At 45.6% G+C, this 71,366-nt stretch overlaps 1 protein-coding gene and 2 long non-coding RNA genes across 6 annotated transcripts; 2 read left to right on the forward strand and 1 right to left on the reverse strand.

The window, feature by feature from the left end:
• Window positions 1-421: 421 nt before the first annotated feature.
• OS9 (OS9 endoplasmic reticulum lectin) lies at window positions 422-32,634 on the forward strand. 3 transcript variants are annotated; one of them, XM_028721340.2, is made up of 15 exons: window positions 422-703; window positions 11,998-12,174; window positions 12,705-12,768; window positions 14,220-14,296; window positions 15,271-15,369; window positions 16,722-16,923; window positions 17,654-17,764; window positions 18,784-18,905; window positions 20,537-20,579; window positions 21,892-21,980; window positions 22,231-22,473; window positions 23,341-23,563; window positions 25,052-25,219; window positions 28,702-28,814; window positions 31,197-32,634. In XM_028721340.2, the coding sequence occupies exons 1-15, from the start codon at window positions 437-439 to the stop codon at window positions 31,332-31,334; spliced, it is 2,136 nt and encodes a 711-aa protein (XP_028577173.2). In that variant the 5' UTR covers window positions 422-436; the 3' UTR covers window positions 31,335-32,634. The 3 variants fall into 3 exon arrangements, with proteins under 3 accessions (XP_028577173.2, XP_028577174.2, XP_028577175.2); XM_028721341.2 differs by lacking the exon at window positions 25,052-25,219; XM_028721342.2 differs by lacking the exons at window positions 25,052-25,219; window positions 28,702-28,814.
• Window positions 32,635-54,328: 21,694 nt separating this feature from the next.
• Window positions 54,329-68,260, forward strand: LOC144326706 (uncharacterized). Of its 2 annotated transcripts, XR_013391688.1 has the most exons (4): window positions 54,329-54,492; window positions 64,396-64,538; window positions 64,838-64,996; window positions 67,939-68,260. It is a non-coding gene; the product is annotated as an uncharacterized LOC144326706 (long non-coding RNA). The 2 variants fall into 2 exon arrangements; XR_013391687.1 differs by lacking the exon at window positions 64,396-64,538.
• LOC114592699 (uncharacterized) lies at window positions 56,081-57,075 on the reverse strand. Its single transcript, XR_003705512.2, has 3 exons — window positions 56,845-57,075; window positions 56,624-56,650; window positions 56,081-56,212 (listed from the first exon to the last, which is right to left on the reverse strand). It is a non-coding gene; the product is annotated as an uncharacterized LOC114592699 (long non-coding RNA).
• Window positions 68,261-71,366: the final 3,106 nt, after the last annotated feature.

A 71,366-nucleotide genomic window follows, 5' to 3' on the forward strand; every position in this document is an offset into this window, starting at 1 on the left:
ATGCTAAAATAATATTCCCCCCATTATACTTTAAATGCATTATACAGTATTCAAGATCACCGTGCTTCCACAGAGCTGTAACAGGGGTGTCGAAATAATCTGGATTAAATTATCTAGATTTTAAAAACAAAACAAAACACGGAGCCACGCATCTGCAGGCAGCTGGCGCGCGCCGTCAAGCGGTATTTACGAATTGCGCAGCAGTCCCTCTAGTCCTGCAGGCGCTCGCTGTTCTGATTGGCTGCCGAGGTCGGCCGAGCGCCGAGCTGAGCGTCCCGCGACGCGCTTCTTCCTCGTTTAGCCGCAGCCCGATACGGGCGCTCGCTCTCCTGATTGGCTGACGGGAGCGACCCAATCCCCTTTTACCAGGTTTCTCCAACGAACGCTTCACTCCCCCGCCCTCCCCGGCAGCCAATGGAAAGGCTCCCGCGCAATAATGGTCATCGGACCCGCCCCCTCCCGTAGAGGAAGGGCGGAAGTAGCCTCTGCGGCGGCCGCCAGTAAAGCCGGAGGGAGCCGCGCGAGGAAGATGGCGCCGGCGCGACGCCTCTCGGGGTCCTGGGTGCCTCGGCTGCTCCTCCTCCTCCTGGCCGGGGCTCTGGCGCTGGGGCGCAGCGAGGCGCTGGGCGCGCTCAACCTCCACGAGCTCAGCGAGCTGAAGTACGGCATTGAAATCGGCGCCGAGCCCGTGATGGCCGGGCAGGTATGGCTGGCTGGGCCGAGCTGAGGCGATGGTGGTGGGCAGGGAAGCGCCGGAGAGTCCAGCAGAGGCGGCAAAAGGAGTCTGGCGGCGCCTCGGGAAAGACCTGCGCTCCTTGTTGTCGTCGTCCTCGTCATTACTGTGGCAGAAGGTTCCGCGGGCCCGAGGCCGCCTCCTCAGGCGCCGCCGCCGCCACACGGCTCTCGCCCCTTCATCAACTCGTGCCCGGCTTCTGAGGGGCCGCAAGGCGCTGCGCTGGCTCTGCTCGCAGCAAGAGGCTTCCCAGGGCGACCCCCCCCCCCAATGAGAGCCGCCCCCGACCAGGTCCTGTTGGATCTCTTGTGTGTTTGATGCCGCCTTTATTGTTTGTTGATGGGTTCATTTTTGTGTGGTTTTTTGCTGCGTTTTATAAGTATTGTACCCTCGCTTTGGGGGTTATTTGCAATGAAGAGCCAGGTAACTAATTGTATGAACAAATAAAACAAATCTGTCTGCAATAAACAACAGGTAGGGGTCCTCTGTCCCATTAAAGTAGCAAGATATTATTTTAAATTATTATTATGTATTCAGTTTATATGCCACACTTTATCCAAAGACAAAGATCCAAAGATAACATTTTTTATGCAGAATAATAAAACAGTGTACACAGCAAAATAATAAAAAACAATAGTAACATCCCCCCACATTTAACAGGCCATAGATTATTTAATGGATGAACACCTGGGTAAAGAGGAATGTTTTTGACTGGTGCCTAAAGACATGTAATTATGGTGGTAGGTGAGCTTCCCTTGGGAGACCAGGATAGAGAAACTGTGGTCTTCCAAGAAATTCTTGGACTACAGGTTCCATCATCCCTGACTATTGGATATACTCGCTGGGAATGATGGGAGTTGGAAGCCTTCAGTGTCAGTCAGGCCACAGCTTTCTCCATTCCTATCTAGAGGAACAGTATCTCACCCTTCAAGTGGCCAAGGTATGCCATAAAGGGCATAATAATATTCATGTAATAAACATTTAATTACTTCAGAAAAATTGACCATTTCACCAATCATGTAATACAGGACTGGGAAGCCTGTATCCCTCCAGATGTTGTTGAACTCCAACTCCCAGCAGCCCCTGCCAGCATGCCTAATGGTCAGGGATGATGGAAGTTGGAGTTCTGGAGGGCCACAGGCTAGTCAGCCTTGAGGTAAATGCTTAGACAGTTACAACAGCTGCCAAGAAATCAGCTTGGGCTAATTACAATCACGTAACAACTAAATTAAATACTACATATTTGTAGTCATCTATATTTTATTTTATTTAATGTACACTTAACATAATGGTGTTCAAGAGGCTGAGTGCCTATCCTGGCTAACCCATGGATAACTCAAATTGAAAACTTCTTTAAAAATGTAAGGAGTGGCTGGACTTTGTGGCATAGTGTAGCCATGGCTGCTTCTGCTGTCCTGCTGTTGATGGTGGAAGGTGAGGGCAACAGAGGCAGGGGAAAATACCTCTTTGCCGTGTCAAGCCCCAGGCTGGTGCAGTGAACAGACACAGGTCAGGCCTATTGCCATCTTATGACAGTACCAGAATTAGCACAGAATCCAGCCCAGTCCAAAACACCATAATTTGGGGTTTCCTGCTGGCTACCACCAGTTGCAGCTTCTGTCTCCCATTTTGGTGGGCATATTGAGTGCTCCCTCCCTCTCCATACAACATGGTGGATTGGGGTTTGGATTACTCTGCCTAGTACAGTAGTTGTCGTCATAAATAAAGGGGAGTTGATTTTTAAATGTAGTTCTGATTGTAGTTTAAAGGAGGCGATGCATTTTCCCTATGTATCTGTAGCCCACCCCTCCCAAAATGCATGTAGGATCTGTAAAAAGCTCTCACACTTGCCTTGCCCTTTAGATAGGACATTCTTGGCTTTATGGTATATTTGATGATGTTTGACTGTGGACACATAATAGCAGTGGGCACTCAAACCCTAATCATCCTGTTCAGGTTCCTTGACTGCTGCTCTGTTTTCTACAGCTGCTTGCATCCTTTCCCTTTTCAGGAACAGTGGCACCAGTGTGTGTTTACTACTCTAGCAAGGGTTGCATCATCACACCTGAGTCTTGCATCATTTGTATTGTAGTTGACCCTGGGGAATTCGAATTTGAAGACTTATTTTAAGTGGCTTGAGTGCTATTGTCCTTGATCTCCTTTGTGGTTTTTACAGAGGACTGACTTAAACTGGCAGAGCCAAATGGCTCTTCTCTCTCTCTCTCTCTCCTTTCTTCTTTGTTTCCTGCCTTCTTAGGGAAGGGGAGGCAACAGACCCATGGAGGGTCTGGTCTTTTTCAAGGTGGCAGACCTGAGCAGGACCTGAGTTTCTCAAAGTGTGATGCAGATGATTTTCCTGAGATATATTTATAGGACAGCAGTAGCCTTTGTTTTAAGGGAAACTTGCTGCTTCGGTTAATAGGACAGGTTTTGGTAGAAAATTTGGAGTCTTGAAGTGGCAGTACCCATCTATGGGCATCTTCTGCACTCACCTTCCCATGCTTGGTGCCCTCCAGGGGCTTTGGACTACAGCACCCATCATCCCATACCATTGGCTTTGCATGCTGTGGCTGATGGGAGTTGTAATCCAAAGCATCTGGCAGGTACCAGGTTGGAGAAAGCTGCTCTGCACCAGTATCTTACTTTGTAATCAGTTATGTGTACATCCTGGAAACTATTTATGCCGCTCAGGTGCACTCTTAATTGCATGTCTACTGTTTTGAAAGCAGTGCTTCCTGCAGCACCAAGATGTCAGCTGCCCAACCGTGTCTCTTGACTACTGGAGTTTGAAGCTTGCAACATAAACAAATGACTGTAATTTACACAGTGTGTTCATTCCACGCTCTCTCAGTGAACAACCTCCCCTCTGTGATTCTGCAGTATTTGGATTTTTGATACTGATGTCTCATATAGCTAAAAAAAAATCTGGCTAATATATTCTGTTTTACATAAGGAGTCATTTTTCATTAGCACAAGTGTGGGTGTACCTCCTTTTGCTTTAGTGCTGTTTTGACTCTTATGAGAATGTACCTGTTGTAGAACTGCATCCCTTCTCTAGAAGAAAAAGAGCCTCCCTAATAGAAGTAGCTGCTCCCTGAGGGCATTGACAGTTTAACCATCCAGTTTTCCTGTGTGTTGTTCCCTTGCAAGTGATGGAGCTTGGGATACTGCAAGTGCTGTATCATAAAAAGGAAATGTAACGTCTGGCACCAGAGTGACTTGCACCAGAGCCATTCTAAGCAGTGGGGAGTGCTTAGCATTAAATGGTGGCTTCCAGGCTGGCATAGAATTGACTGACTGATTGATTGTATTTATATGCCGCTTTTCATTCCAATGAATGCCAAAGTGGCTTACACACATTAATTAACAACATAATAGAGTTTAATAGTATCACAAGTACAGCATAAATCATATAAAATAATTAACAAATAATCAATAAAACAATTGCAGTCTACAAAACACTATTAACAAAGCAGCAACTAAAACATAAACTAAAACTTAAGTTGAACATTACAATTACAGCAAAAGTCATATTACATGGGTAACAAAACAATGCATCTTGTAAATAGCCACTTGCTATGGCAAATGGCAGTGCAGTCCTATATGCCAACTTTCCCCAACCAGTGCCCTCCAGATGTTGTTGGACTGCAACTCCCATCAACCACAGCCAGTAGGGCAGTGGATGCAACCCTGATTCAATGGGTCTTACTCCAGCCTTGTGCTTAAGCACTTACCTGTGAGCTATAGGTGAAAAGAAATCCTACACTGGTGAGTGAGAAGAGTGGCAGAAGAGGAACACAGCATTTGGTCCCCCTGTGCCTTGCATCAAAATGTAGTGGGCTACAGGAGGAGGGGCAGAGCTCTGTCTCCTGCCAGCCTCTAACAGGCTTGCACTTTCTTTTTGCAGGCTAGTAACTTTTCTGGGCTTAATTTACAAGGCTGGCTTGCACTCAAGTCAGTATACATCAGACTGCAGGCTAAGGGACCCTTCCAGATGATCAGGCAGGGAAGTCTTACAAATCTGTTTTTGCTTTGTTTTTTACTTCAGGGGCAATAGCATATGTGGGCTGATAAGCTAGTAAAATTATTTGTGGACTAGTAATTTTAGTTGGATTCATTTGCAGGAGCGTCTCCATGTTGCTATAGCCTCTCAGCTGCTTGTTTCTTTTTAAGAATAAAGTTTCACTTCCATGCAAGTTCATTCTGAACTGGTCCTTGCCCTGTCAGTTCCAGATTAATTACCTGACACAGCCTTAGGTCCTAGCAACAGGCACCATTATGCTGTGCACACTGATCAGATGCTTGGAAGCTGTGGCTGGATGGTTACGTGGGAGCCGGTTGAAGTTAAATCCTTCGAAGACAGAGGTCCTCTGGCTGGGACGGGACGATATGAGATTGAGGGGGCAACTCCCATCTCTTGCAGGGATGCAATTAGTGCCAGCACCGTCCGTTAAGAGTTTGGGTGTAATCTTCGATACCTCCCTCTCCATGGAGGCGCAGATTGCAGCTATAACAAAGGCGACATTTTTTCATCTCCGCCACGCTAAGCAGTTGGCTCCTTACCTCTCTCGCCCTGACCTAGCCACTGTGATCCACGCGACGGTCACCTCCAGACTGGATTATTGTAACTCGCTCTACGTGGGGCTGCCCTTGAGACTGACCCAGAAACTCCAGCGGGTGCAGAATGCCGCAGCGAGACTCCTTACGGGGTCTTCGCTGCGAGATCACATTCATCCGGTGCTATACCAGCTGCACTGGCTCCCAGTGGAGTACAGGATCAGGTTTAAGGTGCTGGTTTTAACCTTCAAAGCCCTATACGACCTAGGACCCTCGTTTCTACGGGACCGCCTCTCCTGGTATGCCCCACAGAGGAACTTATGGTCTTCAAATAAAAACATCTTGAAGGTCCCAGGCCACAGAGAGGTTAGGCTGGCCTCAACTAGAGCCAGAGCTTTTTCGGTTGCGGCTCCAACCTGGTGGAACGCTCTGTCGCAAGAGACAAGGGCCCTGCAGGACTTGACATCTTTCCGCAGGGCCTGCAAGACAGAGCTGTTCCACCAGGCCTTTGGTCAGGGCGCAGCCTGACTCCCTCCTTTGGCAATCTTTACAAAACTTTAGTTTATGGTTGCCATCAATTTGTATTTTAATTAATTTTTATAATGTTTTTATAATGTTGCATTGTTTTAGTGTTGTTAGCCGCCCTGAGCCCGGCTTCGGCTGGGGAGGGCGGGATATAAATAAAATTTATTATTATTATTATTTATTTATTTATTTATTATTAACATTAATATTAATATTAATATACTGCCCTATACCTGCCGATCTCAGGGCAATTCACAAAATAAAATCAGAATATAAAACCACAAAATACACAATCAAAATAAAAACACAACAACCCAATAACCCCCCCCCACCACCAGATTTTAAAAGGGTATAGGATGTCAATCAAATCAGCCAAAGGTCTGGTTAAAAAGGAACATTTTTGCCTGGCACATAAAGTGTATAATGAAGGTGCCAGGTCAACCTCCCTGGGGAAAGCATTCCACATACGAGGAGCCACTGCAGAAAAAGCCCATTCTCATGTTGCCACCCTCCAGACCTCTCGAGGAGACTCACGAAGGAGAGCCTCAGAAGATGATCTCTCTTAGGCTAGGTTCATATGGGAAGAGGCGGTCATTGAAGTATTGTGGTCCTAAGCCCTTTGAAAACCTTAAACTGCTCAATCTACTGGTGCTTCCTGATGAAAATAACAATAAGGCTAAGTAAGCTACCCCAAAGACATACTGTGTGCCATGACAAATCTTCCTTTGCAATGTGCTTGGGGAAGTTTTAGGGTTTTTTTGTTGTTGTTTAGTTGTGTCTGACTCTCCGTGACCCAATGGACCAGAGCACGCCAGGCACTCCTGTCTTCCACTGCCTCCCGCAGTTTGGTCAAACTCATGCTGGTAGCTTCGAGAACACTGTCCCACCATCTTGTCCTCTGTCGTCCCCTTCTCCTTGTGCACTCCATCTTTCCCAACATCAGGGTCTTTTCCAGGGAGTCTTCTCTTCTCAGGTGGCCAAAGTATTACTTGCCGTTTATCTGTGGTGGTAGGCCTGGCTGGCATCTCCTTGGAACAATGCATTCTAGTGTGCTCTAAAATTGTGCAGGGATTCTGCAGCTATTGAGTGGCGTCTTAAAATGAAATTCCAACATCACGTTTTAACATCCATATAAATAATAATAATTATTTATTATTATCATCATAATCATCATAATAATTTATTTATACCCCACCCATCTGGCTGGGTTTCCCCAGCCACTCTGGGCGGCTTCCAACAGAATATTAAAATACAGTAGTCTATTAAACATTAAAAGCTTCCCTAAACAGGGCTACCTTCAGATGTCTTCTAAAAGTTTGGTAGTTGTTTTTCTCTTTGACATCTGGTGGGAGGGCGTTCCACAGGGAGGGCGCCACTACCGAGAAGGCCCTCTGCCTGGTTCCCTGTAACTTGGCTTCTTACAGGGTGAGAACCGCCAGAAGGCCCTCGGCACTGGACCTCAGTGTCCGGGCAGAATGATGGAGGTGGAGACGCTCCTTCAGGTATACTGGACCAAGGCCGTTTAGGGCTCTAAAGGTCAGCACCAACACTTTGAATTGTGCTCGGAAACGTACTGGGAGCCAGTGTAGACTGGTGTTATGTGGTCTCGGCAGCCACTCCCAGTCACCAGTCTAGCTGCCACATTCTGGATTAGTTGTAGTTTCCAGGTCACCTTCAAAGGTAGCCCCACATAGAGCGCATTGCAGTAGTCCAAGTGAAAGATAACCAGAGCATGCACCACTCTGGCGAGACAGTCCGCGGGCAGGTAGGGTCTCAGCCTGTGTACCCGATGGAGCTGATAAACAGCTGCCCTGGACACAGAATTGACCTGCGCCTCCATGGACAGCTGTGAGTCCAGAATGACTCCCAGGCTGCGCACCTGGTCCTTCAGGGGCACAGTTACCCCATTCAGGACCAGGGAGTCCTCCACACCCACCCGCCTCCTGTCCCCCCAAAACAGTACTTCTGTCTTGTCAGGATTCAACCTCAATCTGTTAGCTGCCATCCATCCTCCAACCACCTCCAGACACTCACACAGGACCTTCACTGGTTCTGATTTGAAAGGGAGGTAGAGCTGGGTATCATCCGCATACTGATGAACACCCAGCGCAAAGCCCCTGATGATCTGTCCCAGCAGCTGCATGTAGATGTTGAAAAGCATGGGGGAGAGGACAGAACCCTGAGGTGCCCCCACAAGTGAGAGCCCAGGAGTCTGAACACTCATCCCCCACACCACTTTCTGAACATGGCCCAGGAGGAAAGAGTGGAACCACTGTATAACAGTGCCCCCAGCTCCCAGTCCCTCTAGACGGTCCAGAAGGATGTTATGGTCGATGGTGTCAAAGGCCGCTGAGAGATCCAGCAGAACTAGGAAACAGCTCTCACCTTTGTCCCTAGCCCACTGGAGATTATCGACCAGTGCAACCAAGGCAGTTTCATTCCCATGATGAGGCCTGAATCTCGACTGGAAGGGATCCAAATGGTCCGCTTCTTCCAGGCATGCCTGGAGTTGTTCAGCAACCACTCGCTCAGTCACCTTGCCCAATAATGGAATATTTGAGACTGGGCGATAGTTGGACATATTGGCCGCATCTGAAGATGGTTTTCTAAGAAGCGGTTTGATAACCGCCTCTTTCAGCGGGTCTGGGAAGGCTCCCTCACAGAGAGAAACATTCACCACCCCACGAAGCCCATTGCCCAGCCCTTCCTGGCTAGCTTTTATAAGCCAGGATGGGCAAGAATCAAGGAGACAGGTGGTTGGTTTCACTCGTCCAAGTAGCCTGTCCACATCCTCGGAGGTAACAGATGGGAATTGATCCCATGTAACTTGACTAGTCAGGGCTCTAGCACTCTGTCATTTTGAAATATGTCATTTTGAAATCTATCATAGAGTGAGCTTGATTTCAGTGGCACATTGAGAGGCTACTTTTCCAGCTTTTTTGTAGATGTAGATTGCTGCCACAGCACAAGAACTGTCCAACAACGCAATCCTATACATTTCTGCTCAGAAATATGCCCAACTGAGTTCAGTTGGACTTGCCCCCGGATACGTAGGATAGGACTGCAGCCTAAAGGTAAAGGTAGCCCTGACCATTAGGTCCAGTCGCGGACGACTCTGTGCGCTCATCTCGCTCTCTAGGCCGAGGGAGCCGGCATTTGTCTGCGGACAGCTTCCGGGTCATGTGGCCAGCTTCTGTGCAGCGCGCGGAAATGTCGTTTACCTTCCCACTGGAGCGGTACCTATTTATCTACTTTCACTTTGATGTGCTCTTGAACTGCTAGGTGGGCAGGAGCTGGGACCGAGCAACAGGAGCTCACCCCGTTGTGGGGATTTGAACCACCGACCTTCTGATTGGCAAGCCCTAGGCTCAGTGGTTTAGACCACAGCGTCACCTGCAGCCTAAGAGAGCTCTAAATCACAACAAATATGTGGGCGGTTTGAGGTGCTGGTTTATACTGGGGAGTAAAAGAGCAATATTGAATGGACCATGTTGATACATCACAATAATCAATAGTTACTGTGAACATGGAGTTAGCTCCCACTTTGTTCCTCTAGTATCTGGTGCAACAAATCATGATCCTTGATTTAGGCCACATTCACCATACATTTAAAGTGCTATGCTGCCACTCTAAATATTCACAGCTTCCCCCAAAGAATTGCAGTTGCTGTAGTTTGTTAAGGGTGTTAGGAGACCCCCATTTCCCTCATAAGACCTACAATTCCCAGAGTTCCCTGTGAAGAGCGATTGATTGTTAAACCACTCTGAAAACTGTGGCTCTGGAAAGGAAAAACGAGTGTGGTACTCACCACTGTGACCATCATTTAATTCATCCCAAAACTGAGCTCAGCTTTTGGAAAATACATTTTGGTCTGGATCTGTCAGAAATGCCCAGAAAGACAAATGTAGTAACAGTGCTCTTCCAGTTAGGAACAAGTGACCCCTGCTATACTGCACTGCTGTTCTTTGTGGCTGATGCTTTTCTGCCCCTGTGTGACTGCAAAAACAGCCTGTCTCTCGGTCAGTTTTCAAAAGGGAGTGATTTGTATGAGTGAGAGGGTTTTGACTTTCTGCCAAGTTGTTTGTCAGGCAAAAAAAGAGGAGCCCCTTTCTGTCAACAGTCTAAATCTGGCTTGTACTTTGTACATCTGTGAATGTTCTGGAGGGCTTGGTTGCAGTTGGCTGGCCAGTTGGAGCTGAGCTCACGGTGACCTTGCCATGGTGCCGCCCTTTGCGTGTTTGTAGTGTAATCATTGCTGATTGTATGTTTGACTGTTGAGGGACACACTGGTGAATAATTGCTTTGCCAATATGAATACAGTGGTACCTCAGGTTACAGACGCTTCAGGTTACAGACTCCAGTAACCCAGAAATAGTACCTCGAGTTAAGAACTTTGCTTCAGGATGAAAACAGAAATCGTGTGTCGGTGGCGCGGCAGCAGCGGGAAGCCCCATTAGCTAAAGTGGTGCTTCAGGTTAAGAAAAGTTTCAGGTTAAGAACGGACCTCTGGAACGAATTAAGTTCTTAACCCGAGGTACCGCTGTACATGCTGTTATTGCTATGTAAATGTGTATCACTCAGATCATATTTACATCTGAGAGGAACATAAAGGTCTTCCATACACACAAGGTCTTCAATACAAGGTGTCTGGAACGTCTTCCATACACAGAAACTACTGGTCCTTGTGTGAACAACTGTGCTGTTGTCACATTGGGGTGGGCATGATTAGAAGGTAATTGTGGGTGGTGTTAGAGCATCTGCTGGGCCCAGTGAAGCCTGTGGGCAAGAGTTTTCCTCACCCCCCCCCCCGGCTAGAGCGGCTGTGTTGTATTAATTATTGAGTGTTGGACTAGGTCCCAGGAGGCCAGGGTTCAAATCCGCACTCAGCCGTGAAGCTCACTGGGTTACTTTGGGCAAGTCAGTGCCTCTTAGCTTTAACCTACATCACAGGGTTGTTGGAAGGATAAAAAGGAAGGAGGAAAGGTGGAATATAGTTGTAGTAGAGGCTGCAGTAGTAATATAAAGATCAGCAGGAAAATGTAAGCAATGCCTAGCATAATTGCTGAAGCTGGGAAGGGGCCAAGCAGTTGATAGCGGGTTCATTGCCCTGTAAACTCCCTTGATCCTCCCTGTAACTTACATGTAAAGTAAAGAGACCCCTGACCATTAGGTCCAGTCGTGGCCGACTCTGGGGTTTCGGCGCTCATCTCGCTTTGTTGGCCGAGGGTCATGTGGCCAGCATGACTAAGCCAGCTTCCGGGTCATGTGGCCAGCATGACTAAGCCACTTCTGGCGAACCAGAGCAGTGCACGGAAACGCCGTTTACCTTCCTGCCGGAGCGGTACCTATTTATCTACTTGCACTTTGATGTGCTTTCAAACTGCTAGGTTGGCAGGAGCAGGGACCGAGCAACAGGAGTTCACCCCGTCACGGGGATTCGAACCACCAACCTTCTGATCGGCAAGTCCTAGGCTCTGTGGTTTAACCCACAGCGCCACCTGCGTCCCAAACTTACATGTATATGGATGCAAATTGCTTGACTTGCATATAATATAGTGGGCAGAATTTGGGTTACCTTGGGGGGCGTGTATTATGTATATGTAAATGTGGAGTATATACAGCGCTCTGCCTAGAGTGACTGGACTGGTGGTGAAACGGGTTACAGGCTCAATTCTACGCAGGTTTACTTGAAAGCAAGCCCAGCTGCATTTGTAAATATACCCAACCAAGTTATCTTGGTACCAGGAATAAGGGAAGACCAATGGAACTTTTCCCCTGTGGTGATATTATCAATATAGTAATCAGTAGTCTGCAAGGTTGGGTTTAGTAGCCAGCCAAAATGTGTGCTTCCTACTGGCTCTGACTCTCCCCTAAGAGGGAAGATGTTGCATCACAGCAAAGTCTGACTTTTGCCTTTCCCCCTAAAAAGAAATTGCTAAATAAAAAACTCTTTCATGCTTTAGCTATTGTCCCGTGTGGTGTTTCCAGTGGCTGGAAGCCTTGTTGACTAAGATAGGAGGCTCACATGGTGGATCCAAAGAACCACTTTAAAGTGTCTGGAGAGTGGTTCTCCATAAGGAGAACCAGTCTCCAGACACTGGTTCTCCTTTTGGGGAAGTCAGGCTGCTGCCTGCCGCTAATTTATCTCTTCTCACCCAGCTCCTTTGCTTATATCTTCCCAGAGCAAGTCATCTGATGTGGTGAGCATCTCATCCAAATACAAGCAGATGTACGAGTGCCGGCTACCTGCTGCCGCAGTGAAGATCCACCAGGAAAAAGAGGAACACTCACGGAGTTACAGTGGACTTGGAATCTCAGAACTGCTGAAGCCCATGGAAGTGGCTCCTTGCCTTAGCAAGGTAACTTTGGGCCAAGGGTTGGGATTAAATAAATGTTGGGAGACCAGATGCAAGAAGAGAAGCAGTGGAAGCCACCCCTGGGCTCTCTGTTAATGAACTGCAAGTGAAGCCTGTTCCCCCTGTCCCTGGGGAAATTTGCAAGGATGATTACCCTCAATCATCCTTGTTTTTCCTTCGCCAACAATCTCTTGCTGTCATGGGGATTGCCTCCTTTAAGGAACCGAAGTCGGTACCCAGCTAAAATGCTAACTTCAATCTTGCAGGCTTATTAAAACTCCATTGAGATTCTTCTTATCTTTCTCTTTCTCCCCCTCCCCTCTCTCCACTCCTGAGTCCTTGAGCTTTCCCCACTTTTATAACCAAAACTTCAGTGAAACCCAACACTTCCATGTCCACTCCACTCATTTGCATGATTAGGCATTGCCTAATTTGGGTGTAATACTTCAAAAGAATTATAATGCAATGGGACTCTTACAACAAGATTTTTTGCTTCAGCCAAATCAAGTTTTAACGTCTCCCTTTTCTCTCAGACCAAGGACTGGTGGACGTACGAGTTCTGCTACGGGAAGCACATCCAGCAATACCACATGGAAGGTACTCTCTTCTCTTTTGTCGGTTTCTCTCATCTGCTTGGTTTAGGTTCAGAGTAGGTATAGGGAGCCTCTGACCCTCCAGACCCTCCGATCCAGCCTTCTGCACACCCCACACCCCCCAGACCATGTTTGCTCGCTTTACCCAACCGGGCTGGGTTCTTTTCATCTCCACTGGAGCGGAAGGTTTAAACCTCCCCACCCCGGATGCCACAACAGTGAAGAATATATGATTCAGTCAGGACAGAAGTGGGCTGGGGGTGGCAAAGACAGGTCTGGGAGTCATGCTTGCCTGCTTCTCAACCGCAATATGCATTGGCACAATTTGCTTGGGTGGAGCAGGAGGGTTGCTGCAATAACCCACTGTTCCAGAGGGCCCACCAAGTCTCAGAAATGGCTTCTGGGAGGTGAAATGGAGTTGTGGTAGAAAAGAAAGCCAAGGAAGTCTTATTATTCAAAAGAGTTCCACTCAACTTTCTCTGGATACAATGCTCATTTTTTCCCTTTTAATATTAGTCAGCCTGCCAGGTCTTTGGCATGAAAGGTGGAGTAGAAATAAATAATCAGTGAACAGTTAAGCCAGGGATAGGGAGCCTTTGGCTCTTCAGGTCCCTCTGGACCACAACTCCTATGATTGCTGACCAGAGCTGGTGGGAGTTGGACTCCAGCAGTATCGCAGAGCCTCCGGTCTCCATCTCTGGATTCAGCTTGCCACTTCCCTGCTGCAAAGTGCCTCCCACTTTGCTGATCTGCAGTGGAAAAAGAGCAACCACAGTACCCAGAATTGTGTTGTGAGTATAGTGCCACCCTTTTAATAAACCTTAACCTTAGGTCTGTATACATGGTTAATTCTTAACAGTAGTCTTATAACGAGAGGTCCATAGTCTCCCCATATTGTAGAGTTTGGCCAGGGTGGGGGTCTTCCAACACTGTCAGAGGCTGATGACTGAAGCAGTTCATGTCAGCAAACCAGGAATGGCTGTCCAGCTACTTTGAACTGATAGGGTGCATGGCTGCGTTCTCAAAAGGAAGTGGGGGTTCTTCAGTTTGGTGTGCTTTCCCTTTTTGCATCAATATTCAGATTTGAAACTTTACTTCTTACTAATCCCTTCCGTTTCTTAGCTGGGATAGCCCCTAATCTATAATCACAGATTTTATGCAAACAAAACATATGTGTCAGGAAACTAGTGGCATGATTGGCTTAGACCAGAATATTTAACATTTTGTTTTTAGTGCAAGGGTGTCTTTTGTGTGTGGTCGTCAGTGTAGCCAGATTCATAGCTTGAATTTACACTGTGGCGGCACAACTGAAGCAGGTCTTTTCTCAGCCTCTGGTTCATGCTAAGATGTTGTCGTCATCATCATCATCATCATCATTACTCTCTCCTGAGGTCCAAGCTTCCAGTTAACAAAGTGACACTTTTCATCTTTCCCTGTGTCTTCCCCCACCCCCAGAGTCTGAAATCAAAGGTGACATTCTGTACCTGGGGTACTACCAGTCCGCATTCGACTGGGACAACGAAACTGCCAAGGTGGGTGTTCCCTAGGCCCTTGATCACTTCATGCAATGGGGAAAAACTTGAGTGAGCATCCCTAAGGCTTAGGTAGCTCTCCAACCTCCTAACTGCTGAACATAAATCAAATCTGATATTTCACTTGCTTTCCTTAATAGACCTTTCCTCCCCCTCCCCCCAGCCTGAAGCTCTTAGATCTAGTGTACCTTGAGATAAAACACTCTTGACAGCAGTAGAGGGGACTGGCAATGAAAACTCCCAATTTGTAAGTCACTTTGGGTCACTTCAGGCACAAGCAAAAGCATATCTCTTTAACCAGGCCTTTGGTTGTTAACTTTTTGTTTTTGCCTTTTAGAAGAGGTGGGGAAGTTTGTAATGTATCTTTTTTTCCTTGGTTTTAATGCATGTATGTGGAGTGAGTTTATTTTGCTTGTAAGTTGCTTTGTGCTGGCTGGGGCTGGTAGTGTGCTGGAGTCCAGGAATCTCTGGAAGGGCTCCAGTCTGGGGAAAATAGGGACAGATGCCACTGCTGCCGCTACCACCTTGAAAGTATTCAGGGATGATTGTGGCAACCATGCTGCCAGTGAGGGAGGCTGGGAGGCAGGGAGAAGAAAAGGAACGGATGCGGGGAAAGTAGAGAAGAGGTCTGGAGGTCCCTCCTTGCTATGCACAAGGAGTTTAAAAAAGCAGAGTAAGGCAATTCTTGGAGTCATATTCCAAAGCAAATTAAGCCCCTGGTTCAGGAGCCTTCCTGTCCCATGATAAGGGACGATGAGAGTTGCAGTACAACAATATTTGGAGAGCACCAGCTTGGGGGAGGGTATGCTAAGGACAGTCTGCAGCTGTCCCTGAATAAACTCTTGCTTGCATCTAGGCCCAGCTCAAAGCAGATTACCTTCAGCTTCTGCTCAATAGGGGCTTGCAGCAGTGAAACTCCCCCCCCCCCAAAAAAGGCCCTGAGTGTTTTCTGGATCTCTCTCCCCACATCACAGGCTTCCAAGCAGCACAAGCTGAAGCGTTACCACAGCCAGACCTATGTCAACGGATCCAAGTGCAACTTGAACGGGAAGCCCCGGGAGGCTGAAGTCAGGGTAAGGAAAGGAACTTGGTTGCACTGTGCGGAGGTTTCCTGAGTCAGCAGCTGAGAGGAAAGGAAGTATGGCTCTCTTGTCCTTTAGAACCATTCATGCACAAGTAGAAGTCTCCATTCAGGTAGCCAGAGCTGTGTGATGGGCAGGAACAGACATTTTCCATGTATCCCACTAGATGCTGCTGGACTACAGCTGCCATGATTCCTGGCCATTGACAATGCTGGCTGGGGCTGATGAGAGTTGGAGGGCCACAGGGTCCCTGGTCTATAGTTGACTTGAGAGATGCTGAGCCGAGAGTTGGAAGTTGGGCCTAGGAATGCTTGGAATATGGGTTCTCCGCCTGTGTTTCATGCAGAGGAGAGAGCTATAAAGATCTTCCTGCTTGTGCTGTCATGCATGCTAGTTTGTTCCCCATTTTTCCTCTTGCAAATGCCTGATCATTGGCTGCCAAGCCACCTTTTAAGGTGTTGTTGTTAACATATAAAACTCTGACTAACTCAGGGCCAGGGTTTTTCTGACATGCATAGAAAACTCGCCTGCTTGCTCAGGCTTTCCCTGACAATTAGCACTTGATCCTTCCGCCCTACACCATAGGTGATAATCCACAGTGTACTTTTTTATTGGAATAATTTTATTGCATGTTTTCTTTCTATCTTGGTAAACTGCTTTGAGATTTATTTGTAATCATAAGAGGTATCAAATATATATATAATCAATAAGTAAATAAATTAGGCTTTTATGTAGCCGCCAAGGAAGTGTTAGGAAGTGCACATTGTGAAGCAGAAGGAAATGGAGGGACATTGTCTCATAAATTTACCCTGCTGCTGTTTGAACTTGGGCTGACCTTCAACCCAGGGATGTGGGATCTGTGCTGCTACAGATCTTGCTAGATGCAACTCCCATCACTCCTGACCATTGGCTATGCTAAGTGCGGCTGATGGGAGTCCAACCACATCTGGAGGGACTCGGAGTCCCCATGCTCTCTGTAACCAATGTGACCTTCCCCCTTCATCCTGGCAGAGAGACCTGGATTCCATGCATGTGCCTTTCAAAGTGAGATTAGCCTCTCTTCTGTCCCCACTCCCAGCAACTCATGGAAAGCTATCTTGGGGGTAAGAGCCATAGCTCAGTGGGTGGAGCATGTGCAGTGGGTGCAGGAGTCCCAGGCAAAATCTTGCCAATATCCGTCTTTAAAGGCTCTCCAGGAGCAGGGCAAGGAAAGTTTGGTGCCTGAGGTCTTGCAGAGCTGCTGGTTGCCAGAAGAATAGAACACAAAGTGCTAGGCTAGATGGACGCTATGATCTGAGTCAGTATGAAACAGCTTTCTATATTTTTCTATATCTAAATCGCAGTTTCTGTGTGAGGAAGGTTCAGGTGACTACATTGCCCGTGTGGACGAGCCCCAGTCCTGCTCCTACGTGCTGACCATCCACACCACCCGCATCTGCCACCACCCATTTCTGCGGCCACCGTCCACTGCCACCCCTCAGACCATCCGCTGTCACCCGGCCCTGAGCCCTGCAGAATATGTGGAATATGTCAAGGCCCAAGTGTGTAAGTAGTACAACTGGTCAGGGAGGAGGTGGAGGCCCCTTCAGTGCCCTCCTGGCCAGGGCTATTCGCTTTGATCTGGCGGCATTTTTAGAACTTAGCCCTTGCAAGGCAGGATTCAGCAGTGTGACAGAAGTATCTTAAGTGCATTTGAAGGGTAAGCCCCTCCTTTCAGGGAGATTGAATGACGTGTAAAGTACTCATTGTGTGCATCACGGCCTCATAGCAGAAACAGAATAAAGAGTTGGTGGTAAGGGATGCCCTTTCCTCATTTGCCTTCTCTGTTGCTGAGAGAATAGGCATGGGGGGACAGTGTGGTGTAGTGAAGACTGTGCTGGCTTGGATTCAAATTCCACTTAGCCTGAAAAGCGCTAGATGACTTTATCTCATTTTGTATTTTGAACACTACACCTCCCAACACAAAACAAAGTGTGCAGGTATTTTCACCTGTGTAATGTGGGCACTTGGTGGCAGAATGCCAGATTTCTTGGCACAGGAGTTCAGGATTCCTATTTCTGGTGCCCACTTTGCCCTCCAAATGCGGGAAGAGCCGCATAGCACAGGGAGGGCAAACCGGGTAGTATTTGAGCGCTGACTGCCAAGGAGTCCTGTTTGCTTGGGAGAATATTGTCTGGTTGCATTGGGTGCTATGATGATGACCTGTTTCTTACCTGGACATACTGGGGGGGGGGGGTGTTTGCGCGTCTAATGTATATTGTGTAAATTTTTGCAGCTGACACAAAGCGCAAAGTGGAGGAGATCTCTGAAGAGCTGAAGACTCTAGACACACAACTGTGGAATGAGCGAGACCCCAACTCTGCCGTTCAGGATTCAGATGGCAATGGTAGGGAACTAGCTGGCAAGACAGTCCTGCAAGGATGTTACTGAAATTTAGCCGTGGGGTGGGGTGATCACATGGAACCTGAGGCAAGTCACCATTTTAAAAAGTCAGTAAATACAGTGGACCATCCGGATACAAACTTAATTCATTCCAGGGGTCTGTATGTACCACGAAAAGTCCACATCTAGAGGCGCTGATTTTGTGCATGCGTGCAACGCGATAGAGCGCTTCTGTGCATGTGCGAAGTGCGCAGAGCGCACGTGCGCATGGTGAAAACCGGAAGTATACATTTCTGGATTTTGCCACTTTCACAACCCAAAAGTTATGTTACCTGAGGGTCCACTGTATGGCCTTCAGTGCCAAAAAACATATTGGTCCTCTGATTTTTGTGTTGGGATAATGTGCAAGGACCCTTACACAATGTGCCTTCATCCTTGGGGGCACTCTGCAGTTTCAGATGTCTATTGGTGCAATTCTGTCGGATGGGCAAGCTATCGGCAAAGAAGGCATTGAACCTGCCTTTGTTCTCTTGTGACAACGGCAGTGCCCTACAAGAGGCAGAAATGCATCTTTTTCCTGTATTTGAGAGTTGTCCTCTCAGTGTACAACTTAGGACTTGGTTTGCTTCAGTGTTTAGGAATTGTAATGATCTGATATTGTACAAAAATTTACACAAAAGTCTTCCAGTTACACAAGCTTAGAAATCATTTTAGAAAAGTAAATATATAAGCAGATTGTCTTAAACATTTTGTTCATCATTGTAAAAGAAAAGATATTGTAATCCATTTTTTCATTAGTGGGGGGGTAAGGTTCGGGGTGAAACAGGACCTCCATATCTTTAGTGGGCAGTACCTGTTCTTGCAGGTTTGGAAGCTAGAAACCTGTAAAAAGGAACTGCGGTTCTCAGCGTGCTGAATTCTGCATTTGTGTGGTGCAGAGTATTCTCTATCCGTAGTGTAATTGTAGAAATGCCCAAATGACTTTGCTCCCACTTAAAAACTTTTTTTTGCCTGTTTGGTCAGTGACCCCAGAGCCTGTTCCAACTGCTTCTCCTCCTGAAAGTGACCCAGGTGATGACTCTGATTTCTGGGAGAGAGCGCTGCGGGGAGATGAGAAGACAGCCCAGATGCCAGACCAAACAAAGGTAACCTCCTGTCATCACACCTGATCATAACCAGTATCTGTCCAAATACTTTTAACGTGTGTGTGTGTGTGTATTCTTACCCTCAAAGCTGGTATATTTTCCTTTTTCTTGATTCTGACACCACCAGTGCGGGAGTTCTTTGTTTTTTATTTAGGCTTGTTGTTGAGGCACTTATCCGTATCCCCTGAATCATAAGATTTGACTTATCAGTGAATTCTTTTATTTTATAGATTTATATCCTGACTTCAGCAACATATCAGTCATAACAGGGAGACAATAAAATTCAAGTAATGAAAAAGAAACTCTGCTAATTGTCTTAAGCCTGCATAAACACAACTGACTGTAAAAGGCCTTTCTGGCTAAAAACATCTTCAAAGTGTGTTTAAAAGCACACACAGAAATTCCCTTGTGCATAGGATAATTATGGGAAGGGTGGAGCATCTGCTTTGCATGCAGGTTCAGTCCCTGGCATATCCAGATAAGATTGGAAGAGGCACCTTTCTCAAACCCTCGAAAGCCCCTGTCAGTGAGTCAAACAGCCAGACACTGATCTGACGCTGTCGAAGGCAGATTCCTATGTTCCTGTAAGTTGCCTCACCACTGCCAATGTCTTAGTGTTGCATCCCAGCACAGCCATATGTTCCATATCTACTAAATCAGGGGTGGGGAACCTCCAGGCCTCCAGATCTCCACATCTGGCCCACAAGCTCACTTCAGCCAAGCCATGTCCACTGCCCTACACCTCATGTGACACATCTCCAACAAAGCTTTGCAAGGGACATCACAAGACCCAACAAATTAGCTGCTTGTCACCTGCGGGCAAAAAGATCAGCTAGTGTCCTTTTAACACCAGGTGATTGGCATTGGCCTGTCAGAATTGTCCTATGCAAGGTGGGGGAGCTAGTGATCTGGCCCACTGGGCAGATACAGTCCCCCACTGCAGTATTAGATAGATGCATCTGTTCGTTGTTGGCTCATGCACCATTGATGTTGGTGTTATATGTTTATTATATTATTATATTTATTTATTTTGTTGTTGTTATATTTTTATTATATTATATTATTTATTTTGTTGTTATATTTTTATGTTATGAACAACCCTGAGATCTGCGGATGAAAAATATTTATAAAATTTGTGCACCACCCTTCATTCAAATATCCCAGAGCAGTTCACAACATAAAAATACTGATGGCACCGTGCCATCAAAACGAGGGGGGGAATACATAATAAATCAAAAACAAACCAATAACCTTTCCTCCCACAAACACATTTAAAAAGCCATAGAATGTTAATCAGCCAAACCCTGGTTGAAGAGAAACAATTTCTCTTGGTGCGCAAAGATATGCCATGAAGGTGCCAGGTGAGCCTCCTGGGGAAAGTATTCCACAAATGGGGCCACTGCAGAAAAGGCCTGTTCTCATGTTGCCACCCTCCAGGCCTCTCACGCACGAGGCACACGAAGGACCTCAAGTGATAAATGCAGGGTCCGGGTAATAATGAATTCCTTTGGCGAAACAAGTAGCTGAGCTCAACAGTCTGTATCATGCAGAAATAATTCTCCCGCAACCCTACAGCAGTGGCTTCTATGCATAGCACCCAAAGCCATTTAACTTCTGTCTTTTTTCTGCAGGAGGAAGAGCCAATCATGAAGACAGCAGACAGTCACCTAGCAGGTAAGTGTGTGGCCCATAAGTGCTGTGGCTCAAGAAAGCAATCCTCTTTAGCACTGTCAGAAAAGATGCTTTGAGGAACATTCACATGAACCAAAGGATTCAGGACTTTCTGAACCCTCCTTCTCCTATTCTTTCAAGAAGACTGATTAAGAGTCAGACATTTTTTAATGGCCTGTATCTTTGGGGATTGCTAGTTCCTCCCCCCCCCCCCCTTTGGCATCCTTTCCTCTTTTTAACATTGTTTAGTGTTCAGAAAGAGAGCGATGGCAACTGCAAGTGCTCCTGGATGACACTGGTTATCACTTCAGTCTGGATTTAGGTCTGGTTTGGGGATTGAATCAGCCTTGGTTACTTTAATGGATGACCGTTACAGAGAGAGGGGCAGGGAGTGTGACCCTGTTGTTCTTACTCAATCTCTCAGCAACTTTTGAAAACATTGATCAGCTTCCTGGCATGGAGATTGGAGGCACTGCACTAAAGTGGTTTCATGCCAACCTGCACAGTTGAGTCCAAAGAGTAACATGGGAGGAGCGCAATTGGACTCCCCGGCCCTTAGGCTACAGGTTTCTGCAGGACACTGTTCTGGATCCAGTGCTATTTAATACATGTATTTTGGAACAAGAGAAGCTTTGGAGCACGGTGCCATCAGTATGCTGATGACATGCATCTCTGTTCTCCATCTGAATCAGAGGTTGTGAAAGCCCTGGAACAGAGCCTCAAGGCAGTGGTGGACTGGACAAGGGCCAATAGACTTGAGTTTGAATTCATCTTAGGCACATCCAACTTGTGCGTTTTCTACCCTGCACAGTTGAAGGCCGGCCAGCTGAAATTGTGCAAATTAAATGCATGCAAAGTTTTCCTGGTGCGAAAAGAACCTCCAGGGTCCTCTCAGCATGCAGGCTCCGGAAGCTTGGGGGTAGCTCCATGAGATCTCACCGGAACTTGGATGGACCCGTGAGATATCACAAAAGCCAGTATGCTGAGCATGCCTTGCTTGGTAAGCAAGGCGGAGGGCTAAAAGTACTTTTTACATCAGGAAAACCCAGCTTAGTGCTCTGGCACTGGAAGGCTAAGCCTCCTGGGGGGGGGGGGCGGCATTTCCAGGGGTTTGAGTATACATGTTTTTGCCTATACACTGAACCCTTGGAACCAAACCCCCATGTAAGATGCTGTCATACAGTGTTGCTTTTAAAGGTTTCTTTAAAAAAATGTTTTGACATTGCTGTATGCTAACCGGATACTTTATGAGAGGGTGGTATATAAATTATTTTATTTATAAATAAATAATATGTGCTGTCTCGGATCTTTTCAGATTTCAAGAGAAAAATCCACTTCAAAGTTATCAAGAATCCTGGGGACCTGGTGCAGTTTATTCGTGACTTGAAGGAGAATGCCAGGAAGGTAAGATGTAGTAGTAGAAGGCTTGCTTCTCTCCAGATTTACTATGCTATTGCTGAGCTGCTTTTAGGTATACAATGTGGAATTGTTATCTGCCTAGTATATGGAACTTCCTTGTCCAGGTGTTTGCTAGGGAACAACAATTGGGAGGTCTTCCTGGGGCCACTGGACAGGGATTGTCCAGCCTTTGTGATGTGCATGTTGCGATGGCATCTCAGCTGGATCAGTTTGAGCCTCGCCTTTGTCCCTCCAGGACAAAGAAATGGTGAGAGAACCAGAGGAAGCATCTCAAGAAACTCCACCCAAAAGTGAGCCATCGTTAGGGACAGAGCACTCTGAAGAAGGGGCCCAGGAGGATGAGAAGGATGAGGAAGACCTGCTGGGGAAGTTTGAGAAGGAACTGGAAGACATCCTGCTGCCTAAGTCTGAAATGGCCAAGCTGAAGGAGGAGGTAAAATCTGAGATGGAAAAGGAGTTTGGTCACATCATTGATGAGGTGAGGATACAGGAGACTTAACTGTAATTTCCTTTCTGCACTACCCACCCGAGAAAACTGTTGATGGACCCTGGATGTTCCCTGTCCCCAATCACCTTGTATTTGCACACATTTTGCTGCCTTTGTGGGAAAAAGGGCTATAAACTTTGTATGTGTTTTTTAGTTTAGAAAAAACTAAGAGGGAGGGACACAAAACTGGCAAAGAATGATGAATAGTAAGGAGAGGGAATCTTTCTGCAAAGTGAAGGAACTTTCTTCAGGCAGCACCAGTTGTGGGGAAGCGAGGGGACTAACAGAGGAAGTGGTGTCTGAATGATGCAGCAGCGAGACTTGTAGTCAGTATGGTTGCCCTGGTGGAGCCTTACAATGACAAGGACTAGAAATATGATTGAAAATGGAGTCTTGCAGATCCAGACTCTACACCTGTGGTTCTCAAAGCGGGTGGTCCAGCCCCCTGGAGAGGCGGGGGGGGGGGGTTACCTAGCAGGCAAAGGGGGAACTGAAGGTGTAAATGACTGTTAGACTTTGAAAACCTGGTATCACTAGATCAAGTTCATTTGTTTTGTTTAATTAATTAAATAGTTCTGATTGCATTTTGAATAAATATGCATTTAATTGTTGCTGTTTCAAATTTTATTGTGTTATTACCTTCCATAGTAGGTCATGCAAACCTCAATATTGCTTTTAGTAGGGAGGGGGCACTGGGGATAAGTGGATTCAGGGGAGCAGTGGCCCAAGAAAGTGTGGGAGCAACTGCTGTACACTTAACTGCAGGAAATGAGCCAGGCTGCTACTCAACTGGATCTCTCCTTTTCTCAATAAATAAATAGATCTTAGCTTATCCTTTCTTGGATTGTTTACTGGCAGGTGGAGGATGAGTTGGAATCAGAAGGCCTGAAAGGTGAGTTTGATCGAAAGCAAGCCTCCAAGTCTTTGGCGTCTACCCTCAACAAGCTTATTGACAAGCTGGATCCTGGCAAAGACTTGAATAAAGGAGATAAGGAGCAGGAGCCACAACCAGGGGAGGAAGAAGAGGTAGCAGCAGATGGGGAAGATACTGCTGAAGAAGACGTAGCCAAACCAGCAACCGGTATGTTCCCGTACAGATAAGGTTGACTTCATTTTTTTCAGTGCCAGGAAATTTGAGGACTGTTTTTGGATCAGCCACCAGGGGGTGACATTTTGTCATGAATAACACATTGAGGGTTGATCCACATGCGGACTTGCTCAGATTGCAGGGCAAGATGTCAAGGGCTTAGCAAATAATTTGGGAGCAGGTGGCTAGCAAGTTGTGGTGTGATGAAGAAAACCATAGCGGAAACTACTGTAGTTATGGAGAAGCCTTTGAATGCCCAATGGGTGCGACTTCTTAGAAGGGCTCTTTCATCACTTATCCTTGCTCTCATTCTTAAAATTCCTGCAGGGGAAAATCTCTGGAGAGTTTCATTTTTGCAACACAACTGCTCAGACACCAGTCCTGGAACAGGCTTTGCCCACCTGGTGCCCTCCAGCTGTTTTGGACTCCAGTGCCCATCTGGCTGGGGGTGGTGGGAGTTTTGCTCCAAAGCAGCAGGAGGTGCCGCAGGTTGGCCAAAGCTATCCTATAAGCTTGCCAGAGCTGGCCTGTCTACTGCCCTTCTCCATTTGTGACTATCTGCGCATTTAAAAAAGACACAAGACTTCACCTGCTCTCCCAGGTGCCTCTCCTTAGCACTGGCCAGTAAGTGACTGGGAGGCAGGGGGGAGGTAGGACGATGCATTGTAGACAGAGAACTGATGGTGGGAGGAGTTTTCCCAGGAATGTTTGCCAGTTTCCAAACTGATGGAAATAGTTATTTGCTACGGGGGGTCCAGCAACATAGAAGTTCCCAACTCTTTCCTTTTTTAAAGTCCTTTGCATTTCAACTCTTTCCTTATTTATAAAGTCCCTTGCATTTCATTCTAACCCATGTGCAAGTTTTTGTTTTGTTTTTAAGCTAAGCCCATTTTGCCGTTTTTGCTTGCTTCTCATACTGTTGATTGTTCCTGCTAGCCTTGGGAAAGGCAGGGCACTGAAGCCTTGGCCACCTTGCCTAGCTCTCCCCCTTTTCCTTCTGTGACATTTCCAACCAGGCATGACCCAGATGCTTTCAAGTCACAAGACAGCCTTCCCCAACCGGGCACGCTGCAGAGATTTAGCTCCCAGCCGGCGCTACCAGGGATGGTGGGAGTCTGGAGGGCACCAGGCTTGGGAAAGGCTGCCTTAAGAGTTAGAAACTTGCTGTTCAGGGACTTAGGATGCTCAGTTTTCAGCCCAATATAACCACCACACCTTTCTGGGCCTTCCTGCCTTCCTTTTCCTCTGCAGTCCAGGGACCTTCTGCATTTTGCAAAATTTCCAAATGCTTTGAAAAGAAACCCTTAGAAAAAAAATTCTGCTCAAAGCACCGTAAGTACAATTGGCAGAAATTTTCCTTTTGAATGCAGACTTTCCCCAGCCTTGCTTGTAGGCCCTTCCAGCTTGCGCTCTCGTTCTCTCTCCCCCTCCCTCCACAAATATTGGCCTACTGACCCTCCTCTGTCCCCTTTTCTGTCTCAGATGGCGACCCAGACGGGCGCGTGAAAGTCAGGGTCACTAAAGTAAAGCCAGGCAGCGCTCAGCAGAAGCTGCTGCGAGTCCAAGAGATGAGCAGGGACAATCCACAGCTGCGCCACATAGAGAGTGTGGTTAAGGACCTGTTGGAGAAGGAAGGCCTGAAGGCAGAAGGTAATGCAGCCATGTAACCTGGACAGCCAGAGGTGGCCTTGAGCCTTTTTTAGCCTGGGTGGGGTTGTGTTTAGGGGGAGATCTTTAAGGGAGAGCAGTCAGGGATGCAAAGTCACTCGAGGGCTCTCTTAATTGCAAACCACAGGGAGCCATTCACCATTCTGCTCCTGAGCTGATAATCTCAGTACAGCAGTACCTTGGTTCTCAAACTGAATCCATTTCGGAAGTCCGTTTCAAAACCAGGGCGTGCTTTCCCATAGAAAGTAATGCAAAACGGATTAATCTGTTCCAGACTTTTAAAAACAACCCCTAAAACAGCAATTTAACATGAATTTTACTAACGAGACCATTGATCCATAAGATGAAAGCAATAATCAATGTACTGTACTATAAAATAAATAAGACAGTATTGTAGATGATAAAATTTAAAATTACATTTTTCTTACCTGCACTGATGATAGTCATTGTTCGGATGGGGGGGCTTTTATCCCTTTCCGCAATCAATCAATCAATCAATCAGTAGCTGAATTGGGTTCCACACAGTCACAAAAACAAAATAACTGAAAAAGCCTCAAAAACAAAAAACGCAAAATAAATAGCAAAAACAAAAGCACCAAATTTAAGCTCCAAATGTCACCTCAGAACACTGCTATCGGAAGCAGAATAATTCAATTACAATGGGGGGACGCAAATTAGCAGCGCAACAGTAAAAATGGAAGTTCAGGACTCAAAACGGAGCATGTTCGGCTTCCGAAAAAGGTTTGAAAACTGGAACACCTACTTCTGGTTTTGCAGCATTCAGGTTCCAAGTTCGTGAACTAAGCTGTTCGAAAACCAAGGTACCACTGTACATTATCTGCTTAATTCTTCTCCCAAGAAGGTTTCTGAGGCCAGGATTTGAACTTCTAGAATTTGAAGTTTTTTAAAGTACAGTAAGCCTGCTCCACCCCATTCTGCCTCTGCCCCTTTTCGCCCTTTTCCTGACATCTTTGCTCATGCATCCTTCAGATATGCCTAAACCAGGAGTTGCCTGTAAGATTATACATTTTAATTTTGAGACCCTTCAGCCGTAAAGTAGGGGGAAACAAAGAGCTGGCTTGTAGTGGATGAAGGTTGAAGTTTGATGTGAATCCCATTTATGATGTGCTTTGATACGGGGGGGCGGGGAGGAATTCAAGTGTAATCACCAATATCTGTCAAAACCAGAGTGTTAAAGGAGAAAAGAAAATGGGAAGTTGGATTTGTAAGAACTAGGTCAGGGGTAGGCAACCTAAGGCCTGTGGGCCGGATGTGGCCCAATCGCCTTCTAAATCCGGCCTGCGGTCGGTCTGGGAATCAGTGTGTTTTTACACAAGTAGAATGTGTCCTTTTACTTAAAATGCATCTCTGGCTTATTTGTGGGGCATAGGAAGTCGTTCATTTATTTTTTCCCAAAATATAGTCCGGCCCCCCACATGGTTCTGGAATGTTGTGGCCACAGCCTTTGTGGCCTTTGTAGCTTTTGTCTGGAGCCCACACGCTTCCGCTCTCAGCGCTCTCTCACCTCTCCGGTCCAGCTACTTGCAGCAGAGTGTACGCAGCTGATACTGTTGCTGTGTGTGTGTGTGTGTGTGTGTGTGATAAATCAGGCTACACGCACGGTGTCTCCTTATCTTCTAAAAGTCTTTATTCGTGTAGAAAAACAGCTCTTAAATCTTTCCTGGCGACCGAGCACTCATCTTGCTTCCTCTCCGGAGCAAACCGAAACAGAACAGACACACAGAGAAAACACTCCCCTCTGTGTAAACCACGCCTCAGAATGTGAGACGTCACACAGAACCTCTTAACCCTGTAGGTTCTGATTCTCTCCACAATGGTCTGAGGGAAAGTGGACTGGCCCAGGGCTGAAAAAGGTTGCTGACCCCTGAACTAGGTTCTACTGCATAGTATTGTCATAGTATTTTGTTTGTATGCCACCTTTCTGTAGTTAAAACCATGCTCAAGTCAGTTTACAACATGAAAAGATTCACATAAAAACAAACATAACAAAAGTAGTAATAAAGAATAAATAAAATACAGCACACAACCAAACTGAACAATTTCCACATAATCGTAATAAGATCTGAAGATAAAAATACAAAAAAATTAGCATCAGCCACAGTGATAGTACCCCCTCCACAAACCCCTACCCCAGCCCAAAATTATTTCCAGCAGCCACAGCATTTGTAGCTGGAGTCAGTCAGGGCCCTGCCCTCCCAGACCAGGTGGGGAAAGGCCCACAAGTCAGGGAGCGGGTCTTCCAGGACTCACAGTCAAGATAGTAGGCTATCAAGTGACTTTATGTAACATCTGACTTTTGTTCTTTTTGAAATCCCAGTGAATTGTGACTGAAGTGCATTAATTACCTGTACACAAGGTTAGGTACCTTCTTCTTCTTTGGCAATCACTCATAGCTGAGTAGGATTGTCTTCCATGAATATGGTCTTAAAAGTGTGTCCGTATGTAACTGTGGAGGCCAATTCTGGATCCACACATCCCTCCACAGTGGGGACATAGGTACCACTGTCTTAAAGGCCTCGTGGCTCCTATTCTTGAGATTTTAAACGATGGCAAGCCAAGCATTTTGTTAGTCAAACGTCAACATGCAGGTTCACCCACACATGGTAACCATACCCCTCTCATTCCTGGACCCTTTCTACAATGAAAAGACCTATGGGCAGTTTAGTACTGGGTGATAATGTGGGAGCAGCATGCTCTTGTCTTCAACATTAGAGGTTTCTCTGGAACCCAAACCCACTCCCCTTGTGTGAAAAGGAAGGAGAAAGCAACCTGCAACTTATATGTACCAACCTGCAATGTTTGGTTCTGTTCTTTCCGGAACCACTATAACTGGTTGTGCGTGCACACACTTTTGCTAAACCTCCAAGCTAATAGCTCTTTAAAACTAGAAGAGGTCCATAAAAATAGCTTCTCTAGCACAGTACCGTTTTCCCCCCAAACAGAATTTTGGGGACCAAACTGCCTGTGACCTTTTGCTGTGCCTCTTCCCCACACTGCTCCAATAACACTTGGCCATAGCAACTGCACGATGGGACACAGTTGTGCTCATTGTTTACCTTCATCCAAAGGTAAACAATGCTTCATTGGCCAGCATTTGCAGAAGACAGAGGAAATACTGAGCTAAGCTGTGCACTTCTGCTTTAACTAAAATATTACTGGGAGATGCAGGGAAGAGGTGTGGACTGGCAGCTGTTGCGTGTAGATCTTTGTGTGGGTGCTGCACATGTTGGTTGTAGTTTGAGGGCAGGCTAGTCCTGATGTGGCTGCATCTCCTGCTGTTGCTTCTCCAGTTAAGAGATGCCCTCTGTCTCTTTCTTAGCAGGGCAAGCCTGCTAGACCTCCTTGCTGTGCTCCTGTATCTTCATGTGCCATTTCCCTCAAATATGACCCACTAAGGACTGGGGGCAGGGCAACTAACGTGTGGCTAACTTTGTGGCTGGCAGGTAAAATTGAAATCAAGATTGTGACCACGGGTGGCCTGGGCGACGATGATGATACCCATTGGCTGTCAGAAGAGGACACCAAAAATCTCAAGGACATCTTCTTCAATATTCTGGTGAGGGCCCAACATGAAGGGAGTGTTTTAATGAGGAGAAAGAGGTTGTTCCCCTCCATATCACACCATGTTTATATTTAATATGGAATAAGGAAGAGGAAGAACTGCTTGCAAGTCCTGTCTTCTGGTGTGGAAGACGTGGAGAGACTGGCTATAGTTGTGGTCTTTGGTGGGGACAAGGCTGTGCACCAGGGCTGGCCCAAAACATTTTGGCACCTGAAGCAAACTGCAAAATGGTACTCCCCACCCCTGCCAGAGAAGAAGGGGTGAGTGAAGATCTGTATCAGAAACAAGGGGGGAATAAAGATCTACACTGGAAACAAGGGAACAAGCGGGGGGGGGGGGAGAGAGAGACCAGCAGCACCTTCTATTTGCCAAGAGGCCACTGTAGAGGCGGCATGGGGGGCAGATCTGGTCCCCAAGGAGTGTGCTGCAGCTGTAGTCGGCAGCAGTGGGCGATGCATTCCTTGGAGGCTGGATTGTCTATCACAGTGGATGCTGCCACCTGAGGCGGTAGCCTCACCTTACCTCATGGGTGGGCTGGCCCTGCTCTGCACATAGAATCATAGAATTGTAGAGTTGGACAGGACCACAAGATTCATCTGGTAAAACCCCTGCAGGAAGTAGCTGTACCATGACTAATAAATGGTAATCACTTAAGTAGGGTGGCTTTTTCAGTACCCCTAAAGATGGCAGCAGGGTGGGAAACTCAAAACAAACCCACAGAGCAGAATCTCCCAGGAACATTTCTTAGGCACGTTTCACAGGAATGAATGGGAGCAGTGCGCTTCCCATTCATTTCAACAAAGCTTGGGCAGAAGAGCCTCCTGGTGGAATGAGGGATGTGTTTCCTCCTGGCAGACTCTACGGTGCACTCCCTGTATTCCTTTCCTGTTGGGGGAGAGGGCTTCCCATTTAGATTTTATACCTAGAGTGCCAAAATATCTTGGGTTGGCAGTGGGACCTAGAATTTGTCACCCACCATTCATGATTGATTGATTGATTGATTGATTGATTGATTGATTGTATGTGTATATATATTACACACACACAGTGTGTGCTGTGCCCCTGCTTGCTTTTCACCTTCCCAACCCTATTTCTGAAGCCATTTCTCTCTTCTTTCCCTCAGCCCCACTTTACACCTCTGTTTTCACCTTCACCCCCATGTCTGTACCTCCCCCCATTTTGTTCAACCCCCTTGGACAGAAACCACCCCCATGGTAATGTCCTGCATCTTCTTCTTTCTACATATTGCACCTACTTTTCACCTTCTCAATTAACAAGCCATAATCTCCTCCTATTCTCCAGACCCATTCACACCCCTGCTTTCATCTGGAACCCCTTTCTCATGGCTCCTAAACCCCCCCCCCTTTGGTAACTCCCTTTATAAGCCAATTTTCACCTTTACACCCCTTTTCCCTCTATGCACCTTTTCTCATCTCTTCCTTGCACACAGATCATCCCATTTCCTTGCCTTCGCCTCTCTCCTAATGTGCAGCTACTTTGTGCACATACATTTTGTGCTGATATGTTACCATATCTTGAAAATAAATAGAGGCTTAAGAGCAAGCCTGTCAGCTTGTTCAGTTAGAGAGGTTTCAGTTGATGTTTGTTGCACATATATGGGTGATTGCTTGTTAATTAAATAATTGTTAAGTTCCCAAATTGAATTTGGAACTTCTTATTGAAGACAACACATAGTGGCAGGAGAGAAATACATAATGTAAAGGTTGTATGGAATATCATAGTTTATCTCTCACACATGGGACAAGTGAAGAATGGAAGAGGAAGAAGTTTTTAACAGTAATTTTTTCCCTTTCAGTTTTTCTCCCATCTCACTGTACTCAAACAATAGCAGAGGTTTGAGTAAAGCAAGGATGGAAAGAGACTGAGGTGTGGTCTTTTTTAAAGGCAAATCAGTTTTAACAAGAAGAAATAGCGTCTGTGTTGTACCCTTCTCTGCCAACATCAAAAAGCTAACACAACAGAGCCTTTCCCAGCTCCCTTTTTGCTGTACGAAACCTTGTTTTGAAATCCCATTTCTCTCCCCCCCCCCCCCCCCGTTCATTGTACTCAACCCTCTGTCATTCTATAAAATCACCACTTTTTCCCTTTCAGTTTGTCTCCATTCCTGCCTTCCTAAAACTTCTGGTCTTGTTTGAAACCTCCATTTCCTTTCCAGCTTTAGTCATGCTTCTGCTGTTTTAAACCACCACTTTCCCGCACCCTGACTCCGTGCAAATCCAAGATTGTGATACAGCACTACAAATCCTCCAATGCTGGTTTCATTTTGATGTATATAGGAAGATGTATACATACACATACACGAATGTGTTGGTGTGCTTCTCCCCTGCCCTCATTGCCTTTTGCTTCCCCTCCTAGATCCAGGGTACGGAAGAAGCTCATAAAGAGCAGCGGAGGCAGCGACAGCTGGAAGACAACTATCGTTTTGTGTGGGGACGCAGGCAGGATGAATTACCAGCTGCTGGCAGCGCTGATTCAGATGAACTGGATTTCTGAACCTCAAGAAGCGTTGGAACTTGGTCACCTGTGGCTTTCCCCCCTGCAAGACTTCTTGGGCACCGTTTCCGTTGCTCGCCAGGAAGAACAGCGAGTTTCAATAGTGACCAGAATCCCATTAGAATTGCCTACAAAGTGACTGGCAAGTGTGAAGGGCATCTCTTGCCCATACTTGCCTTCATTGGACCCACTACCGTCTCATGAGTTTCTCTCTTTCTCTCTCTCTCTCTCTCTCTCTCTCTCTCTCTCTCTCTCTTTCTTTCTTTCTTTCTTTCTTTCTTTCTTTCTTTCTTTCTTTCTCTCCCTCCTTCCCATCCCCTTCTCTCTCTGTCTCTCTCAAATACCCTCAGCCATGTCCCCACCATAGCCTAAAAGGCTTCCATAAGCTGCCTCACACGGCCATGGCAGCCTTGGTGCCATATCTCTGGTGCCCTCCCATGCCATGCTGTTGGCGTCAACCCTCACAGTCTCATGCCGGCTGTGCTTGGCATCAGGAGCAACAAAATCCAGGCCACCCACTTGACTCATTGGGAGCTTTTGTGCAGCCAAGCGTCTCTTGACCTGATGCTGTTTTGGGGTGTGCAGTTCCGGGTGGAAACAGGCCTTTGGCTCAATGCAACATGGAGTGGAGAGCTGGAACTCATTCACCACCACCCCCACTTTCCCCAAAGCTCTTGTGTATGTGGAGGAAACCCCTGGGCTTATGCAGATGGCTGCCTCTCACCTGTGTGCCTTGAACCTGGAGGAGGGTGGTGGCGAGGGAGAGGACACGCTTTTCCCTGTCCTGTCTTGGCCTCTTCCTAGCATTCTGTTGGGGAGGGAAGGTTTGCATGAAGCAAGTTCAAGTCTGCTCTGTCGTTTACAGGCCATTCCTCTACGATTTTTCATTTGCATAGCACCAAGCCATTGTGCAAGGTCCGCAGCCTTGGTCTAGTGAACCCCAGCAAAGAGAGAATGCAAAATAGTGGTTGGTTGGGAGAATGTTGCAAACTGTTCTCTCTGCCGGCATAGTTTCACATATACTAAGGCCCACGGCACGGGAGTATGTGCTGAACTGTGCTGAAACACAACTTCTTATGGCAAAGGCTGGCTGTTACTTCTGTGAAGTCTCAAGCCACAAGCCTGGCTGAAATCTCTTGCAGCGAGACAAGCGTTCAGTTTACATGATGGGTGACTGGAGGTGAGTCCCTGGCCAAGGAAGGGGAGAGGCTGGAAGAATCAGGCTGCCTGCCTGGCCTTGGCACATACAGGATGATTCGGTTCTCTTTTTTCCTATCAATAAACCCAGATCAACCCAGAATACTAGATTTCAATGTTTTGCTTTTGTGTGTGTGTGTGTGTGTGTGTGTGTGTGAGAGAGAGAGAGAGAGAGAGAGAGAGAGCGCACAAGCAAATGAGCCAAGCAAGGACACTGGATACAGAATTCCTAATGTACTAGAGAGACCTTTTTTTTAACCTTCACAAACCAATACATGTGATATAAAATGTGTCTTGCAATGCGCTGAAGACCTTTTTTCAGTTTGTTTTTGCAAATCTTCAGTGAAGGTGCCTTACTGAGGATCTTGATGGCAAAGTGGCAGTGTCTCATTAAGCAAATAAATCTAAGGCTGGATTTAGGAACAGGTACCTGACCCAGGCAATGGTCTGCGCTGGGCACACATCTGCCCCGGCTAAGCTTGGAACAACGTAATAAAAATAAACAAAAATCCAACAATATTCCAAAATGACAAAATCTTATAAGTAAGTGGGCCTGATAACCAGCAAATTAGTAAAGAAGCAAAACCACAATGACAGAAATTTTAAATTTCCAATTTAACCAAATACCTAGTAAAGGTAAAGGGACCCCTGACCATTAGGTCCAGTCGTGACCGACTCTGGGGTTGCGGCGCTCATCTTGCTCTAAGGGCCAAGGGAGCCACCGTTTGTCCGCAGACAGCTTCCGGATCATGTGGCCAGCATGACTAAGCCGCTTCTGATGAACCAGAGCAGCACATGGAAATGCCGTTTACCTTCCCGCCGGAGCGGTTCCTATTTATCTACTTGCACTTTGACGTGCTTTCAAACTGCTAGGTTGGCAGGAGCTGGGACTGAACAATGGGAGCTCACCCCGTCACAGGGATTCGAACCGCCGACCTTCTGATCGGCAAGTCCTAGGCTCAGTGGTTTAACCCACAGCGCCACCTGTGTCCCTAACCAAATACCTAGGTACGGCATTTAAACAAATTAAATCATCTTTGGTTTTAGCAAGAGTTTCCACTCCCATTTTTATTGTGTTGGTTGTAAGTTGTTTCTAAATGGTTTTTAATACTGTTTTTAATGCTGTTACCTGCCCTGAAATCTTAGGGTGTAGGGATTGACTTCTTGTTTATGGCAGGCCACTGCCCTCCTGACTCTCACATGAAAAAGCTCAGTTCTGTGTCAACAAACTCGAGGTTTTCAAGCAGCTCATTCATTCATTCATCCATCCATTCATTCATTTATTCATTCATCCATTCATCCATCCACAACATAACAATACAAAATGAGAACACATAATACATTTTTTAAAACCACAAAACAAACTAATAACACCCCCAATCACAAGCACATTTTAAAGGCCATCAAATGTTTAATCAGCCAAAGGCCTGGCTATAGAGAAATGTTTTTGCCCGTGTCTCTTAATCTACCCATCAGAAGAACAGGGAAAATTAATTTCATCTGCCCAACCAAAGACACCAAGGCATTCACTGCCAGCACAAGGAGAACTGAGATTTTCATGATGGTCACTGAAGATGAGAGAGACAAGGAGACTTTTAAAAGCTCTAGTTTAGACAGCTGGAGGGAAATCCCAAGCCATTGCTGTTCCTGGATCCAGCTTCTCTTCCTTTTAAAAAGGCACAAACTACTGATCAAATTGGTTGGCAGAGCTCATGAAGTGCTGGAGCCCTGAAAGAATTAGCAAATGGATTAGTCCCATTTCTGAAACAATGCCCTATACCCCCCCCACACACAAAAATACACATGAAAATATATGCATTTGCTATAAGCTATGGGGTATAACGTGGGTAGCACTGTGGGTTAAACCACAGAGCCTAGGATTTGCCGATCAGAAGGTCAGCGGTTCGAATCCCTGCGACGGGGTGAGCTCCCTTTGCTCGGTCCCTGCTCCTGCCAACCTAGCAGTTCAAAAGCATGCCATTGCAAGTAGATAAATAGGTACCGCTCCGGCGGGAAGGTAAACGGTGTTTCCATGCGCTGCTCTGGTTTGCCAGAAGCGGCTTAGTCATGCTGGCCACATGACCCGGAAGCTGTACGCCAGCTCCCTCGGCCAATAAAGCGAGATGAGCGCCGCAACCCCAGAGTCAGTCATGACTGGACCTAATGGTCAGGGGTCCCTTTACCTTTACCTTTTATGGGGCATAAATCAGGATTTTAAGCTGCCACTCATTTTAATCTCCATCTGAGTGGAGGGACCCTAAAATAAACAACCTAAGAATAGCCTGCTGGACCTGGCCACTGGCCCATCCAGTCCAGCATCCTGTTCTCACAGTGGGCAACCCGATGCATGTGGGAAACCAAGAGCCCTCTGCCCTCCCATGGATTCCAGCAACTGGCGTAAAGCATTGGTGTATAAACACTTGTATACTTGTCTGTCTGTCTGTCTGTCTGTCTGTCTGTCTGTCTGTCTGTCTGTCTGTCTCAAGTGCTTATGGTGCCTCTGAATTGCCATCTTGTGCCCTTCCACTTACAATGACTGGTTCTCTGCTACCACCATTTAAATTTTCATTGATTTTTATCATCTACACCCGAGGGGGAACTCTACTTTCCCCATGTCATTGGTGCCAACATGCACCATGACCACTGGCTCCCCTGCACTGATTGGCCTGGCAGGCAATTCATCCGGCAGATTTTATGCCCACTGCACACCCAACTATATATTCCAAACAATAGAGTCACCTACTACCACAATCCCTCCACCCCACTGGAGGGTGCCTTTGGCACGAGAGGTTACATGATTATCCCCCAAGGCATGGGTCCCTTCTAAGGGAATGCTTCTGTCTTCCTCAGGATGATGATCTCGTTACTCAAGACTTCCATTCTCCCTGACAGCAGTGGAGCTGTCATCATGGTCATGGGACCCAGATACCATGTCCCTGACCACCGCCACCTCCACCACACTCTGCCTCTCTTACACCTTCTAGTTCTGCTACCTTAGTCTCAAGGGAACAAGCTTGTTCCTAGGGAGCCAGGAGCTGATTGTACTTCTCACATACCCACAACTTCTGCCCCATAGGGAGCTAATCGTACATAGAGTGGTTGCTTTGGAAGACGATCATCAGGCATCCGCACAACATGACCAGTCCAACGAAGTTGATGTTGAAGAATCATTGCTTCAACACTGGTGATCTTTGCTTCTTCCAGTACACTGATATTAGTTCGCCTGTCTTCCCAAGTGATTTGTAAAAATTTTCAGAGACACCGTTGATGGAATCTTTCAAGAAGTTTGAGACCTGAAGACTCGCCGTTAAGAACAGTGACCAACATACAGTTTAGATGTGTAGCATTATGGGAACTTGGATACTGACTGAAGGGATCTAAACATGGCAAGCTAAGTTGTTAATCAATTATACCTCAAACAGAAAGGGGCTTGTTTCAAATATTTACAGATTAGTATTAAATATAGAATTCAGAACAGCAGCTGGACTAATGTGAGAATGTAACTTAGGTAGCCAAACTGGTGAAGCATCCTGGACTCTGGTCTAGTCCAAGTCTCCTTTTAAGGGTATTTCTGCCCAAACAGAGAACTGTATTGAAAGATCACCTTTGAGTGGTACCTCACATGTTATAAAATGCCTTTGAGCAATCCTAGACTGTTGGAGAGAGTGCCAACCTATTGGTTCATATATGCATGTGTAGTAAACTTCAAAGTTTTGAGGAACTACAATTCAGAGAAATTGGCTTAATGGTGACATAATAAATGTTGCCCTCCCCACAGTTACCTTTGCAGGACATTTTTGTGACAGAAGATGTTGATATTAAAAACAAAAAAACAGGGCTATTATTGCCAGACATTGGAATAACTTCAATTAGAATCTCTGTATCAAAGGTTTGGCAAGTAGCACTTTTGGGGGGAAAAACATACAAAATGTAAACATTAACTGGTCAAGCTAATTGATATATACTTTGGTAGAAACCATTGCCTGGGCGAGATTTCTTTTATGCTGGTTAAACATCTGCCTTACAACAGATAAAGATCCTCTCCTCAGTGAAGGTTTGTTAGACCCCTTTCCTTCCCCAGGGCTACAACGGTTTAACATAAAGGTACAGCAACTTGGGCTGTCAGTGGAACTTTTCGAGCGATGTACCCACCATCCGCCAAGGCTATAATAAAAACAAGGTTGTGGGACATTGAACGCCAGGAACTAACAACAGCAGCAAAGAAAATACGTTCCCCTCTTCACTTCCAACTTCTCGCAGCGAAGACCTTACGAGGTCTTTGCTGCGAGATCACATTCACCCGGTGCTATACCAGCTGCACTGGCTCCCGGTGGAGTACAGGATCAGATTTAAGGTGCTGGTTTTAACCTTTAAAGCCCTATACGGCCTAGGACCCTCGTACCTACGGGACTGCCTCTCCTGGTATGTCCCACAGAGGAACTTACGGTCTTCAAATAAAAACATCTTGAAGGTCCCAGGCCACAGAGAAGTTAGGCTGGCCTCAACGAGAGCCAGGGCCTTTTCGGCTGTGGCTCCGATCTGGTGGAACACTCTGTCACAAGAGACCAGGGCCCTGCGGGACTTGACATCTTTCCGCAGGGCCTGCAAGACAGAGCTGTTCCACCAGGCCTTTGGCCAGGGCACAGCCTGACTCCCTCCCTCGGCAATCTTCGCGGAGCTCTGGCCCAATGGTTGCCAGTGGCTTGAATTAATTAATTTTATAATGAATGATTTTAGAGTGTTGTTTATGCTGTACTTTTGTACTGTTTTATTGTTGTTAGCCGCCCTGAGCCCGGCTTCGGCTGGGGAGGGGGGGATATAAATAAAATTTATTATTTATTATTATTTATTATTGGGCACATGAAAGTAACCATAATTATCTTGAGTTTTTGCTTAATCCTCAAGAAAGAAGGGCATTTTCACTGACCAGGTTTAATTCAAATCCATCAAACCTCCTTTGGGGAAGGTTCTCTGGAATGGTGGATGTAGAAAGAATTTGCCCATGTGAAGTCCACCTGCTGGAAACTCTTACTCACATGGTTCTTAAATGTCAATTATATGCTGATCTCCGCCAGCATTCCTAGATCAACTCTGCATCCCCAAACGGAAACCAGAGTTGGAGGTCATACATTTGCTATCACTGGGAAACGATCAGGAGCTCACCAAGTCAGTGGCTAAATATCTTTATTTGGTTTTTTGTCGTCGAAACACATTGCAGACGTCTGATCTCTCTGGAGACCTAGAGATGTAACGTTAGACTGCCTTTTTTCATTTGACAATAGCTTTGTGTCACTGGGGAGGTGGGAATTCTGTATTGATTTGCTATGGATGTTTGTATGTGATTCCAATAAAAAAATTGATGATGATGATGATGATATATACTTTGGTTAAAGGCTGGTGGGGATTTATTGACTATGCCAATAGAAGAGACCTGGGAAGGGCATTTTCCCTAGAATAGTCACATTTACAGACTTAGGACTATTGTTTTCCCTTTTGATAATATTCTATGAATGTAACAGACATAAGATTGAAAAATGAATTTGCACAGGTTTATTTTCTATTTGTGTATATATTTTCTATTTTTTAAAAAAAATCAAAGGTACAGCCAAAGAAATATAGTGCCATGAGATTTAAGGATAGGGAAAATGCAGCTCTTATTTCTAAAATGATTGATTGATTGACTTATTTGCCCTAAGGAAGCAGGCTGTGATCCCTGCCATCCAGCTGGCTGTTGGGCACTTGGGAACCCTGTCCAAAGAATTTTGACAGGAGAGTGGGACAACCCACCTGTCAATCATGTCACATAATAGTGATGACATGTAATTTATATGTGACTGACAGGGATCTGGCCCATGGAACCAAAAAGATGATACAGAATTGCAGTGCTCTCAATCACTACTAATTGTGATGGATAAATGGAACTCTCAGATGCAGTGGGTGTGCACCATTTGCTAGGGATGCCAGACATCTGGATACAATTCGGCATCTTCCAAAAAAGCTCAACAACTTTTGGAGTACCTTGGTTTTTACCATTTGCAATTGATTGACAGAGGAAGGTTGGTGTTGCATTCATTCCCTACCTGTTAGTATCATAGAGAGTCGTCTGCTTGACCCCTGTGGGAAAGCGGGAAGCCCACCTAGGGAAACCTTTGCACCCTTGCTCAGCTCTTGCATGGCTCTGTCTGCTTCTGTTCTTCCAATCTGAAGCCTGTTGTTTTAAGAAAGATATTCTCTGTGTGCTGATGATATATGTGAAGAATGACTATCCACAATGTATTTGCTTGGAAGTAATTTGTGTAAATAAAAAATTGTTTACCAATGGGATTAGGATTAGAAACGGTTTCTCCCCAGACAACCTTTTAAGAAGTTCCACAGAAGACAAATACAGGCTGGATGTTGCCCAAAGGGACTTTGTGGGTAAGCCTCCAGTCTCCATTTGGCAACATCAATATGGTTTGCAGGAGAACCAATGCAAAACAAAGTGGCCACTTTGGGCAGTTGTCAAACAGATCCCACAAGGCCTTCATGCTCTCTCCCAAGCTTCTTTCCCCAACAATCATCCAGCAACAGCAACAAGGAGCAGCAGCCATGGAGTCAGACAATGAGATCAGTCCAGAAAAGGAGAGGTTGCCTGGGGAAGCCCAAACAAATATCCCGTTGCCAACCTGGAGGGCTGGCAGCAGCCGCGAACATCACCCCAAGGCTGCCCCAGCTCTCCAAATAGCTTGCAGCACCCAGGATCACTACAAGGCCCTGGCACACAGATCCCTTTGAGGATGGGGGTACACCAGGGCCCCCAACAACTCCCAGCCCTGACTCCCAAGCAATGTGTAATTGCTTTAAGGGGGACCTTGCAGTATGGACTCAAAGGGCAGAAAGGGTAATCATTTAGCTGGGGTGCTCCTGCACACTAGCCCTCATTGTTATCCTGTTCTCGGGTAGACAGACAGCTCCAAAGGAAAAGGCAGCAGCACCACTGGATGCAAATAGGGAGAGAGAGCCACACCTGCAGAGAGGTAGGTGACTGTCAGGAGAGAGCCAGCAATAAATCACACAGAGTAGGTCAAGTTAACTCCTTATTAGAAGAAACAGGGTCTGCTCAGGAGCGCCAATCCTAATGAGCACAGCAGCTCTTCTTGGTAGGTCTTGCCCCCAGGAGGCAGTTGTGGAGACTGAAGGGCCCTGCCTACCCACAGCTGCCTTAGTCTCCTCTCCTGGGTCTTTCCCATCAAGATGAGACTGCACCTGTGCGCCTGCCTTTACTGTGCCTGCTTCATACTTCGCTTGGTCCTGGGAGATCAGGTGGGAGGGGAGCTTGTCGCAGCAGCAAGAGGAGGTACTCTTGCTTCTTCACCAGCCTGCCTTTTGGCCTCCCTCCGGACGCTTCTCTCCCCCCGTCCCCCTCTTCTCCCTTTTCCCTCCAGGCTTTGGGTCTCCTTCCCTTGGGGTTCCCCACCGGGTGCCTCCCACCATTCCTTTGTGTCCGGCCAGTCCGTGACATGGACAGGGAAGGCAACTCCAAGCAACCACTCCTCTCATTCCACTCAGCCACTCTGCTCTTGGCTTGGCTTTCTCACTCGGGCTCCCTTCACAGGCAGCGCTGCGCACACAGGCACATGTGCCGAACCAGGCCACTGTTATTCCTACATCTTTCCAACCCGCTCCTTTCATCCCACAATGCTAGGTCCTGTTTTCAGTCAGTTTTTGGAATCCACATGCATGTGAAGACAGGCTCCAGTGGGTTGAGCGGACAAGACCCAAAGTGGGTCCAACGGATTGAGTGGACGAGACCAAGAGTGGGTCCAAGGGTCAAGGAGGAAGTTTCTGTAGAAGGAAGTAAGGCGCAGGTGGGGCTTGTGGGCCTAGGGGAAGCGGCGGTGGCCCCCTCGTCAGGGAAGGCAGGTGTTGAGTAGCTGCTTCTCCCCCCTCAACCCTCACCCAGTCCATTAACTCCCCCCTCCAGAGGGGCTGAGAGGACAACTGCTCCCAGACCCCTCACACCTTCAGCCAACTGACTGGGTGCTGCAGCCTTTATTGTCTCTCAGGGATGGCAGATTTGAGTGGGAGAAGCATTGTCTCAGCTCTCACCAGTCACTGCCACCGGCTGTGATCTCCCCCACTCTCCTCCCCACTTTTATGTAAGTGCAAGACACTTATTAAAGGAGTTAAGCAAGGCTGCATTTTAGCTTCAACGCTGTTTAATTTATGAATAAATGACATTGTCAATAGTCTAACGTCTCCGGAGTTTCATGCTCCTAAATTGGCTGCAAAGGGCATCTCAGTCCTACTATATGCAGGTGATGCGGTACTCCTATCCCAAAAAAAAGTGGGCCTAAAAAGATTGATGAGGGCATTCACAGGATATTGCCAAAGAGAAGAGCTGGCTGTGAATTACAATAAAACCAAAGTCATGTCGTTCTCCAGAAACCATAGGGCCTATAGATGGCAAATAACCATAGGGCCTATAGATGGCAGATAATCAGATGATTGAACACGTTCAAGTAATTAAATATCTTGGACTTGTTTTTCAGTCAACAGGGTCCTGGGTAGCACATCTGAATTACATAAAGGAAAAAGCGTCTCAAAGTGCCAAAATTTTATTGTGTTTTTTTCCACACCAAAGGCAGTAGCTACATACCCTCAGCACTAGAAGCATTCAAAGCTAAACTCCTGTGCCAGCTACTACATGGGGCACAGATTTGGCCCAATGCACACCTTGACTCTATAGAAACCGTTCAGTCCAAGTTCTTAAGGCAAATTTTCTCTGTGCCATCTGGTGTTCCAAACACTTCATTGCGCTTGGAGGCCAACCTTCCCTCAGTTGAATCACAAATTTGGTACAGGACATTTGCTTATTGGCCTTGTCTGAATTTAACCTCCACCGATCTATTACCCTTAATATTGCAAGACCGTCACGAGAGGGCTTGGACCAAAACTGTTACCTCAAAAGCTCTACACCTCTTGTTTATCACCCCAACAGTTATTGACACTGGCAAATAATTTAATTAGACAGTGTATATACGACATTGAGCAACAGAATAATTTAGCTACCATAAGAAAATTTTGTCTGTGGTACAATTTCCCCCCACCTAGCCTCCTCCACACATCCGTGTCCTATCTGCAAAACTTAACAGTTTTAAAATACAGACGTGCACTCGCCTATGCAAGATTGAAAGTACTACCATCTGCGGTTCTCAAGGACTGCTTCTGTCAAATTCCTCATGAAAAACGATTATGTCCATGTGGAGATGGCAGTTATCGAATCTGTAGCGCATGAACCACTAGCTTGCTCTCTTTATAAAGTTATGTGTAATGAAGTTATTACCCCTCTTCTATCATCCATACCAGGCCTTTCATTCACTGCTACAGGGTCCTTCCTTCTTGCAGAGCAAGATTACCAGGTGACAGCAAACACAGCAAAAATTTTGGCTGGGGCAATTATAATTAGATTTACCATCTGACTAACCTGTTTTATACCTAGTAAAGAAAGCCCACTTGTTCATATGTTTTATTTGTGATCAAGGACAGTTATTAACTCTTTCATTTGTATAGTTGCAAATTCTCAGAACGTTTTTAGTATAGCCAACCATCTAGCTATATCTATATTTTATTGTTCTTGATTCCTTTGGTATGGTTTGTGGCTGTCTATCTATCTGTCTTCTTCTTTTATAGTTCCACAACAGATCACCACTTTGTGTTTGTTTTTTAAATAACTACTACATCTCAGATTTTGATTTAAATTGCTGTACTGGTTTATCTCAAATGATAAAGTCACTGGTGTGAATAAAAGAAAAATGTATGTCTTTGTAGTTCTAAATGTGTTCCTGACTGGGGCTGATCCTTCAAGATCTAACACCATGATGGTTACTGGCACTTGTATTGGTCTGTGGAGAGTTCTCACATGGTACATGAAAGATGGAGGAATAAAGGCAAGCAATTCTCACACGTTGCAACTAAAATGTTTACTTTATTGGTATCATCATTCAATGTTATTGTCAATTTATCTGCACAAGGATTTTCAGGCTAAAAGAAATCTTGTCGACATCCAAATCCTACTAGCGCCACCATGAACCACCACAAATTCCTAACACACTGCATAGAATACGGTCTTGATTCTCAGAGCTATGGCCAGTATCATGCTCTGCAGTATCTGGAATGAGAGTTGAAGACAGAATTGTTAGTTCCTTTCAGGGACAGAGACTCCATGGATGTCCTGTGCCCTTAGCAGCTCTGTGCTGTCACAGCCAGCCTGCCTACCTAGTTTATTTACAGGAAGGTCTTGCACACCAAAGAGGGCGTTTCTAGAAAGTCTAAATGATTGTACCCTAGAACAGTTGGTCATGGAAGTGACCAGAAGGGTGGCAATTCTGGACATTCAGGACCTGGTGGAGGATGTGTTGTCAAGCCAGGAGGGAGCAGTGCCCAGTGGCGTAGTGTGGGTTGTCAGCACCCGGGGCAAGGCAAGTAATTTGCGCCCCCTAACCCGTAGATTTGCGCCCCCTAACCTGTGGATTTGCGCCCCCTAACCCATGGATTTGCCCTAACCCCAGATGTTGCAGCCGGTGCGGCCGGCCCCCCCTGCACCCCCCACGCTACGCCACTGGCAGTGCCCACAGTGCTATTAAAGTAAAGGTAAAGGTAAATGGCCAATTGCAAAAAAACCCCATCACAGTCATATGTGATATGGAAATGGAGGCAGACAGTTTTGCTGATAAGTAGTGGTTCACATTTTGAATGCCAAGATACTCACCGGTCCCGTGTTCACCTTCATATGCTCCTAGAGGGAGAAATTAGGAAAGCGTGAGACCTCCTTCCAGTCATTGGCAGCCTAGGTTGGCTGAAGTTATTCTGCTGCCCTATTTACCTAGACCTCATGAAAATTCATCAGCATTTCGGAGCCAATTTCTCCCAATAAACACATTTTCCTAATCCTTCCATCAGTAAAAAGGATAAATGAGTGTCAAGTACTTACGTGCGGACACCATGGCAAAAGCAACCCAAACAACCAAAAGGAGGACCCAGAATTTCATGACGATCACCGAAGAGGAGAGGAAGATTCTCAAGATTCTTGGAGGGACGTCACAAACTGACGGTTCACCTGGATCCAACTTCTCTTTCTTATAAAGGCACAACCTTCCAATCAAATGTGTTGGCTGAGCTGATGCGGTTTTGGAGCCTTGAACGGATTAGCTAGTAAGCAACCTTTGTCTGTGACAACCCCCCCCCCCCGTGCAAATAAACAAGACAGCATGTGATGATGTGTGGAGTGTGCCATGGGCTATGTGCCCTTTCGTAGGATTAAGTCTTGGTTTTTAACTGCCACTGAATTCAATCTCTGCTTCGCTTCCAAGGAGGGACCCTTAGATAAACTAGGGCCAACAGCCACCCAAGTGTTTGTGAAAGCGTTCAAACTCCTTCACAGACTGCCAGCTGGGAATGTGGCCTTCCACCTGACATAGCAGAATTTGAGGATCGAAGTGGAGAAGGCCTTTCCCTTTTTCCCTTCCTACCACCACATGCTTTTCATAGTTGTTTTACCCATGTTCTGTAATTTCTTCTCCTATTCTTCTTTCCACAGTCAACTTGTGCCTTATTCCCTTCCTCAAAACCTGCCACTTTCTTTCATCTCATTTCTGGTTCTTTTACAATCCCTTTCTTCTCCTGGATCAGCTGTCCTCTTTTATCCCCTTCCTTTCTATTCCCTGTTTATTTATCACTAATATCAAAGGTTAATAAATATTATCTTGCTCTCAGATTCCCTTCTGGCCTTTAGCTCTCAGACCTTCTTTTTCCTTCTTCCTCTGACCCTCTGTCTTCTTCTGAACCTCGACATGAAAGGAGTTGCTGGTGGTGCCATTGGCCCTGTCCAAAGGCTACGGCATTGGTGGGGGCTGGGGCACGCAAGTGAGGAAGTCCTGGGCAGGCTGTGACATTGTGACCCACCTGAAAGTGACCCAAAGCCAACAGCTTGGTCCTGGCCTAGCTAACACTTTGAGGAGCACTGGTCTAGACTCCAGGTCACTGGTTCTCAAACAGTGCAGCACATCACATTGGTGTGGCAGGAGAGGAGGGCAAGCGTGGTGAGAGGAGTCAAGGACGACAATCAAAGAAACATTTCAGTGCAGTATAGTATGGATTATTTTTTTAATATGTACAGTCATACCTCGGTTTGAAGTAGGTTCGGGATGAATATTTTCGGGTTGCGCTCTGCGGCAACCCAGAAGTAACAGAACCCGTTACTTCCAGGTTTCACGGCTCGCGCATGCGCAGATGCTCAAAATGATGTCACGCACATGCGCGGAAGTGGCAAATCGCAACCCACGCACATGCAGACGCATGGACGCGGGTTGTGTTCGTTTCAGGATGAGAACAGGGCTCCAGAACAGATCCCCTTCGCATCCAGAGGTACCACTGTATTTACAGACTATTGATAGATTCCCGCCCCCCAAATCAAGAACTGTTAGGAGTTGTTTCTTTTGGTTTTCCAATACATTTCTTTTCATTTAAAAAAATGGTGTGGCACATGAAATTTTTTATTGAAAGTGTGGCCCAGAGAAAAATGTTTGAGGATCACTGCTCTAGGTACACATGATGCAATATAGGACATGCTCTAGCATCTTTCTCATGAAGCATTCTGTTCAGGAACATATCTGGGTTGCTGCAGGCAGCTAAGCCTAAAGGGCCAAGGAGTTGTAAAGGCCCATCTAAAGAAAGAAGAAAGAAGAAAGTGCTCACAAGATTTCTAGAGAAATGGAGGGATGGTTCCTGCCGAAACTTTCCTGGTAGGGAATTCCACAGGGGAAAGCTCAGTCCATAGCGAAGGCCAGCCGAAACTCACAGCCTTCGTAAACCACCAGAAGTGTGCCATCGGAAAATCTCAGCGATCACAATGAAACAGATCGTCCCTAAAGTGTTTTGGTCCCAAGATGTTTAGGTCTTTAAAAATTATCACAAGGTGTCCTAGAGGCTTCTACATTACTGGGTTCCTGAAGCTTGGACCGTTATGGGGGCCCCATCGCAACCAGCCAAGAGGTCTAGGTAATCACTGTTATTCTCTTCAATGGGGTTGTTCCACAACAGATCACATTTTAAAAAAACAAAACACACTACAACATCTCAGAGTTTGATTATAATTGTTTGCTGGATTATCTCACATGTTAAATCACTGGTGTGAATAAAACAAAAATGTATGTATTTTTATAATAATTTTTATTAATTTTCTATTACAATACAATAATAGCCTCATTATAAAAAATACCAATTTATAATACAATCATTCAAATTCCAAATTATATAATTTAGGTGGCCCCTGCGTGCTAGATTTGATGGTTTGATGATTTTCTTTATTTCTGTGTTCCAAAATCTTATTAATTTCAATTACATTCCGGTCAAAATAATAATCCCTTATACAACAACTGCAATATTAAAAACTTCGATTCATGTTGACACATTAAATGATTTGTAGAACTACATGTGTTATGTCTATCTTTTCCCTGTTGCTGCTGTTCTCCATCATGCCTTGGGTGGAGCTGATACCTCATTGTAGTTTCAGAAATTTATCCATTACTCCGTCCCGTGCTTCATTGACAATATGACAATAAAGATATTATGACAATAAAGACAATAAAGACAACATGACAATAAAGATATTATTATTATTATTATTATTATTATTATTATTATTATTATTATTCATTGTTTTACAACTTTAAGAACAGCTGCGAAAATCACCCTGTCCCAATAAATAACCTGTTTTTGCCATTCTCCCTCTCAGCCTGGGAAGAAGCGTGGTCTCTTGAACTGCAGATGGCTTAGTAATGAACCTTATCAGTTCCTTGGCAAGATCGCAGACTTATTTTATCCTTTCGTCAGACTGAAGAGAAATGAGCAATTATAGTTCCAATTAAATTAGATTCCAAGTCCTTTTAGTGTTATTCAGTTCACTTCGTAAATAATAAAGGATGGGAAACGGTCAGCTCTAAGATTCCATTGTAAACCTTTCACAAAATAGAGCTTCGCTCCCTTTTCTCTTTTTTTTTTTGACAAACACAGTTCCATTTAATGTTGTATTCCAGATCTATAATCCAGTTTCATGCCTCCTTACTTGTACATATATAATTTGAATTAACGTTCAAGGGAGGTTTGCCAAATCATAAATATAGGGGGCAGAAACTTCATATAAAGAAGCTGCAGGCTCCCCTCCCCCACACCGTATTTCGCACTGAGTGAAGTTTTCTCTCAGGTTCAGACCTTAACAACCTTGCAACTGGTCCTGTTCCGCAGTTTATTATCTCAACTCTTCTAGCATGCGCCTGTACTTTAGTCCGAATTAAGCTCTAATCAGCAGGAGAAACTCTGCTTCTTAATGGCAGCATAGGAGGGTTTTCGGCAGGGGAAGTACTTTTGCACTCAGCACCTCCCTGCCTCCCGCTTTCCATTCTGGAGCGAGAGCCAGGTACCCAAATGAACTGCAAGTGAAGCCCGTTCCCCTCTGTCCCTGGGGAGAACTTGCAAGGATAATTACCCTCAACCATTCTTGTTTTTCCTTCGCCAACGATCTCCTGCTGTCGTGGGAGCTGCCTCCACTAAGGCAGACCGGAACCGGGAGCCGAAAAATGTATGTCTTTTAGTTTTTGAGTTGTGCGACTCAGATTGAGTCTAGTAGACCCAAAAAATTGAGGATAAAGACACTGAGTTCGAGACCCATTTACTCCATTAGCCTTCAGTTGCTGTATCGTCCTAACCAAATTTGATTCTCATCTAGTCAATCTCAGTGCTTGGTTTTAATAATAAACAGGACCAGAAACAGCATATGGTGAGGCTTTAGAGAATATTCCAGAAATGGTAACTCAGAAGGGTTGAGTATGGTTATGCATGTAAAGAAGAGACACATTATTTTTCACCACTGTGCCACACCTGGAAAAATATGGTGAAATGAGTCCCATGTTTTTAGTGGACGAGGTTTGCACACACAATCAAAATGTGAAAAGGCAGCACCCACTTTGGCTCAGCAATCGTATTCGTAGGACTCTAGAGAGGCTTGTGTGCAACTAGGGAAATATGCTGAATGGCACGGGCCCAGTCAGAAAAAGAGATCAGGTGCTACTACTGCTTTGATGTACATCTGTGAAGGTGGGGATTAGAAATGCGTTATTAAATAATTAAACGTGGAAATGTAGTTCAAAATGTGTTCCTTACTGACTGGAGCTGATCCTTCAAGATCTAATAGCTTGATGATTCCTGACACTTGTGTTGGTTGGAGTGTTCTGACATGGAGCCACATTCATATTTTGCATATGGTACATGAAGGATGAAAGAATAAAGGCACGCATTTACCACACAATGTTGTTGCGACTAAAATTGCTACTTTATTGGTATCATCATTTAGCATCCAAATGTGTTATTGTTGACATCCAAATCCTACTAGCGTCCAAGACCACAAATTTCTAAGAGACTGCATAGAAGACGGTCTTGAGGCACAGAGCCTTGGAGAGCATCAAGCTCTGCAGGTATAGGATCTGGAATGAGAGTCGAAGACAGGATTGTTAGTTCCTTTCAGGGACACAGACTCCATGGATGTCCTGTGCCCTTGGCAGCTCTGCGCTGTCACAGCAAGCCTGCCTACTTAGTTTATTTACAGGAAAGTCTTGCACATCAAAGAGGGCATTTCTAGAAAATCTAAATGATTGTACCCTAGAACAGTTGGTCATGGATGTGACTAGAAGGGTGGCAATTCTGGACATTCAGGACCTGGTGGAAGATGTGTTGTCAAGCCAGGAGGGAGCAGTGCCCACAGTGCTATTAAACTAAACATACATGTGAATGGCCAATTGCCAAAAAAATCCAACACAGTCAAATTTGATTTCAAAAGATGGAGACTTCCGGGTTAGCGCCTCCGGTAATGGCTGAATTCCTCTGACCGGGAGGAATTCGCTTCGTGGAAATTAGGGTCCGACCGCCACGGCGAAGGCGGGGACCCATAAAAAATCACAGGCGGGTGAAGCCTGTGAACGTGGGATTCGGCTGGCACCTTTTGCGCCTCCCCTACTCACGGGGAAACCCGGTTTCGGGGATCCGGAGCAACGTGGGGTGAGTGGCGCGGTGCTGCGAATTGACTGCTTCTTTCATGGAGTGAAGCCGCATTGCTGTTGCCGGAGAGCGCTGACTTTTTCCTGTGGACAATTCGATTTTAAAACAACTACCCGTGAGTAGAACGGAAAATTGGATTTTTAAACGTCTTAATTTGGTACCGAAATGGGGAGGTTTTAAACAGGAAGTCCGCCTTCCCCTTTTGTAAATAGACTGGAGCAAAAAAGCTGCAAGCTAAAGTCTTGGAAAGCTTTCCATAAAGGATTAAACTTCCATCGGCTAAAATCATCAAACCCCCCTTGGAAGCAGGAGGAGAGGGGGGATTTTTTAGATCGCGCAAGCCTGCAGGAGAGAGTGAAGAAAGTCAAATTACCACCGCTCTGAACCTGGAAATGGGCTGCTAGTAGGACTGAAGTTTTGGATATATTCATTGACTGTGAATAGATCGTTTGTTGACAGTAAGTTAATGAAGAGAAATACATTGTTTCCATTGTCTCCTTCTGCGTTTAAAAAGGACTAAATGTAATTGAAAATTGAAACTAACTTTATTGTTTGAACTGTGCTTAAAAGGATTGATACAAATAGAAATTGTTTCCCCCTAGAGGAAGCCTTTGAAATTGTTACATGAGCTGAGTGGGGAATTTCCAGCTGCAAGACAAGATCGTGAGAATCTGGGATTGACCTTGGACTGTTAAGAATGTTGACAGAAGAAGCCTTAGTGGTTGCATTATGTAAGATTAATGACTCACTGGAACAGCTCCATAGGAAGACGGATGTGACGATTATAAAAATTGATAACTTGGAACAAAAAGTGACTAATTTTGGACAAAAAGTGAATATTAATACAGAAACTATTCAGGAATCGATACAGGGATCTACCTTGACATGGCAAATTGAGGAGAAGGCGGGGGAGAAAGTTGTTAGAGCCCCAGCCTCACAGATGCAACTTGATGATTATAAGTGGATGCCTTTTATGACGGAATCTAGAGAAAGCCAGACTTTGAGGATTGGAGCCCCGCTTGGACTGGAGAAGGAAAGTTGGATAGATCCCTTCATGCAGGGATTTATTGACTTTTGGGACTTGGACTTGGGTCAGGAGGAGACTGGAGTTGTGGGGACTGCCAGACTTGGAGGAACTTTGAAATACGACTGGAAATACCTTGTGAATTTTAGTCTTAACTATGGAGATCTGGCTGATTTGTCGAGAAGGAATAAAAGCATTGCTAGGTGGGAATTTCTTCGAGATTTACTTTTCAACATCAGAGGAAGGAAAATAAGAACAAGACCAGGAGAAGACAAAGTAAAGTACATGTATAAACATGAAGAAGACTCGCAGAAGGGACTTGGAAAAGAGTTAAGAGCCTCGGACAGAAGATCACCAGGTTGATGGACTATATGGAATGGACGGAAATGACTGGCAGAATCTGAGACCAGGGAGAAGAGTCGGTGGAAGAATATTGGAAAAAAATTAAAATCTATATATGGAAATAATGTAAAATTAATGAATGTTAGAAAAATGTTGGAAGGAAATTATATGGCTTTAGTAGAAATGCCTTAAGGAATCAAGCATAAATAAGTATTACAATGTTAATGGAAAATAAGGTTAAAATATGTTAAGATAATCATATGACAGAAAATAGAGAAGGATGGAAAGGATTTGCTGAAACAATTAACAGAAATGGAATACAAAAAGGGAGGTGAGAGGAGGTCGATGAAACAAGGGAATGAAAGAGAGGATATTGAGATGGTATGATGTGTGTTTTTTGAACTGTTTTTGCTTTTGCTTTGTTTAATGTGTTAATGTTGTGTTGTGTATTGTTTATATATTGTATTGTATGTTTTTTTTTCTTCTTTTTTTCTTTCTTTTTTGTAAGGTTTAAAAATAATAAATATTATTTTAAAAATAATAATTTTGATTTCAAAAGATGAAACAACCAAAAATCACGGGACGGGCAAAAGTTGAAAAGCAAAGTCAAGAGGGTCAAATCCGTGATGGTCACCTACTTGGATGGTTCTAATAGAGGATTAGATAAATTCATGGAGGACAAATCTATCATCTGCTACGAGTTGAATGCAACTGCAGGTGGGCAGAGTACTGCTGCGCTCATAGGATATTGCAGGCTTCCCAGGGGTATCCTGCGGCAACTGGGGGAACAGGATGCTGGACTGGATGAGACATTGGCCTGATCCAGCCCGTTCATCTTATGTTCATAGGGAAGGGTAGGATAAGGAGGCAAACAGTTTTGCTGATCAACAGTGGTTCCCATTTTGAATGCCAAGATACTCACCAGTCCCTTCTTCACCTTCATATGCTCCTAGAGGGAGAAATTAGGAAAGCGTGAGACCTCCTTCCAGTCATTGGCAGCCTAGGTTGGCTAAAGTTATTCTACTGCCCTGTTTACTTAAACCTCAGGAAAATTCATCAGCATTTGGGGGCCAATTTCTCCTATTAAATACGTTTTCCTAATCCTTCCATCAGTAAAAAGGATAAATGAATGTCAACTACTTACGTGCGGACACCATGGCAAAAGCAACCCAAACAACCAAAAGGAGGACCCAGAATTTCATGATGATCACCGAAGAGGAGAGGAAGATTCTCAAGATTTTTGGAGGGACGTCACAAACTGACGGTTCATCTGGATCCAACTTCTCTTTCTTATAAAGGCACAACCTTCCAATCAAATGCGTTGGCTGAGCTGATGCAGTTTTGGAGCCTTGAACGGATTAGCTAGTAAGCTAAAAACAACCCCCCCCGGTGCAAATAAACAAGACAGCATGTGATGATGTGTGGAGTGTGCCATGGGCTATGTGCCCTTTCGTAGGATTAAGTCTTGGTTTTTAACTGCCACTGAATTCAATCTCTGCTTCGCTTCCAAGGAGGGACCCTTAGATAAACTAGGGCCAACAGCAACCCAAGTGTTTGTGAAAGCGCACAAACTCCTTCACAGACTGCCAGCTGGGAATGTGGCCTTCCACCTGACATAGCAGAATTTGAGGATTGAAGTGGAGAAGGCCTTTCCCTTTTCCCTTCCTACCACCACATGCTTTTCAAAGTTGTTTTACCCATGTTCTGTAATTTCTTCTCCTATTCTTCTTTCCACAGCCAACTTGTGCCTTATTCCCTTCCTCAAAACCTGCCACTTTCTTTCATCTCATTTCTGGTTCTTTTACACTCCCTTTCTTCTCCTGGATCAGCTGTCCTCTTTTATCCCCTTCCTTTCTATTCCCTGTTTATTTATCACTAATATCAGAGGTTAATAAATATTATCTCGCTTTCAGATTCCCTTCTGGCCTTTAGCTCTCAGACCTTCTTTTTCCTTCTTCCTCTGACCCTCTGTCTTCTTCTGAACCTCGACATGAAAGGAGTTGCTGCTGGTGGCATTGGCCCTGTCCAAAGGCTATGGCATGGGTGGGGGCTGGGGCACGCAAGTGTGGAAGCCCTGGGCAGGCTGTGACATTGTGACCCACCTGAAAGTGACCCAAAGCCAACAGCTTGGTCCTGGCCCAGCTAACACTTTGAGGACCACTGGTCTAGACTCCAGGTCACTGGTTCTCAAAGGGTGTAGCACATCACACTGGTGTGGCAGGGGAGGATGACAAGTGTGGCGAGAGGAGTCAAGGACGACAATCAAAGAAACATTTCAGTGCAGTATAGTATGGATAATTTTTAATATATGTATTTACAGACTATGGATAGATTCCCCCCCCAAAAAAATGATATCTCATTGTAGTTTCAGAAATTTATCCATTGCTTCCTTGTTTTACAACTTTAAGAACAGCTGCAAAAATCACCCTGTCCCAATAAATAACCTGTTTTCACCCCTCAGCCTGGGAAAAAGTGTGGTCTGCTAAACTGCAGATGGCTCAGTAATGAACCTTATCAGTTCCTTGGCAAGTATGCAGACTTATTTTATCCTTTCGTCCAGCTGAAGATAAATAAAGTTACCGTATTTTTCGCCATATAGGACGCACTTTTCCCCCTCCAAAAATGAAGGGGAAATGTGTGTGCGTCCTATGGGGCGAATGCAGGCTTTCGCTGAAGCCTGGAGAACGAGAGGGGTCGGTGCGCACCGACCCCTCTCGCTCTCCAGGGTTCAGGAGAGCCCCAGCGCCAGCCCCACAAGGTCGGGGGACAGAGGGAGGCGGAATGCCGCCATCCCGCTGTCTCTTGAAGTGGTTTGGAGGCTGACGGCGGGGAGACCCCGTCGCCAGCCCCGCAAGCTCCGGGGACAGTGGGGAGACGCAGCGTGTCTTCCTGCTGTCCCCGGACCTGATCTGAAGGCGGGCTGCGGGGAGAAGAGCGCTTCTCCCCGCTGCCTGCACCGCAAGCTCCGGGGACAGCTGGGAGACGCAGCGCGTCTTCCTGCTGTCCCCGGACCTGATCTCAAGGCGGGCGGCAGGGAGAAGAGCGCTTCTCCCCGCTGCCGGCCCCACAAGCGCCTGGGGGGAATTTTTTTCCCCCCTTTATTTCTCCCCCCCAAAAAACTTGATGCGTCCTATGGGCCGGTGCGTCCTATGGGGCGAAAAATACGGTAAATAATACTTCCAATTAAATTAGATTCCAAGTCCTTTTAGTGTTATTCAGAACTGTGGTTCTGTTCCACAGTTTATTATCTCATCTCTTCTAGCACGTGCCAGTACTTTAGTCCGAATTAAGCTCTATTTAGCTATCGTGGGAGTTGCCTCCACTAAGGCAGACCGGAACCGGGAGCCGAAAAATGTATGTCTTTTAGTTTTTGAGTTGTGTGACTCAGATTGAGTCTAGTAGACCCAAAAAATTAAGCAATGTGGACCAAAGGTGCTTCTGTGATTAGGGGCTGTAGTGAAGTTTGTGGTTGTTGAGTCGTTTAGTCGTGTCCGACTCTTCGTGACCCCATGGACCAGAGCACGCCAGGCACTTCTGTCTTCCACTGCCTCCCGCAGTTTGGAAATTTCAATAGACCAAACTTTGGTCAAGTCAGAAGCAAAGCATTGTGGGAAGACCAGAAGGCCAAAGGATTTATGGGGAATGCGTTCTTGTTGCTTTAAGTGGAGACTTGCTGTCTATGGGAGTGAGAATCCTTATCTTAGGCATCTGCAGGAAGAAACTTCTCCAAGTTGATTAGTGGTATTCTAGAGACGCGGGTGGCGCTGTGGGTAAAAGCCTCAGCGCCTAGGACTTGCCGATCGAAAGGTCAGCGGTTCGAATCCCCGCAGCGGGGTGCGCTCCCGTTGCTCGGTCCCAGCGCCTGCCAACCTAGCAGTTCGAAAGCACCCCCGGGTGCAAGTAGATAAATAGGGACCGCTTACTAGCGGGAAGGTAAACGGCGTTTCCGTGTGCGGCTCTGGCTTGCCAGAGCAGCGATGTCATGCTGGCCACGTGACCCGGAAGTGTCTCCGGACAGCGCTGGCCCCTGGCCTCTAGAGTGAGATGGGCGCACAACCCCAGAGTCTGTCAAGACTGGCCCGTATGGGCAGGGGTACCTTTACCTTTACCTTTAGCACTTGGTACTTAACAAGGCTGTCTGGGTGTGAATGAGTTATCAACCCTAATCACTCTGGGAATGTGTATCTGGTGAGTCTCTGGCTCTCTTTAATCCAAGGGCCTGAGAATTAACAAGCTCAGCTGTCACAAGTTATTAGTCAACTAGCTGACCATTGGTGAATTTAAACATAATCAAGAATTATGATTGGATCTGAGTTCCGTTTCCATGTGAGTTTTAGAAATAAAGACCCTAAGAAAGAAGCCCTGGGCGTGCTCTGCAATCCGCCCATCTGTCAGTTGCCATCCTGACAGGCCTCCTCCTGCATTGACATGTGTGTCTTCTGTCTTTGAGATGCGGATTCCACTGAGGACTTTGAAATCATTCTAACTTTGCCTTTCTTCTCATTTGTAAGTATGTTAGCTAGCTATACTCTACCATGTTATTGTTTTCCTCTTTGAAACGTATAAGAGATGTCCCTACTTTTTAAGTATGTTTAATCTTGTTTTTAAATAAATTTTTAAAAGGGAACTTTCATTTGTCTTGTGTGCCATTCTGAGGGAAAGCCTGAGTCCAGGGCCTGATCAATCAGCCGCTACTGTATCTGTTGAATTTCTGCCTGCAGTTTGCAGAAACAACTTGCAGGGTGGGGCAGCCGGTAACTAGGAAGGATAACCTTCTCCCTTGGGTTAGACCTTCTGGTGCCCTGATACAAGGGAGTGGTGGCAGCAACTATCCTTTTTTGGTGCATTTTGTCCCGTAAAAAGGTATATGCCTCCGGCCGCCGTTCCTCTAAACCTGATCCAGCTAGATGGTAAGACAGGTGAGGGAGGGGCGAGTGGCCGGAGCATTACTACGGGGCCCTGAAACTTAAGTTTCATCCATTTCATAGTCTCTGGCCTTCTCCCTGAATGTCCCACTGTGAGCCCAAGGAGTGATTCGCTCCCTCACCCTTCCCTCCCTGAGCTGGCTGTGGTACCCAGGCAGAGAATGACAACCCTCCCCCTCCAGGTGTCTCTAAGGCCAGGCAGCTCCCTCCTTCCCTGCTGGCACCTGATGTCAGGGAGGAAGTTTTTTTGTGGCCTCACTTAGTCAGCCTCCCCACAGCACTCGGGCGCTGGGTTCCATCATATGCCTCTGCACCACTACCACTGGACAACGAGGAGGAGACTGAAAGACAATGGCGCCATTTAGCTTTCCCGCTAGACACACTCCACCCTTCAGTTTTCCCCTGGCTAAATCTATTTCTTTTTAATGCCTTCAACAAGTCACCATGTATTTAGGTGAGGCTGCATTGAGGATAAAGACACTGAGTTCGAGACCCATTTACTCCATTAGCCTTCAGTTGCTGTATCATCTAACCAAATTTGATTCTCATCTAGTCAATCTCAGTGCTTGGTTTTAATAATAAACAGGACCAGAAACAGCATATGGTGAGGCTTTAGAGAATATTCCAGAAATGGTACCTCAGAAGGGTTGAGGATGGTTATGCATGTAAAGAAGAGACACGTTATTTTTCACCACTCTGCCACACCTGGAAAAATATGGTGAAATGTGTCCCATGTTTTTAGTGGACGAGGTTTCCACACACAATCAAAATGTGAAAAGGCAGCACCCACTTTGGCTCAGCAATCGTCTTCGTAGGACTCTAGAGAGGCTTGTGCGCAACTAGGGAAATCTGCTGAATGGCACGGGCCCAGTCAGAAAAAGAGATCAGGAGGTGCTACTGCTTTGATGTACATCTGTGAAGGTGGGGATTAGAAATGCGTTATTAAATAATTAAACGTGGAAATGTAGTTCAAAATGTGTTCCTTACTGACTGGAGCTGATCCTTCAAGATCTAATAGCATGATGAGTCCTGACACTTGTGTTGGTTGGAGTGTTCTGACATGGAGCCACATTCATATTTTGCATATGGTACATGAAGGATGAAAGAATAAAGGCACGCATTTCCCACACAAAGTTGTTGCAACTAAAATGTCTACTTTATTGGTATCATCATTCAGCATACAAAGGTGTTATTGTTGACATCCAGATCATACTAGCCTCCAAAAAGTCCTAAGAGACCGCCTAGAAGACGGTCTTGATTCACAGAGTCTTGGAGAGGATCATGCTCTGCAGATATAGGATCTGGAATGAGAGTTGAAGACAGGATTGTTAGTTCCTTTCAGGGACACAGACTCCATGGATGTCCTGTGCCCTTAGCAGCTCTGTGCTGTCACAGCAAGCCTGCCTACCTAGTTCATTTACAGGAAAGTCTTGCTCATCAAAGAGGGCATTTCTAGAAAGTCTAAATGATTGTACCCTAGAACAGTTGGTCATGGATGTGACCAGAAGGGTGGCAATTCTGGGCATTCAAGACCTGTTAGAAGATGTGTTGACAAGCCAGGAGGGAGCAGTGCCCACAGTGCTATTAAACTAAACATACATGTAAATGGCCAATTGCCAAAAAAACCCATCACAGTCATATTTGATATAGAAATGGAGGCAGACAGTTTGGTGATCAATAGTGGTTCCCATTTTGAATGCCAAGATACTCACCGGTTCCTTCTTCACCTTCATATGGTCCTAGAGGGAGAAATTAGGAAAGCGTGAGACCTCCTTCCAGTCATTGGCAGCCTAGGTTGGCTAAAGTTATTCTACTGCCCTGTTTACTTAAACCTCAGGAAATTCATCAGCATTTGGGGGCCAATTTCTCCTATTAAATACGTTTTCCTAACCCTTCCATCAGTAAAAAGGATAAATGAATGTCAACTACTTACGTGCGGACACCATGGCAAAAGCAACCCAAACAACCAAAAGGAGGACCCAGAATTTCATGACGATCACCGAAGAGGAGAGGCAGATTCTCAAGATTCTTGGAGGGACGTCACAAACTGACGGTTCACCTGGATCCAACTTCTCTTTCTTATAAAGGCACAACCTTCCAATCAAATGCGTTGGCTGAGCTGATGCGGTTTTGGAGCCTTGAACGGATTAGCTAGTAAGCAACCTTTGTCTGTGAAAACACCCACCCCCGGTGCAAATAAACAAGGCAGCATGTGATGATGTGTGGAGTGTGCCATGGGCTATGTGCCCTTTCTCAGGATTTAGTCTTGGTTTCCCTTTTTCCTCCTAGATCAGCTGTCCTTTTTCATCCCCTTCCTTTCTATTCCCTGTTTATTTATCACTAATATCAAAGGTTAATAAATATTATCTCGCTTTCAGATTCCCTTCTGGCCTTTAGCTCTCAGACCTTCTTTTTCCTTCTTCCTCTGACCCTCTGTCTTCTTCTGTACCTCGACATGAAAGGAGTTGCTGCTGGTGGCATTGGCCCTGTCCAAAGGCTATGGCATTGGTGGGGGCTGGGGCACGCAAGTGAGGAAGTCCTGGGCAGGCTGTGACATTGTGACCCACCTGAAAGTGACCCAAAGCCAACAGCTTGGTCCTGGCCCAGCTAACACTTTGAGGACCACTGGTCTAGACTCCAGGTCACTGGTTCTCAAAGGGTGTAGCACATCACACTGGTTTGGCAGGGGAGGATGACAAGTGTGGGGAGAGGAGCCAAGGACGACAATCAAAGAAACATTTCAGTGCAGTATAGTATGGATAATTTTTAATATATGTATTTACAGACTATGGATAGATTTCCCACCCCCCCACCCCGAAAAAAAAAAGATATATCATTGTAGTTTCAGAAATTTATCCATTGCTTCCTTGTTTTACAACTTTAAGAACAGCTGCAAAAATCATCCTGTCCCAATAACTAACCTGTTTTCACCCCTCAGCCTGGGAAAAAGTGTGGTCTGCTAAACTGCAGATGGCTCAGTAATGAACCTTATCAGTTCCTTGGCAAGTTCGCAGACTTATTTTATCCTTTCGTCCAGCTTAAGATAAATAAAGATAAATAATACTTCCAATTAAATTAGATTCCAAGTCCTTTTAGCATTATTCAGAACTGTGGTTCTGTTCCACAGTTTATTATCTCATCTCTTCTAGCACGCACCAGTACTTTAGTCCGAATTGCGGGTGGCGCTGTGGGTAAAAGCCTCAGTGCCTAGGGCTTGCCGATCGAAAGGTCGGCGGTTCGAATCCCCGCGGCGGGGTGCGCTCCCGTTGCTCGGTCCCAGCGCCTGCCAACCTAGCAGTTCGAAAGCACCCCTGGGTGCAAGTAGATAAATAGGGACCGCTTACTAGCGGGAAGGTAAACAGCGTTCCGTGTGCGGCTCTGGCTCGCCAGATGCAGCTTCGTCATGCTGGCCACGTGACCCGGAAGTGTCTCCGGACAGCGCTGGCCCCCGGCCTCTTGAGTGAGATGGGCGCATAACCCCAGAGTCTGTCAAGACTGGCCCGTATGGGCAGGGGTACCTTTACCTTTAGCTTTAAGCTCTATTTAGCTATCGTGGGAGTTGCCTCCACTAAGGCAGACCGGAACCGGGAGCCGAAAAATGTATGTCTTTTAGTTTTTGAGTTGTGTGACTCAGATTGAGTCTAGTAGACCCAAAAAATTAAGCAATGTAGACCAAAGGTGCTTCTGTGATTAGGGGCTGTAGTGAAGTTAGGAAATTTCAATAGACCAAACTTTGGTCAAGTCAGAAGCAAAGCATTGTGGGAAGACCAGAAGGCCAAAGGATTTATGGGGAATGCGTTCTTGTTGCTTTAAGTGGAGACTTGCTGTCTATGGGAGTGAGAATCCTTATTGTAGGCATCTGCAGGAAGAAACTTCTCCAAGTTGATTAGTGGTATTCTAGCACCTGGTACTTAACAAGGCTGTCTGGGTGTGAATGAGTTATCAACCCTAATCACTCTGGGAATGTGTATCTGGTGAGTCTCTGACTTTCTTTGATTCTTGGAGGGACTTCACAAACTGACGGTTCACCTGGATCCAACTTCTCTTTCTTATAAAGGCACAACCTTCCAATCAAATGCGTTGGCTGAGCTGATGCAGTTTTGGAGCCTTGAACGGATCAGCTAGTAAGTAATCTTTGTCTGTGGAACGCCCACCCCCACCGCCGGTAAAAATAAACAAGACAGCATGTGATGATGTGTGGAGTGTGCCATGGGCTATGTGCCCTTTCGTAGGATTTAGTCTTGGTTTTTAACTGCCACTGAATTCAATCTCTGACTCGCTTCCAAGGAGAGACCCTTAGATAAACTAGGGCCAACAGCAACCCAAGTGTTTGTGAAAGCGCTCAAACTCCTTCACAGACTGCCAGCTGGGAATGTGGCCTTCCACCTGACATAGCAGAATTTGAGGATTGAAGTGGAGAAGGCCTTTCCCTTTTCCCTTCCTACCACCACATGCTTTTCAAAGTTGTTTTTACCCATGTTCTGCAATTTCTTCTCCCATTCTTCTTTCCACAGTCAACTTGTGCCTTATTGTCTTCCTCAAAATCTGTCACTTTCATCTCATTTCTGGTTCTTCTACCCTCCTGAATTGTTGGACTGTATGTATCATGTTCCTTTGCACCACTACTGTTGGACTTGAGGAGGAGGAGACTAAAAGACAATAGCAGTTTTAAACCAGCAATTAAGCATACATAATTTAATCCTTAGCACATAGTCTGTGGCACATGGCAACCATCATCACATGCTTTCTAGTTTATTTCTGCCAATGAGATGTCTTCTGTTTGCTAATCTATTCAGGGTGAAACGGTAGTTTCATCAACTCTTCCAGCATGCTGGAATGGTGCTTCATACGTTCATGACTACAGAATGAAGGCCCGTCAAAAATGAAAACAACAAGGAGGAGGAAGGAGGAGGAGGAGGAAGAGCTGGATCCAGACTCAACTGCAGATTGTTTGTGACTTCCAATTATCTGCAAGCAACTTTCCGTGAGCTGGTGCCCTTCAGATATTTTTAGCAGAAAAATACCATTAGAAATGATACCTATGTCAACACAATACCTTAATTTACGACTGATTCAGTGAAGCACAGTGCACAGATTATACAGTGTATAGAATATGTGATCAAAAAGGAGAAGCTTGGCAAAGGATAACAGATGATGACAATGTAAACAGGAGCTGGAACACATTATATTATCTGCAAATGTTGAAGGTAAATTTTCTCTGGATGGGCAGAACATTTGCCACATAATCCCCATCCAAATGTTTGCCCATCCAGAGAAAATTTACCTTCAATATTTGCAGAGAACTTTTGGCTCAGTACCATTGTTTCCAGAGATAATGCAGTGGAATCCAACATTTTGCAGTATTTGAGAGCCAGCATGCCATAGCAAGCGACATTTGAAGACACCTAGAGCAGTAATTGAGTGCAACACATGCACTACGCAGACAGGCAAGCATTTTGGCTTAGAAAACTGAACTATTTCTTCACAGCTGAGAAGGCAGGGCCCCCCAGCACATTGGATCATTCTGAGCCCAACAGAGATCCCAGTTGCACCTCAGGATCACAACAGGATATCCCCAAGACTACAGCAAGGTCAAATCTGTGCCTTGTTGAGCCTCCAAACTCAAGCCATCCACATGTGACCACATCTGATTGGTAATGTGAAGTGGCTGTTGTGCTCCCTTTCACTCCCAGCTCCACATCATGGGTGAATCCAAGGTTTGAGCCTTGAATGTGGCTAATGGTTGTGAGGGAGATAAGGAGGCAGTTAGTGGCTTTGCTAGGTTCCCTGCCTTCTGCAACCCAACCAGTGTGAAATGAGTATTGTCTACCTATATCCGAAGCTATAAGATCCAGCTCCTTGGGAAGTAATCTCTTTCTGCTTTCCTTTTTCTGAGGCCAGAAGGGGTGATCTAAACTAAATATGGTGTCCACTGTGAGTGGTGCCAGACCCTCCCCTGCCCAAGACCACCACTTAAGAGCAAGAGAGTACTATATTTCAGGTCACCAGTCCCTTTTGGGTTTCTAACCAATCTTCTAAGTACTGACATTCCACGGCCACCCTTCAGTACTAAAGTCTCTGACTTTGCCACACGCTTGATAGCTTGGTCAAATACAGGGCATAGCCTGAATGACCAAATCTTTATTATTTTAGTAACATATAACAAATTGTTTGTTTTCAGTAGCAGTGTTTGCATACTTTGGATTTCAAAGCATTGCTGATAACTCTATTCCTAATGCACATCTTAATCTTACCATGCGCTATCCCTTACTCCTTCACCTTCCACTCTGCTCTTTCCCTCACACACCTGTTCTAACCACCTTCCACACCTTCAGCCAATCAGCACACGGCACACCCCAACATCCCACCCCTTCCTCATCCCCCCCTTGCACCTTACCTGGTATCTTACAAATTATACAAATAACCTGCATAATGTTAATATGGAAACCTGTGCAAGTTAGTTACAAGGACGAACACCACACAGGGCTGGCCCAACCATAAGGTAGAGTGAAGCAGTCGTCTTGGGCTGTTGAATTCCATGGGGCTGAGCAGTTGCCTGCAGTTGCCACTCCTGCCACCACCGCCAGGGTCACATGGCAGCCTCTGGTGAGATCTCACAGAAGTCTTGCAAATCTTGCTGTGGCGGGACCCCAGTAAACAAGGCTTCGAGAGAAGCAGGGGCGGAGGTGGCACCTTTCCATTTTGCCTCAGGCGGCAAAATGGGCTGGGACACCCCTGACACCACAAGTATGTTTTGTTACATATGTTTCGGGAAATCCCTTTTTAGCTTTTTGAAGGGGCTGGTTACTGCCTTGCTTCAGCAGGCTGAGCGTGGCATGCTGCCTGATGGCTGGACAACCTACAACTCCATTTACATTTCACTAAAGGATCTCATATGGTTAGATCGTGGGGCGTTCACAACATCAGCTGTTGTTACCAGTTACTACTATCATGGATTGGTCACTGAGCTTTTCTTCTTCCCCATTTCACTGCCATCTGACCCCACTGCTTTCAACTTTTTCTCTTGCAGTGTTTGTTTGTCTGTTCACATAGGCACACTTATAATTAATACACCACTTGATGGTAAAGCACTTCAAAGTGGTTTCCAAAGCAGTTAAACCAAGTGGCCAAAGAGAAACTATTACATACCCTGTTTTCCAGGGACAGTCCCGGAATTACAAAAGCTGTCCTGGTTTCTGGGTTTTCCGTTTCCCTTCCATCCACATCTCTGAGCACACGTAAAAGTGTATGTGTGTGTTTGTGTGCAAAAACAGAGTCCTGTTTATCTTGAAAATAAAATACCTGCACCAAATGAAGGAAAGGGTGGCACTGGCATACGAAGCCCTTACTATAACATTGAAGGAAAAGGTCACCAGTCCACTTTAATTGGGTGTAGATGTGCATATGACGTCTATGTGTTCAGCTAAATGGAGGAGAAGCATCCTGATGTAGAATAGGATGTCCCTATTTCCTTCAGAGATATGTTGGAGGCTATGCTATTATGGAATTTACCTATGAGAGGGTTGTGCTTTTCAACTGCACCAAGTAATGTTTCTGCAATGCCCGAGAATGGGTGAACTGAGGAGCAAATGGAGCTGTGTTCTTGCACCTAAAATAAATCAGGCAAGGTCAAGCAGCCCCTGAGTTTGAGGCGGGGCCAAATTAAACACCACTTGGCATCCCTAATCCCTACAGTAGTCTGCTCTGTCCCCAAAATCTGTATGCATTTTCCCCTGACTCTGTCCGCAAAGTTAGTTTTTTTACAGTAGACCCCCAACTCACATGGGGCTTTTGTTCCAGGGATTATGCATAAAGCCAAAATCACGTGTAGTCATAACATTTTGGGTGCAATGGTGGGTAGGATTTCCAAAGTCTTTTTACTCCTTCATTTATTCATTTATTTCAATTTCACCAAGCGCATAAAGCTGAATGCATACGTTAAATGCATGTAAGTTGCAGGTCTGCTGAATACATTTCTTGCCTCATATCATTCAGTTCTGTTTCCCCTTTTTTATTTGCTCTGCCATGTGACAAAGAAGTTGGCATAATAAATATGGGGATCATCTGCCTTATCAAGATATTGTCCTTTCCAGAAGATCCATTCCCTGATGGTGCGATTTCCGTAAACTGTACCTTGTTAATTTGTAAAATCCAAAGAATGTTGCTCTCACCTCTAATCCAATCCTGAAAACTCTTATTGTTTCTCAAAGTCCTGTTTATTTGAGCTAGCCATCCACACCCCTCATCCCATTGCCTTCTCTCAATTGTTTAGGCAAAGCCAGCATCCATTCAAGCATTCATTCATCAACTTTATAAGTTATTACAGTGCACTGGGAATTAAGATAGAAACAATAGACGTAATTTGTTCAGTTCAGTTCATAAATTGATTGTTCTACTTAAAGGCCATGACAAACTTGTAGCAATAGTATTAATAAAATAATACAGAACATACGTCCATGATGAAAGAGAGAAGATATCAGAGACACAAACAAGCTTCGATTTAGCGTGTTTTCATATTAAAACTCTGGATCACCACAACAAATTATAGCAATTTCATCTACCGGTAATTCCTTTCTCCTAATTTATTCCTTTATTTTTGCAGCCAGTGCGTGTTATGAAAGAATTATGGTCACCAAAAAGAAACTGAACCATTTTTGCTGAGTATGCCTCCTTGCTGGTGTGAGCAAAGGTTTCAGAAATGATCTCTTGGGTCTTTCACCCGAGGGACTTTGCTGTAGCGACCACCCAAGCCTGCAGTGGGCATCACTTGCAGGAGAAACGCAGCTCAATAAAGGCATCCATTTTCTGCCATTGATCAGGAATGCTAAGTCAAGGGCTTCAGCTTTCCACTGGACAAGCACAGTGGGGCCACCATTATCCCTTGCTTCTTGTCACCGGATGGCCAGCAACAGGGGTGTCACAGAAGTGTATTTTCTGCATTGCCAGAGGGCTGAATTAGATGGGTTTTGAGGCCACTTCCAAGGGTTGCAGTAGAGCCGTCTTTCCCATAGGGCTTAGTGGTGCTTTGCGCCAGGGCGCTGGTCTCTCAGGGGCGCCCCAGCAAGTGGGGGAGTTGCGTGGCTTTGCCGGTGGCCTCCCCTTTTCCTGCACACCCATAAGGCTAGCGGGTGTGCAGCTTCCATCCTAAGCCTCTGTAGGGATCGCTGTCCTGCAGCGGCATGGGGAAGAGTTGCGCCGCCCTGCATGACTGGCAGTGCGCAGCTACGGTCACCTCAACACTATTCATGGTAATTTGGAGGTGCTAGGCGGATATTTGCACCCCGGTGCCACATCTGCTAAAGACAGCCCTGGGTGGCAGAGTAGGTTTTGTCTGACTACACTGAAGACAAACACAGTTGTAAATTTTAAATGGGATTTTTACTTACTATCAACAACCATTTCTGTATTTGACAGCAGTATGGGAATAATGCAAAAGAGAAACGAACAGACAATTCAGGAAGGCCACTTCTCTTTCTGTTCCTAGGTACAAGGCCTATTTGTTGTCTGATTTTGTCTCAGTGCAGTGGGTCTTTATTAAAGGCTGTTGCTTATTCTGATATCAACCCTATGATTCTCTTAACAATGAATGAAAATGGATTGATGGCTATTCAAAGAACAGAAAGCAATGTGAGTGAAACTTTTTTTTTTAAAGGAAATGGTAATTTGAAATGAAAATATTCCCCTCTGAGCATATTTTACAATATATTCTCTAATCTTCAGTTGAAGAAAAAGAAACTTTGACCAAGCCCTCATGGAAAGAAGCACATTTTTGGCAAAAAGTATACTTTGGCCCTTAGCCAATGAAAGCGTCATTTGAAAGCTTCTGTTTGCTTTTTGCTTTTTTGTGAGCAGGATTATTTCTGATTAATGAACTGGTTCATGACATATATCCCATACGTTCTGATTGGTCCTCAATGTCTTTATAGGCCAACAGAAGCACTCAACTCACCAGCTCTTCCCAGCGGTCCTTGAGCCTCTCTGTCCACCTGGAAGCCTCTGCCTGATCCCTGTTTCTAGCTCTCTGAAGATGAATTTGTGGCTCCCTCTCCTGCTTGCAGGCTCCACCTTTGTTTTGGTGGGTGCAGGTAAGTTCTGTTTGTGAGCACCTTCTCTTTGGTTCCTCAGCCAAGAGTAACGTCTCCTGGCTTTACGACAATAGCCATTTTCAATCTTGTGCTTTAGATGGGGCTTCAGTCAACAATTTATAGTCATTTGCTTGCCTTTTGTGAGCTCTTAATGAAGAAGAAGAAGAGGAAGAGGAAGAGGAAGAGGAAGAGGAGGAGGAAGAAGAAGAAGAAGAAGAAGAAGAAGAAGAAGAAGAAGAAGAGAAAAGAGAGAGATTGAACAGAAGGCTTTTGGCAAACAACAGGTGGAAGACTCAGAAATCTGAAAAGCTTAGTGGCTTTTGTTTTAAAAACTGTAAAAAGGCAATACCTTGCAAAATAAATGTGTAGTTGGAGAGTTTCATCAAACCTTTATTTTCAAAGATGAACTGCATCAAATTCCTTCCCACCCCTCATCCCTACTTGAGATCAGTTTTTTGGAGGAAGCCAAGAGAGAATCTTGAGGGAATAACCAAGAAACCAGTCTATATCTTCCACCAACCCCATGCTACAGACCTCCGGGTATAGGGCACTATATAAACTCAATAAATAATAATATTAATAATAATAATACAGCCTGAGGGCCAAAAACAAAGCAACCCATTAACTCTTAGCAGGTAGGAAAATCAAGGGATTCCTTCTGAAACTTCAGTGAATTACTACAAAGGTGCTCTTGGAGGAAACTGATTTTCTAGATCCATTTCTATCAGGGTTTAGGTTTGGTTTTGGCACAGAAACTGTATGATGACCTCTGTCAAAATGATGTCACGTGCATGCGTGGAAGCGGTGAAACGCGACCCACACACGCACAGATGCGCAGTTGCGTCTTACTTTCTATTAGAATGGGAGTCTCATCCTGAGGTACCACTGTATTAAAATACCATGCTTTCAACACACACACACACACACACACACACAGTGGCAGAAGGAGAGGAGGGAGGAAGTGAGATATTAAGGTTGCATGGATCTTGTCTTCCACCCCCACGCCATAGGTACTTCAGGCTTTCCAACTGCTCTTCCTTAAAAATTGAAGGAGAAGGGGCTGCAGTTCTGCTTCAAGCAGCTACTTCCTGCTCATTGTGTGCATTGCTCTGCAGGGTCCTGCAGTTTTGCAGCCTTTGCAGAGGTAATGAATGAGAGAGAGAGAGAGGCACATGCACATGCACACATATACATATACACATACACATACACGGAGCCTGGAGAAACTGGCTAAGCAGGTACACTGAAAGCTCCTGCTGGAAACCTTTAAGGGGACTAGGCTAGTCCCACTAGTTCATGGACTGAATGCCACTGCTGGAGAGGCTGCCCAGGTTAGGGTGCTTTGGGATGGTTCTGGTCCTACATGGATGATAATTTCAAGAGGGTGATGTTTAGGAAGTGCTCTTTGGCCCCATAGAGCCTTCAATGTGGGGTTCCTCAGGGTCCGATTTTATCCCCCAGGCTGTTTACATGAAACCACTGAGTGGGGTCATCCTCAGATTTGGAGTACATTGCCAGCAATATGCTGGTGACACTCAGCTCCGCTTCTCCTTTACATCTGCAGGTGGGGCAGTGGATGTGCTGGACCATTGTCTTCACTTGGCATTGGACTGGATGAGAGCCAACACACTGAAGCTCAATCCAGATGAGACTGAGGCAATGTTAGTGAGTGGTTCCCTAGACCAGATGGATGGGAAGTGGCCTGCTCCTGATGGGGTTATGTTGCTTACCAGGGCAAGACGGTTTGAACGTATTACACTAATCCTGGCCAAACTGCATTGGCTGCCAATTAGTTTCTGAGCCCAATTCAAAGTGCTGGTTTTGCCCTATAAAGTCTTAAACAGCTTGGCACCACAATACCTCAAGGACTGTCTCTCCCCATGTGAACCAATTCGGATCCTGAGATCAGCATCTGTGGACTTTTTCATGTGCCTCCTCTGCAAGAGGTCCAGAGGGTGGCAACGCAATAATGGGCCTTTTCTGTGGTTCCCTGTTTGTAGACTGCTCTCCCCAGGAAGGCTTGCCTGGTGCCTTCATTACATATCTTTAGGTGCCAGGTAAAAACATTCCTCTTCTCCCACACCTTTGGCTAATTAAACTATCTTTTGCCTTTGAAGCTTTACGTTGGGGGGGGGGGAGTATTGTTTTTGTTTGTTATATTGCAAACTGCCCTGTGATCCTTGGATGAAGGGCAATATAGAAATTTAGTGAATAATAATAATAATAATACAAAAGGTAACAGGCTACAATCCTTTATACACTTACCTGGAGGCAACATCCAATTAACTCAATGGGGTTTACTTCCAAATAGGATTTCCCCAAATCTGATTAAGGATTTCTGCATAATATTTCAGAAGAAGGAGCTATAAAAGCAATGTAGGTTCAGAGTCTGCTGGTGGGCTTCTCTGATAATTTTGCCAAATAGCAACTTTGAAAATATGGACTTAAGGTTAATAGCAAAGCTGAACAATGAACTGGATGTAACTAAGTCCATTATTAGAGTGGACAAGCTTCAGCCAGGAGGAGGAGGAGGAGAATGGAGCTGCTCCCAAGAGGACAACCAGAAGAAGGGCAGTGTATGGACATTCGGAACAAGACAGAGTTGTCAGGTTTTGTATATTATTTTTAGGTTCTGTGAAACTGAGAGGGGAAGCTCCCAATTTCCACCAAATCATGCCTATGGTGCTACCCTGTGGTCTTGTTTATTTGTATAAGTTGTGCCTCATGGTTCTGTACCCCTGGACCATGAATTTTTTCCAAGCTGCTAGAGGTGTCAATGGCCAACTCTGTGTAGGGGGAGGATTTGTTGGTTTTGCTTGTTACTGTGTTATATATTTCTGTGTGATCCTTGGAGGAAAGGAGGTATAGAAATTTAAATCATAGTAATAGTAATAATAATTCAGAAGAATACAGAGTTGTCAGGTTTTGTGTATTCTTTTTAGGTTCTGAGAAACAGAAGCGAAGAGCTTTTGGTTACTTCCAGTACATGCCCACATCGCATCTGTGTGGTATCCTTGCTTCAAAGGTCTATGAGCGCCGCCGGATTGAAGGCCCCTGGTTCCTAGTATCTTTGGAAGGTGCTAGAGAGGCCAGCAGCCTGCTCCAGTTGAATATGACACTGGGCAACGCGGTTACTGGAGAAGAATGTCTCTTAATGACAAGACTGACAAGGCGTCCCAGAAGATTTGCTGTTTGAAAAGATGCACATACCCCTTCTGTAGTAATAAAAGCAGAGATTGATTCCTGGTAAGGAAGCAAAATAAACCTGGGTTTTATTTTGTTTGTTCTTCCTGAAGCATACGGATATAGTGCAACTAAAATGAATCTTGCTTGTGAAAATTAGGATTTCCCCTCCTCCTCCTCCACAGGAAAAAAGACAACAAAGATCAAAGGCAGTCAAAATGATTAAAAGTAGTCCACAAAGCTTTAGTTTAACATGCAATTCCTTCCCACATGATATTCCCGTGAATCAGAGTTTATTTCATGCCCTTGTTGTAAGGGCTGTCTATCCCATCCTGCAGGAATTGAAGCAAGTGAGGCACATCACCCAAAGGAGGAATAGGATGCATAGCAGATTTAAGAGGGTTCACCTGGTTTGGGGTGGCGGGAGAGAAAGGACTGGTCAGTGGAATGGACATTGCTATGTGATACTATGTGGGGGAAACCACTTAAAGTCCATTCACACAGCCGAGTCCCTTACTCACTAGCAACAACAAGTCACCCCTGAGAATACTCTAAAAGCAAAGATTTGTTTCCTGCCTGAGCAGAAAAGGCTACAGCGAGTGATCAGAAAAGCCATCAGAGGCTGGAACCTCTTTGTTTACACACAGTTTTTATAGTCATATGAGTGCAAGGCATTCAGTGGTACGGTCTGACAGTCACCCTAGCCACAAAGACAAGTGTATCCACACACAAGATGGCTAGGCGCCATGTATCTAAACCTTGCATGCTTCCGTCACTTTCCTTCACACACTTCTCTATTCTTTCTTGCTCGTCTCTTAAGCCTGGTTGCTCCATGATTACAATAAGAATAAAAACGATCATGTTACACCAAAAGGGTGTTTGATGGGAAGAAATTCAGAAATGAAATAAATAATGATCATTAGCCTTGTGATAAATAAGAACAGGGGAACTCACAGTTGCAGTGCTGGGCATTATTTTGGGAGCATCACATCATTCGGACATCCAGGCAACACCACAGCACTGAGCACAACAGACTTAAAGAGAACCAGAGCATCCACTATATGATGAGGGTTCATTTCCTATCATATTTTGTATGTTTGTTGTATGGAGTTATGGAAAACATTTCCTGATGAGTATGCATCATCATCACCACCATCATCATCCTCCTCATCATCTATTTATCTGCCACCCTTCTGGTTTCCCCAGCCACTCTGGACAGCTTCCAGCAAATTAAAACAAGGTAAGACAACAAACATTAAAATCATCCCTAAATCATAATAATAATGAGCCAGGTTAAAATATGAGGTCCACAAAGGAAAGTTGTTGTTTTTTTCAAAATGCCAACATTACGCAAATACACAATGCTTACATTTACTGTACATGAATAATAATTATTGTTTTGAGCATTTGTAGTATGTTTCCAGTACTGTACAGTCATACCTCGGGTTGAGAACGCTGCAGGTTGCGCGTTTTTGGGTTGCAGACCGCGCTGAACCCAGAAGTACCGGAACGGGTTACTTCCGGGTTTCGGCGCTCGCGCATGTGCAGAAGCACAAAGAGAACATCACGCGCATGCACAGAACCGCCAAATTGCATCACGCATGTGCACAGACACGGCGCTGCAGGTTGCGAACATGCCTCCCACACGGATCACGTTCGCAACCCGAGGTATGAACCCGAGGTGGTTTCCTCCAGTGTAGATGCAGGATCAGGGCCTCAATCAGCAGGGCTTGCTAGTGGAGAATATAATATTCTCTGCTTAAATGATGAGCAGGTCAGAGGACTTAAACAAGAAATTGCTTATTATAGAACTACAGTGTGTAGAACAGGTCTTCTCTTCTTTTGCTACTAATTCTGCCTCCATAGTGTGGGGATTGTTTGTAATCTTGACAACCTCTCCAGTACTCTTTTCCGCTCCCTGACACCACCATTGCTACGTGGCTTGCTGCATCGCCTGGCCCCTGGGCATTTCCTGAGCTGCGTGGCGCTTCTTCTATTGGCTGGACTGAGCGACGTGTCACCTACCTCAATGACTGTTGTACCAGAACTGGTGCCAACATTCTGGGCCTGTCTTGTTCTCAACTGCCCACACTCATCTATGATGCTAGAAGCTGCCAATGCCAGAAGTGGGAGTTGGCAGTAAGTTTTTTAATGGTTGGCACTGACGAATAGAAACAGTTTAAAAAAGGCGCTATTTCTCCCCTCTTTCCTTATTTGATAGCGTGTGTTTGTGGGAGGGCGTCATTGCTTTGTTTTTGTTTCATTGTGTATTTTGTGTTCTCATTTTGTATTCTTTCGCTGTGAATTGCCTGTGATCTTCAGATGAAGGGCAGTATACAAATACCCATCACCATCGTCAATCCAGTTGTTCAGTCCAGTATTCATTGTTATATGTGTGCAAGGGCCTTTTGACCTGCCCTGGCCCTTGTGTGATGGTCCAAAACAGAAATAAGCTGACCTGTCCATCCTTAAATCCAAGGGAAGTGTAGCCTTGTCATCCAGTGGTGGCAAAACTGCCACAGCACATTTTGATTTGGGATGAATAGCTGTGGGCTGCTGCAGCACAGGTAGGAAGTTACATGAACGATGTAATGATACGAAGTGGGGCAGCTAACAGAGATTGTCACCAATGCATCCTCCTGACATGTTTCCCATTGAGGCCTCCTTATCTAAATGAAGAAGGAAGATTGCTGGACTGCTTCACTGCCACTGGAAGGGCCATTCAAACTTTGTTGTTGAGAGAGGTTGAGTAGGTTTGCAGCCTACTGTTGATGTGACTGCAGGAAAAACTGCAAAAAACAAGCACAAGTGTGGATATGCCCCCACTCTTAAAGAGCTTACCTAGAATACAAGACGACCCAGTGGTGGAGGAGGGGGGGGTGTCATCACTGAGGGGAGTGACAAAATGACAAAAATATAAGGGTTGTTGTTTTTGTTTTAAATTGGGCTCACGAAACTTTTTAGTTCAGTCAACAAAAGTAAAGAAAAACAGCTGGCACTGGGCGCCACACCACGGGGGCCGGCGCATTCCGCGGGGCCTGCAGTGTGCCCGAGCCACGTGTCTCTCCTGGGAGCGATGTGGTGGCTTGGGCTCCTACAGGCTCCGCGCTGCCTGAAATGGCAGCATGGGACTTGTGTCTGCCCTAAGGTTACCAGATTATTTTGAATGAATCCGGGGACACTTTAA

The sequence above is a fragment of the Podarcis muralis genome, chromosome 2 (genome assembly GCF_964188315.1).
Source record: "Podarcis muralis chromosome 2, rPodMur119.hap1.1, whole genome shotgun sequence".
NCBI lineage: Eukaryota > Metazoa > Chordata > Lepidosauria > Squamata > Lacertidae > Podarcis > Podarcis muralis.

Excerpts from the sequence above, each read along its gene's own strand:
- OS9 (XM_028721340.2), top strand. The coding sequence starts at position 437 with ATGGTCATCGGACCCGCCCCCTCCCGTAGAGGAAGGGCGGAAGTAGCC. Across the intron at positions 12,769-14,219 it reads CCAGCAATACCACATGGAAG|AGTCTGAAATCAAAGGTGAC; the intron begins GTACTCTCTTCT and ends CCCCACCCCCAG. Across the intron at positions 23,564-25,051 it reads CGTAGCCAAACCAGCAACCG|ATGGCGACCCAGACGGGCGC; the intron begins GTATGTTCCCGT and ends TTTCTGTCTCAG.